At 41.5% G+C, this 72,089-nt stretch overlaps 2 pseudogenes; one reads left to right on the top strand and one right to left on the bottom strand.

Annotated features, from left to right (window-relative positions):
* The first annotated feature begins 33,927 nt into the window (after positions 1 to 33,927).
* Positions 33,928 to 60,713, top strand: LOC123765918 (uncharacterized; annotated as a pseudogene).
* Positions 60,714 to 67,097: 6,384 nt separating this feature from the next.
* On the bottom strand, positions 67,098 to 69,373 carry LOC123765919 (uncharacterized; annotated as a pseudogene).
* Positions 69,374 to 72,089: the final 2,716 nt, after the last annotated feature.

Raw genomic sequence — 72,089 nt, 5'->3', positions numbered from 1 at the left:
CAACCCAGCTGCCTGGTACATCAGGGAGGATATCTGCTCAACGCAGAAGTGTGGGATCTAAGGGAGAAGATCCACCACTCACTACCATTAACCGTTCTCCTTAATGTGCCAGAATGGAAGGCAATTATATCCGGAACACTTATTTAACGCTTTCTGTGCCATCGCTACATTGTTCCTTTTCACTTGGATTAACGTACTTTCTTTTTATTATTTAACTTGGTTGGGAAACTGAATCTCTTTTCCTTTTTATAATTGTTAGGGTTTCAATTCTATAGAAACAGGGGACGGAGGGCAAGGAAGAGAATGGAGAAAACTTGAGTTAGGAACAGGATACAGTTGGAGGCAGGAGACAGATCGGTGGCCCAACCACCATGGGTATGACTTTCAGATGATACTGTAGACGTTTGTGAACTCAATTGATGTAGAAATGTGTAACAAAATAAAAAACAAACAGAAAATAATTCCATAACCAACGGATGCAAAACGAGTTTACCTTGATGTGTTCAGTAAGTTACGTTATAATACAGTTAAGTTGAACATTTATCATCCTATAAAAAACAAATCACTAAATTTTGGGCAATGTGTCAAATATCTCGTCACTTAGAGCAAATGTTAACTATTGTTCATGTGAAGGATTTTTAATATATTTACCTTAATCATAATTAATTGTATGCAGACGAGGAGTCACAATAACATGGCTGAAATATGTGAAATATATCTCTGACTGTGTTACCAACCTTTAATCTTGCCCTCTTTCTAAGCACCAGCAGGAACTTCTTGAACTTGATCTTTCCTTTGCTACTTCCCCTGGCCCGCGCTGTGGCATTGACCTCATTAGTTCCTTTGACAAGTTTGTCAATTCTAGCTCTAAGGTTACTGACTTGTACACATAGCTCGTATAATCAGAGGACAGTGATAACAATAGTCTAGATTAAGTCACTGTCTCTAAAACACGATATACCAGAGTGCCACTTAAGCCAGTACAAATAATAAAATATCACAAGAATAGGATATAGAAACATGCACATAAAAATATATATATAATATCAAAGAAAATATATGCAAGTTCAAGTTAATACACCAACTTTATTCATTTCAATATCACAATAAAATCAGAATGGCAATAATCACATGAATATATATATATATATTATATATATATGACAATGTCAGACCACGAAGGAAAAATGAAACAGGAAATTTCCTTAAGTACTTTCGTATATTAAATACATCTTGACCTTCTGAAGATGTATTTAATATACGAAAGTACTTAAGGAAATTTCCTGTTTCATTTTTCCTTCGTGGTCTGACATTGTCACATTCTTAATCACGTGTTTATTTTCGTGATATACACACATTATATATATATATATATATATATATATATATATATATATATATATATATATATATATATATATATATATATATATATATATATATATATATATATATATACTTAGCATTAGAGATAGAATATTTGAAATTAATCTTATGATGGGACTAAAGCTTCTGCGTGATAACAAAAACAACATTGTGTCAGTTGCACTGTTAGAACACATTCGAAATGGAACTAGCGAGTCTAAATGGATTCAAAGAACAGCCACTCATATTAAAATGATGGGACTGCACGATGTATACACAGATGAAAGAGTACAGCACTTCCTTCCACCCTGGCAGATAGTACCTTTTGACATCCTGACCCCTGCATACCCCATCAAGAAACTAATCACAAACAACCCTCATGCTGAGCTTGCTGCTAAATTAAGCACCATAGAACACATTCTCAATATACAAGCTGAAAGCAGCATTGCACAGACCATATACACTGACGGATCACTCAATACAGCTACAGGGAGGGCAGGAAGTGCTGTTATTGCTTATCAGCCCGATGGCAGCACAATTCAAAGAAATATCCGAATTAGTACTGGGCGTCCACAATGCAAGCCGAGTTGGTAGTTGGTAGCAATACTGGTAGCACTCGAAATTATTGACAACACTGAAGTAGACAGCTTAATTATTTCTGGCTCCCTTTCCTCACTACGAGCAATAAACAGTTTGCAATCAAGTAATAACGTGCTTGTCTTGGAAGCTAGACGTAGATATGTAAGAATACTTAGCAAGAGGGTAAATATAAAAATGTTATGGATTCCTTCTCACATTGGCATGCAGGAACATGACAAAGTTGACGCCCTTGCTAAGGCTGCAGTAAATAAAGACAGTATTGAACGGAATCTTGAGTTATCAAATAAGTCCCTTAAAAATGTCATTAGACGAGAACTCCTGGATGAATTTGAAGAAAGTAGAACGGTGCAAACTGGAACTAGCAGGTCCATTGTTCATCACAATGAAATGTGTGAAGTAAAACATGTGTATGGGGCAAGTAACAAAGTCAGTAGACTAACAGATGTTGTCACAGCTCGTATAAGACTTGGCTACAAGTATCTCTGGCAGTTCGGCTTGTATAGGGATCTAGATGAAGTAAAGTGTAAAGTGTGTGGACAAAGACAGGGACACACACTCGAACACTATATCTTGGATTGTAGTAAAATCGAGCCTTTTAGAGATAAATCTAAGCTCACTCTATATGATATGGCAACCTATCTTATTACCATGGATAAATTACCTGAAATCCTTGCACTGTAAGTGCAAGGACCTGCCGGTAAGTGGTACATGAAGCTTTGTAATTACTTTATTCACTCTCGTGTTCTGGAGGACATCCTCAGGTTACTGGTCACACACCCCTATGTGTCTAAACAACTGGTTTAACAAAGTGATTTTTTTCCTAATTGATTAAAATATCCCAATCTGTCCTTCAATTTTTGTTTGTAATTTTAAATTTTTATTGTTATTGTCCACTTTTCTTTGTAGATTGTCAAAAATTTCTTTTGAATACTTTTTCTCATATTTTTATCATATTTCCAGCCATATACTCGTGTGTATTTGTGTTGGTTAATGCCAAAACAAATATAGCAACAATTGCTTGAGTTTCCCAAGCGAAAAAAATACTTTGATATTTAAGTGTGCAGTCATTTTATATATATATATCATTCATACCTATCAAAGTTACAGGGTTATTCGTCCAAAGGAATTTTAAAGGCTTTAAAAGCCCAGATATCACAAATCAATATTGTACTTTTGTTCTCAACCTAGTATACCGAGTTCGACTCCTGGGCAGGGCAGAAATAATTTTGCATGTTTCCATGCACCTAATACCTCTGCTCATCTAGCAGCAAATAGGTACCCAGGAGAAAGGCAACTGTTGTCCTTGAGTTATCTCGAACAATCGTCCTGTCTTCGGCAATGTTATACTGGAAATGATATATTTTGATAAACTCGTTACAGAGCCGTAAGGGCACGTATTCTTTCATCTGATGCCTCTGTTCACCTAGCAGGAAAACAGGTACCCGGGAATTAGTCAACTATTATGGGTTGCAGACTTTGGAAAGTCAGTAGATGGCCAAGGAGGACCTCAGTAAGCCAAAGTGCAGGCATCCTGTCCCCGACAACAGAATTAATTAGTCATTGAACCTCACTGAACCTTTCCAGGAGTCATCCATAACAGCAACCCACAGCTCTATAAGACCAACTTTATTACGATAGACGTACTCTTCAATATCATACATGTAAACATATTTCCCTGACTTTACTTAATGTGTCCATATCTGTTTCAAAATTTTGAGGAATAGCCATGTCCTCGTATCAATATCTCCCATGCCGTTACATGCCTTGGCACCCAGCATGGTGCAAGGGAGGTCATGTAAGGTGGTCAGTAACCAGACTGATTGTGAGTGTGGACTGAGGTATGGACATCAACTGTCACAACTGGGAACATTAGAAGACTCCAAGACTCATGTCAGCCGAGAGCTGCCTGAGGAGGTCACTCTTACGTCTATGGTATATTGTCTTGGAATTTTCATTTACGACAGCTTGTAACTGTTGGTTGCTGAAGGTTTCAATTCATAATACTTCCAGCTATCCTAGGTCAATGGATATGAAATATCCATGGATATGTTGTTAAATTCTCTCGTCACTGATTCCGCAATATATATGCTGTAACATGCATGAATTACTTCCATTATCTTTCAAAGCAACTAAATTGTTTGTTGCTAGTATCTGATTTTTATTAATGTTTTTTGAGCCTACGAAAGAATATTTATTAATACTCTTAACAGTGAAGACTTCAACATACTGTCATTTGTATTCCATTTTCAATAATAGTTTTATGTCTTTATCGTAACTAATTCTTCCTAACCGCTGGTAAGTGATTTTTTTCCCTAATTGATAATAATATCCCAATCTGTCTGTCAATTTTTGTTTGTAATTTTAAATTTTTATTGTTATTGTCCACTTTTCTTTGTAGATTGTCAACAATTTCTTGTGAGTACTTTTTATCGTATATTTCGAGCCATATACTAATGTGTATTTGTGTTGGTTAAGACCAAAATAAATATTGCAACAATTGCTTGAGTTTCCCAAGCGAAAAAAATACCATGATATTTAAGTGTGCAGTCATTTTATATATATATCATTCATGCCCAGCAAAGGTACAGGGTTACTCGTCCAAAGGAATTTTGAAGGCTTTAACAGCCCAAATATCATTAATCAATAGTGTACTTGTGTTCTCAACCTTACCAAGTTCGACTCCTGGGCAGGGCAGAAATAATATTGCATGTTTCCATGCACCTAATACCTCTGCTCATCTAGCAGCAAATAGGTACCCAGGAGAAAGGCAACTGTTGTTGGTTGAGGTGGGTGTGGGTGGAGTGCTGAGGGTTGAGGTGGGTGTGGGTGGAGTGCTGAGGGTTGAGGTGGGTGTGGGTGGAGTGCTGAGGGTTGAGGTGAGTGTGGATGGTGGTGCTGAGGGTTGAGGTGGGTGTGGATGGTGGTGCTGAGGGTTGAGGTGAGTGTGGATGGTGGTGCTGAGGGTTGAGGTGAGTGTGGATGGTGGTGCTGAGGGTTGTTAATTTTTTTATAAAGTTTTTGCACCAAGCTTACTTTCATTAGCAGTATTGCAAAAACTTTATTAAGAGGGGACGGAGAGATGTAACACTATAAATGTGTTAGAATGATATTCACAAACAACAGTCAGTCAGAAGTTTGATTACACCAGGTGTGCTGGCCGTAGTAATTAAGGGGATCTCACCTTTTAGAGTATTAGCTACAAATTTACCAAGGGTCAGGTCAGGTAACCTTGCCTTCTGCAAAGCCGATAATTGCAGACGGCTGGCTGGGGTTTTAGGCCTAGGCAACCCTAGGCTGGGGTGTCCTTCAGACACATCGCTGCCTAGGGTTATAGGTAGAGAGCCTGAGGCTACCTTACTGGTGGGCGGGGGTTTAGTTCCAAGATTTCCCATAAATACACAGGGAACTGCAGATTCGAGCACACGTCAACCGACAGCACCACTCCTGTGCCAAGTAAGTCCACTACGGGCTCACCATAGCCCGTGCTACTTGCCCCGCTTCAGTGCCAGGTAAGTTACAGGCTCATCATAGCCCGTGCTACTTGGAACTTGTTCCGAGTAGATGAATCTATAACAACAACGTAGATTCGAGAGGATTCGACAGAGACAGAGAATCGAAGGTTGTGCTGGAAGCGAGCCCACAGCCGGCCCAGGCTGTGGTTGGGTGGGGTTCTGTAAGGTCTGTCTAACGAGCTCCCCCCTCCCCTCCTCTCTCTATTCAACTTTGACACTTGGTGAGTTGAACGTAAGGTGACGTATTGGTGTTTCCTCACACTCAGGTGTGTGATTATTAGGAGCAGACAGCCGTATTGTTCTCAAATTCTTGTGTGATGACTCACGTTGTATTTTAATCTGGGCATTATGAACCTTAAGTTCAATTGCCTGAATTATGAGATATATCATGTTAAACATATATTTGGTTAACTTACTTGTTTAAATGGGCTTTAATTTTGTTCCCTAGAGCTTTGTGAGTTGAGGCGAGAGAGCCTCTGAGTTTACGGATTTTATGAGTACAGGGTTAGAATTGGTGCATGAACTCCTTGGATAATCTTGTGATACAGACAAGTTCCATTCCTTGTCTTGTATGTAATGAACTAGAATGAATGGGGGCAGCCTTTTTCTACTTCTACTTATCTACCTCTACCACTACTTCCTACCCACTCCCTTCTCTTCCTCCGCGTCTCTCCCACTGTCCCTTTCACCTGACTACACTCCTCCCTCCTCCCACCTATCCCTCCCTCCTCTCTTACCCTAAACCCTCACTCATTACTTCATTATTCATTTGTTTCCCTTCGTTTCTTTTATGCATTCGTAGCAGTGAAATGTTCTAGAGTTCTCTAGAGTTTGTGGGTAGCTGACCAAGTTACTGCGCCTTGTAGTCATGATACCTGGGTAATCAAACGCCTAGGTTACAAGGTGTTGAACTAGAGAAGCTGTAGCAGGAACTTTGGGGGAATTCTAGAATAGCTAACTGGCGGCGGGATAATGGACAAAAGAGAACTATTTCCCCCACCCTCCGTTACACGGTGAAGGTGAGTTGTAAGGACTCTATTGAAGGTGTTCTGTACGGTCATATCACTGACTTCTTCAGTTATAGAGGCCGAATAAAACAACAATGACACTGACTCTTGTATATTTATGAAAGCCCGTAAAGAAAAAACTTTAAGTAATAACAAACTTTAAGGTGAAATATGAGGTAATTAACATTACATTTATAAAATAATAATTTGCTACGGGCTCACCATAGCCCGTGCTGGTTGGAACTTTTTGTGCCAGGTAGCGAATCTTAAACAACAAACAAATTACATTTTATTTTATTTTTGTACAAACCTCTGAAATATTTTAAAACAATAGGCATAGACCTTCGTCATTAACAAGGCAAACAGTAATTGTGTGGTCCGGGGCGAATATGGAGGCTCGTCACACTAGTGGTCGAGACCGGGGCGAATATGGAGGCTCGTCACACTAGAGGTCGAGACCGGGGCGAATATGAAGGCTCGTCACACTAGAGGTCGAGACCGGGGCGAATATGAAGGCTCGTCACACTAGAGGTAGAGACCGGGGCGAATATGAAGGCTCGTCACACTAGAGGTAGAGACCGGGGCGAATATGAAGGCTCGTCACACTAGAGGTAGAGACCGGGGCGAATATGAAGGCTCGTCACACTAGAGGTAGAGACCGGGGCGAATATGAAGGCTCGTTACACTAGTGGTCGAGACCGGGGCGAATATGGAGGCTCGTCACACTAGAGGTAGAGACCGGGGCGAATATGAAGGCTCGTCACACTAGTGGTCGAGACCGGGGCGAATATGAAGGCTCGTCACACTAGTGGTCGAGACCGGGGCGAATATGAAGGCTCGTCACACTAGAGGTAGAGACCGGGGCGAATATGAAGGCTCGTCACACTAGTGGTCGAGACCGGGGCGAATATGAAGGCTCGTCACACTAGAGGTAGAGACCGGGGCGAATATGGAGGCTCGTCACACTAGTGGTAGAGACCGGGGCGAATATGAAGGCTCGTCACACTAGAGGTAGAGACCGGGGCGAATATGGAGGCTCGTCACACTAGTGGTCGAGACCGGGGCGAATATGAAGGCTCGTCACACTAGAGGTAGAGACCGGGGCGAATATGGAGGCTCGTCACACTAGTGGTAGAGACCGGGGCGAATATGAAGGCTCGTCACACTAGAGGTAGAGACCGGGGCGAATATGAAGGCTCGTCACACTAGTGGTCGAGACCGGGGCGAATATGAAGGCTCGTCACACTAGAGGTAGAGACCGGGGCGAATATGGAGGCTCGTCACACTAGTGGTAGAGACCGGGGCGAATATGAAGGCTCGTCACACTAGAGGTAGAGACCGGGGCGAATATGAAGGCTCGTCACACTAGTGGTCGAGACCGGGGCGAATATGAAGGCTCGTCACACTAGAGGTAGAGACCGGGGCGAATATGGAGGCTCGTCACACTAGTGGTCGAGACCGGGGCGAATATGAAGGCTCGTCACACTAGTGGTCGAGACCGGGGCGAATATGAAGGCTCGTCACACTAGTGGTCGAGCCCGGGGCGAATTTAAAAGCTTGTCACACTACTGGTCGAACCCCCTGGGGGTGAATTTGAAGGTTTGTCTTACTGGTGGTCGAGCCGGGGTTAATATGACGACCCGTCACGAGAGGTTAAAACATTTCAGCGTATTCATTTGTTTTGTAATCTACTTAAGGCCTGTGAAGGGTTATTAAGGAAACTACAATAGCTTACTGACCAACCAGCAAGTACACTCTTGTCCGGAACTTAGTCCAGAACTAAAGTAAATTCTCATTACATGTACATCGAAAAGCAGGGTACGCTCTCAGTGTACATGTGAACCCTTTACTTGGAAGCAAATTAAATTTTCCTCCATACACCCGAATAAGTAAGGTACGACCTGCCTATTTCACATTAAATTAGAAAGATGGTTTATTTCAAGAATAAAGATGAATAGTGAAGAAGACCTAAATGTTTATTGACGCTGACGGAGAGGAACCAAAGCATGTGAAGCCTGAAAGGGTTGATCTTCTTTTTCTGGACGGGTAAATAGGGTGTTTTGAGCGGTCCGTCTAATTACCACAAACTACACAAGCTTCAGAAAGCTTCCTGGCAATACGTTAGTAATGAATAAATGTGATATATTTACTCATTATAATGTTGGTGCTGAATGTACAACACGAAAAAACATAATTTTAATCTGAAAAAGTATCTTTTTATAAAGAAATTAGACGAAAATAAAAAGCTGGTCACGCCAAATCAAGTCGACGATCCAAGCTTCGGTTAGGTTAGGTTTGGTTAAGTTAGGTTATATTAGGTTAGGTTAGGATAGGAAGGTTAGGTTAGGTTAGGTTAGGTTAGGTTAGGTTAGGTCTGCCTAACCTAACATATCATATTTATTCATTACTAACGTATTGCCAGGAAGCTTTGTGAAGCTTGTGTAGCTTGTGGTAGCTTGTGGTAATTAGACGGACCCGTTTTGAGTACCTTGGAAAAGCCGCTTCTGCTCTTCTTGCTTTCAGACGAATTCTTTTTTTCTTTGCTCTAGTTTTCATTTAATTTGCGAAGTGGCCATGCAAATAAATTTTCCTTTAATTGTGAAATAAAATAATCGTGTAAGAGTCTTTAATTCGCTAATTAATCACCTTAGGAGTATTATTAAGACTTTAATATATTTTGTAAAACCATTTTTTGTCGAATTATATCTAAACTTTCAATTCACCGTTTTCTATAGTTTTCGTGTATACACAAGTTTTCATCTACAGGTTTAAACAAATAAACTGTTTGATATCTCTGGTTTAGTTTAAGGGAGCCGGTCGGCCGAGCGGACAGCACGCTGGACTTGTGATCCTGTGGTCCTGGGTTCGATCCCAGGCGCCGGCGAGAAACATTGGGCAGAGTTTCTTTCACCCTATGCACCTGTTACCTAGCAGTAAAATAGGTACCTGGGTGTTAGTCAGCTGTCACGGGCTGCTTCCTGGGGGTGGAGGCCTGGTCGAGGACCGGGCCGCGGGGACACTGAAATGCCCCGAAATCATCTCAAGATAACCTCAAGATAGTTAACAGAATCATTGTTTTAAGCACAAGACCAATCCATTAGGGTTGTACTGAGGACAGTCAAGCTCCACATTATCTTCTACACTCTCCAGATATGTCAGACTCTGAAGATCCTCATCTGTATATTGGTTTCATTCACCCCTTCCTTAACTTTTAGGTATTAGGTGCATGGAAACATGCCAAAATGTTTCTGCTCTACCCAGTAATCGAACCTGGTATGCCATTTTGAGAGCACAATGTTGTTTAAGATTCGCTACTTGGAACAAAAAGTTCCAAGTAGCACGGACTATGGTGAGCCCGTGAGAGAGCACAAGTAGACTATTAATAGTGATCTCTAGGCTGTTAAAACCTTTAAAAATATCATGATTCAGTTAGACAGTAACCTTTCCGGTCATGAGCAGATCAGGATATTTTTATCTATTAAGAAAAAAAATCACTTTCTGGAGGTTAGGAAGAAAGGATAAGTTACGATAAAGACCTAAAAGTATTATTGAAAATAGAATACAAATATCAGTATGTTGAAGTCTTCACCTGTTGAGATTATTAATATATATCCTGTAGAAGGCACAGAAAACATGTTGATAAAAATCAGATACTTGCAACAAACAATTTAGTTGCTTTGATAGATAATGTAAGCAATTCATGTATGTTACAGCATAAAAATTGTGAAATCAGTGAAGAGAGAATCTAACAACATAGCCATGGATTTATCAGATCCATTGACCTAGGATAACTGGAAGTATTAAAAATTGAAACCTGCAGTAACCAACAGTTACAAGCTGTCGTAAATGACTATTCCAATAGGTAACATATCATAGACGTAAGAGTGACCTCCTCAGGCAGCTCTTGGCTGATATGAGTCTTGGAGTCTTCTCATGTTCCCAGTTGTGACAGTTGATGTCCATAGCTCAGTCCACACTCACAATCAGTCTGGTTACTGACCACCTTACATGACCTCCCTTGCACCATGCTGGGTGCCAAGGCATGTAACGGTATGGGAGATATTGATATAAGAACATGGCTATTCCTCAAAATTTTGAAACAGATATGGACACATTAAGTAAAGTCAGGGAAATATGTTTTCATGTATGATATTGAAGAGTACGTCTATCGTAATAAAGTTGGTCTTATAGAGCTGTGGGTTGCTGTTATGGATGACTCCTGGAAAGGTTCAGTGAGGTTATCTTGAGATGATTTCGGGGTTTAGAGTCCCCGCGACCCGGTCCCCAACCAGGCCTCCTTTTCGTAACACACCCCCAGGAAGCAGTCATTAGCAGCTGTCTAAATCCCAGATACCTATTTACTGCAAGGTGAACAGGGATATCAGAGTGAAAGAAACTGTCTATTTGTTTCCGTCTCCACTGGGGATATATTTTTATATATTTTGTTTATGAATAGCATAATGAACGAATAATTTATAATTAGAATGTCAAATTATGATATATATATATATATATATATATATATATATATATATATATATATATATATAATATATATATCATATTTTATTTTTAGCTTTTTAATTGCTGGTTTTGACTTTTTGATGTGAAGGGGCTCCCTGATGTCGAGCCTCCTGTTATCAGTGTATCTGTCGATAATTTCTGTGTTGCTTGTTAAGATGTCTCTCGTAATGGTCTGGTTGTGTGTGTGGAGATTATATGCTTCTTGATGAAGCCCTGTTGTGTATGCATAAACAACAGGGCTCCATCAAGGAGCATAAAAATCTCCACAAACATCAAGACCATCACCAGAGACCGTTCTCACTTTTCACCTATTAACTCTATAACCCCGTTCTCACCTGTGGGCTCACTACAACCACGTTCTCATTTGTGGACCCTTTCAACTCGTAGTCACTTGTGGACCCCTACAACTACGTTCTCATCTGTGGACTCGTATTGTCACGTTCTCACCTGTGAGCCCATATAATATGCACACGTTCTCGCCTGTGGACCTAGAATAAACACGTTCTCACCTTTGAACCCACAAAAAACCACGTTCTCACCTGTGGACTCCTATAGCCACGTTTTTACCTACCTGTGGACCCCCTATAACCACGTTCTTATCTGTGGACCTAATACAACCACGAGTGTGTTAAACACATTCATAACACACAGTATTAATCACAGGGGTCCCATTGAAATTCTTTCACTGACACGCGGTTGTGGACCACTGAAATGAAGAGCATTATGCATTTTGTAAACAAATGGTTTAGTACAGTACGTTTTATAAAACATTTGAATGATGACACGCAAGAAGTTTATTTCTATATGGTAATGTTAGGTAATTCGTCCAATCACTTCCCCTTTACGATTATTTTCATTAATCATAGCTAAACACCTTCTCGCCTGTGGGGCCCCTACAACCAAGTTCTCACCTGTGAACCACTTTAAACCCGTTCTCACCTGTAGACCCCACAACCACGTTCTCACCTGTGGAATCAATACAACCGCGTTCTCACCTGTGGGCCCTTACAACCACGTTCTAGTCTGTAGACATACCACAACCAGGTTCTCATCTGTAGACTTCTGCAAACACGTTCTCATCTATTGACCTCTACAACCACATTCTCACCTGTGGAACCAATACAACCACAATCCACAAGGGCCGTGATGAGGGTTCGAACCTACGTACGCGAGGACCCCAGACGCACCTTAATCGTCTGAGCTACGACATGGTCAAAAGAATTGCAACCGGGAAATCAACTTGACCTACCACGGATCCTGCAGTCCCTCCAAGACACAAACCAGGGTTTTACACAATTCCCTCATGCACCCGAGCTCTACCGATAAGTTATACTACCTCTTCGACCTTACTTCATTACACACAGAAATCACAGTAGCGTGATGCATCAAACGAACAAAACCACAAAGGCCGTGGGTTTGATGCATCCGCTACTGTGATTTCTGTGTGTAATGATGTAAGGGCAAATTGTTTTGACCATGTCGTAGCTCAGTCGACTAAGGCGTGTCTGGGATCCTGTTGGACGTAGGTTCGAACCCTCGTCTCGGACTTTGTAGATTTGTTCATTTGATGCATCACACTATTGTGATTTTTTGCGCAATACAACCACGTTCTCACGTGTGTTAAACACATTCATAAGAAGTTCCTTTTTTGTTAGAGTACATTACAATCTGTGGGCCTATTTAACGTCGTTCTCATCTGAAGAATCCTACAATCACCTTCTCACCTGTGGACCCATATAGCCACGTTCTCACCTGTGGACCCATGCAGCCATGTTCTCTCCTTTTGACCCACGTTTTCACCTGAGGACCCTTACAACCACGTTCTCATCTGTGGACCTAGTATAAACTCGTCCTCACCTGTGGACCCCTACAACCAAGAGTGTGTTAAACACACTCACAAAGCAGTATTAATCCCAGGGTCCCCTTGAAATTCTTCCATTGACCTGTGGTTGGAAACCACTGAAATGAAGAGCAGTATGCAATTTTAAACAAAGGTTTATATCAGTATGTCGTCTGTAACATTTTAATGATGATTTTCACAAAGTTTATTTCTATGTAATAATATTAAGCAATTCCTCCACTCTTTCCCGTATACTTCTCTGCATTAATCATAACTATAGAGTCTCAAAATGTTTATGTTTGACGGTCGAAGATGTTGATGTAAATAGTTTTGTTTTATATATAAATTTACTGCACACCTAAATTTGCAGAATTTACGTTGGAACTTGCATTGATTTTTTTTTTTTTATACTATGGTTATTTTTTGTAATACAAACACACACACTTGGCACTGTTTTAAATACAAGTAAGGCCTAATATTGCACAGCATCAATGTACAGGAAAACTGTGCACGAGGGTGGTTGCTCACGCCTCAGTAGCCCGAAAGTTCAAAGGAGATCCGTGACGTCATCAAAACCAATTGTCATCAATGTCAATTGATGTCAATTGATGACAAATCATCAATGTCAATTTTCAATATTTCATTTAAATTGTCGTTCATGACGCACGTTCTCACCTGTTGACGCCTACAACCACGTTCTCACCTTTGAATCCCAACAACCACGTTCTCACCTGTGGACCCATATACACACGTTCTCAACTCTGGACCTAATACAACCACGTTGTCACCTGTGGACCCACTACAACCACGTTGTCACCTGTGGATCCTTACAGCAACGTTCTCACCTGTGAACTCCACAACCACAGTCTCATACGTGAACCCCTACAGCCACGTTCTCATCTGTAGACTCTTACAACCGGTCTGTTGCTGTTGAGCTTATTGAGGTCCTCCTTGGCCTACTACTGACCTTCCAAAGTCTGCAACCGATAATAGTTAAGTAATTCCCGGGTACCTATTTTACCGTTGGGTGAACAGAAACATCAGATGAAAGAAAACGTGTCCTAACGTCTCTGTAACGGGTTTATCAAAATATATAATTTCCAGTTTTACATTGACGAAGGCAGGATGACTGTTCGAGGTCACTCAAGGGCAAATGGTGCATGTTTAATAATAGTGCACCTAATAATATGTCTATCTTGAGATTTATCTTGAGATGATTTCGGGGCTTTAGTGTCCTCGCGGCCCGGTCCTCGACCAGGCCTCCACCCCCAGGAAGCAGCCCGTGACAGCTGACTAACACCCAGGTACCTATTTTACTGCTAGGTAACAGGGGCATAGGGTGAAAGAAACTCTGCCCAATGTCTGATGCAAACATGCACCAGACATACTATTCCTGTCTTGCCCAGAAATTTAACCTGGTATACTAGTTTGGGACACAAGTAGACTATTGATTAGTGATATCTGGGCTGCTTAAGCCATAAAAATTTGATTGGACGATTAACTATGTTACTCCGTCGGGCATGAATGATATATATATGAAATTACTGCATACTTAAATATCAAAGTATTTTTTTGCTGCGGAAACTCAAGCAATTTTTTTTTCATTAACCCACACAAATACACGTGAATATACATCTGGAAATATATAGAAAAAAGTACTCGCTTTTTCTGAAATTTTTTTTGAATATATGATTTTTGGTATATATGATAAAATTTTGATTTTTTTTACAATCTATAAAGCAAATAAACAATAACAATAAATAAGAATTACAAACAAAACTTGACGAACAGATTAGAACATTTTTATATAGTAAGAATTACAGATAACTTTTTGGTTGTAAGAAAGAAAATATTAGTTATGATAAAGACATAAAAGTATAAATGAAAATGGAATACAAATACCAGTACGGCGAAGTCTTCACCTGTCGATATTGATGTTTTAAGTTTCACTTTCAAAATTAAGTATCTGATACTTCAATATCAGATTACTTGACTTGATTTTCACTTGAAACAAACAGTTTAGTTGTTTAAAAAATAATGAAAGTAATTCAGGTAAGTTACAGCATATAAATTGCGAAATCAGTGAAGAGATAATCTAATAACATATCCATGGATATTTCAGATCCATTGACCTAGGATAGCAGGAGGTATTATGAATGGAAACCTGTCGTAACCAACAGTTATAAGCTGTCGTAAATTATTATTCCAACAGACAACATACCATAGATGTAAGTGTGACCTCCTCAGGTAGCTCTTGGCTGACATGAGTCTTGGAGTCTCCTCATGTTCCCAGTTGTGACAGTTGATGTTCATAGCTCAGTCCATACTCACAATCAGTCTGGTTACTGACCACCTTACATGACCTCCCTTGCACCATGCTGGGTGCCAAGGCATGTAACGGCATGGGAGACATTGATTTGAAGACATTGCTATTTCTCAACATTTTGAAACAGATGTGGACACATTGAGTAAAGTCAGGGAAATATGTTTACATATATGATCTTAAACAGTATGTCTATTGTAAGAAGTTTTGTCGTATGGAGCCGTGGGTTGCTGCTGTGAATGACTCTTGAAATTTTTCAGGGATGATATATCTAGTTTGTGAATAGCATAATGAATATACAATTGATAATTAAAATTTGAAATTATGTAATATATATATATATATATATATATATATATATATATATATATATATATATATATATATATATATATATATATATATATATATATATATATATATATATATATGTCGTACCTAGTAGCCAGAACGCACTTCTCGGCCTACTATGAAAGGCCCGATTTGCCTAATAAGCCAAGTTTTCCTGAATTAATATATTTTCTCTAATTTTTTTCTTATGAAATGATAAAGCTATCCATTTCATTATGTATGAGGTCAATTTTTTTTTATTGGAGTTAAAATTAACGTAGATATATGACCGAACCTAACCAACCCTACCTAACCTAACCTAACCTATCTTTATAGGTTAGGTTGGAATAGGTAGCCGAAAAAGTTAGGTTAGGTTAGGTTAGGTAGGTTAGGTAGTCGAAAAAACATTAATTCATGAAAACTTGGCTTATTAGGCAAATCGGGCCTTGTATAGTAGGCTGAGAAGTGCGTTCTGGCTACTAGGTACGACATATATATATATATGTATATATATATATATATATATATATATATATATATATATATATATATATATATATATATATATATATATATATATATGTCGTACCTAATAGCCAGAACGCACTTCTCAGCCTACTATTCAAGGCCCGATTTGCCTAATAAGCCAAGTTTTCATGAATTAATGTTTTTTCGTCTACCTAACCTACCTAACCTAACCAAACCTAGCTTTTTTTGGCTACCTAACCTAACCTTACCTATAAATATAGGTTAGGTTAGGTTAGGTAGGGTTGGTTAGGTTCGGTCATATATCTACGTTAATTTTAACTCCAATAAAAAAAAATTGACCTCATACATAGAAAAAAGGGTAGCTTTATCATTTCATAAGAAAAAAATTATAGTAAATATATTAATTCAGGAAAACTTGGCTTATTAGGCAAATCGGGCCTTGAATAGTAGGCTGAAAAGTGAGTTCTGGCTATTAGGTACGACATATATATATATATATATATATATATATATATATATATATATGTCGTACCTAATAGCCAGAACGCACTTCTCAGCCTACTATTCAAGGCCCGATTTGCCTAATAAGCCAAGTTTTCATGAATTAATGTTTTTTCGTCTACCTAACCTACCTAACCTAACCTAACCTATCTTTTTTTGGCTACCTAACCTAACCTTACCTATAAATATAGGTTAGGTTAGGTTAGGTAGGGTTGGTTAGGTTCGGTCATATATCTACGTTAATTTTAACTCCAATAAAAAAAATTGACCTCATACATAGAGAAAAGGGTTGCTTTATCATTTCATAAGAAAAAAATTATAGTAAATATATTAATTCAGGAAAACTTGGCTTATTAGGCAAATCGGGCCTTGAATAGTAGGCTGAGAAGTGAGTTCTGGCTACTAGGTACGACATATATATATATATATATATATATATATATATATATATATATATATATATATATATATATATATATATATATATATATATATCGTACCTAGTAGCCAGAACGCACTTCTCAGCCTACTATGCAAGGCCCGATTTGCCTAATAAGCCAAGTTTTCATGAATTAATGTTTTTTCGATTACCTAACCTACCTAACCTAACCTAACCTAACTTTTTCGGCTACCTAACCTAACCTAACCTATAAAGATAGGTTAGGTTAGGTTAGGTAGGGTTGGATAGGTTCGGTCATATATCTACGTTAATTTTAACTCCAATTAAATAAAATTGACCTCATACATAATGAAATGGGTAGGTTTATCATTTCATAAGAAAAAAATTAGAGAAAATATATTAATTCAGGAAAACTTGGCTTATTAGGCAAATCGGGCCTTGCATTGTAGGCTGAGAAGTGCGTTCTGGCTACTAGGTACGACATATATATATATATATATATATATATATATATATATATATATATATATATATATATATATATATATATATATAACAAACAGAACACTTCTGCATGTGAGAGAATCGAACCAGGAGCCAGCAAGTGCCAGGCCAGAGCATTAACCACTAGACCAACCTCAGATCGTCAAAAGGAAGGGAACTAGGATGGGTTTTCCACCACGTAGTCCCCCTCCCTGACGACACCAGAGTGATGGTCCCTGATCAAACACTCATTTTCTATCCATCATATTCACTAGGTTTTTGTTTTTGTTGCCGCCCAAGGCGGCTAGTTTATTGTACACCCCATACCCATCCTGTGAGCGGTAGCGCAAAAAGCAGTACAGAGAGCACAAAAGGTCTTTATTAGACCTCATCTTAGATTATTTCATAAACAATTTCATCTATCCCTCGCACCTTATAGTTACAATGTCAGCTAGTTACAGAGAAAGTGCTATTTCAAGAGCTATATATTTACAGTTAGTCATCATACATTAATGGTAGGTCTTATCGCTAATACATAATGGTTTGACCAATGGGGATATTACAGAGTCATAGGGGAGCTTCTGTTTATTATTAGTCCTCACAATGCACTACTTGTTTCTGAATCTCATATGTCGTTCATCTACTGGAAGCGAAATGTGGATACAGTGCAAGGATTTCAGGTAATTTATCCATGGTAATAAGATAGGCTGCCATATCATACAGAGTGAGCTTAGATTTATCTCTAAATGGCTCAATTTTACTACAATCCAAGATATAGTGTTCGAGCGTGTGCCCCTGTCTTTGTCCACACACTTTACACTTTACTTCATCTAGATCCCTATACAAGCCGAACTGCCAGAGATACTTGTAGCCAAGTCTTATACGAGCTGTGACAACATCTGTTAGTCTACTGACTTTGTTACTTGCCCCATACACTTGTTTTACTTCACACATTTCATTGTGATGAACAATGGACCTGCTAGTTCCAGTTTGCACCGTTCTACTTTCTTCAAATTCATCCAGGAGTTCTCGTCTAATGACACTTTTAAGGGACCTATTTGATAACTCAAGATTCCGTTCAATACTGTCTTTATTTGCTGCAGCCTTAGCAAGGGCGTCAACTTTGTCATGTTCCTGCATGCCAATGTGAGAAGGAATCCACAATATTTTTATATTTACCCTCTTGCTAAGTATTCTTATATATACTCGTAGTGAGGAAAGGGAGTCAGAAATAATTAAGCTGTCTACTTCAGTGTTGTCAATAATTTCGAGTGCTACCAGTATTGCTACCAACTCGGCCTGCATTGTGGACGCCCAGTTAGTAATTCGGATATTTCTTTGAATTGTGCTGCCATCGGGCTGATGAGCAATAACAGCACTTCCTGCCCTCCCTGTAGCTGTATTCACTAGGGAAAACTCGTGTCCGGAGTACGTGGTGGAAACCCCGTCCTAGTTCCCTTCCTTTTGACGATCTGATATTAGATATTAGGTTAGGTTAGGTTTAGCTAGGTTTGATTATGGAATAGTGATGACGTCGTGCAGAACATGTCTCCTGAACGTATCGCCAGGAGGGATTCAGGATCATGGCCACAGGACACACGTATCGTCAAAAGGGACTCGGGGTCATGTTCACATGAAACATGTATCCCGTTTTCTGAGGCGAACATAATTTTGAATATTGCTGACTAGTTAATTATGTTGTCGGGGACAAAATGCCTGTGCTTAGGCTTATTGAGGTCCTCCTTGGTTGTTTACTGACCTTCCAAATCCTGAAACCCATTAGAGTTGACTAATTCCCTGGTACCTATTTTACTGCTAGGAGAACAGTCGCATCAGATGAAAGAAAACATGCCCTACTGTCTCTGTAACGTGATTATCAAAATATATAATTTCCAGTTATACATTGCCGAAGGCAGAACGACTATTCGAGGTCATTCAAGGACAACAGACCTTTCTCATGATGAAACCCACAACCCACTTTCTCACCTGTGCACCCCTAAACAACGTTCCCATCTGTTGACTCCTACAACCACGTTCTCACTTGTGGATTCACAACAATCACATTTTCACCTGTGGAACCTGATAACCAAGTTCTCACCCGTGGACCCTTATAACCACTTTCTCACCTGAGGACCCTTTCATCGACGTTTTTACCTGTGGACTCCTGCAGCCACGTTCTCACGTTTGGGACCTTACAACAACGTTATCACCTGTGGACCCCTGTAACCACGTTCTTCCCTTTGGACCCCTGCAACTACGTTCTTCCTTGTGGATCTCTGTAACCACGAGTATGTTACACACACGCTCATAAGACACAGAGCTAACAATTGGGTTCCCTTGAAATTCTTCCACTGACCCGCGGTTGGGAACCACTGAAATGAAGAGCTTTATTCACCGTGTAAACAAAGGTTTAGTACAGTATGTCATCTATAACATTTGAATGATGATTCTCAAGAAGTTTATTTCTTTGTAATATAACTGTAATCAATTCTTCCACTTACTTCGCCTGAACGCTTATCTTCCTTAATCATTGCTTAATAGATTTAAAAATTTTTGCCGTAAAGAGGAGGAATGTTGTATAATCTAAAGTTCTCAATTATATTTAAGTTTACTGCACACCTAAATAGACAGTATTCATTTTGGAATGATTATTTGAGGTGATTACTATAGTATAATTTATTTTTCTTTAATGCACACACACACACACTTAGAAATATTATAAGCAAGAAAGAGACCTAATATTGCACAGCGTCAACGCACAGGAAAACTGTGCATAAGGGAGGTTGCCATGCCTCAGTAGCCCGAAAGTTTAAAGAGATCCGTGACGTCAGCGAACCCGAATCTTGCTGCAATGTTAATTATCAATATATCATTAAATTGTTGTTCACGACAATCACTGTCCCACCTGTAGACCCACTACAACCCGTTCTCGCCCTGTGGACTCATACAACCACGTTCTCACCTTTGGGCCCCCCTACAACCACGTTCTCACCTGTGGACTTCTATAACCATATAGCTTCTATAACTTCTATATATGACCTGTGGACCCCTACAACTACGTTCTCACCTGAGGACCCCTATAACCACATTCTCATCTTTGGACCATTACAATCACGTTCTGGCCTCTGTACTCCTATAGCCGCGTTCTTACCTCTGGACCTAGTACAACCACGATCTTATTTGTGGACCCTACAACCTCGTACTCACCTGCGGACTCTGACATTCTTCCACTGACCCATGGTTGGGAACCACTGAAATGAAGAGTATTATGCAACTTGTAAACAAAGGTTTAGTATACTATCTCATCTATAACATTTTAATGATGTTACGAAGTTTAATTCTATGTGACAGTGTTAAGCAATTTCTACGCTAATCAACTTTTCACTTATCGTCATTAATCATAATTAACGTTAAAATTATTTGAATGTTCAGGACTCGTGTTGGTTTTCACAAGGTTCTCTTTTATATTTAAATTTACTGCACACCTAAATTGATTGTACTGAAGTTGGTATGAATATTGAAAGTATTCTTTAAAGTATGGTTTATTTTTCTATCACACACAAATATACATAATTTGCATTATTTTAAATAAAAATAAGATATATACATATATATATATATATATATATATATATATATATATATATATATATATATATATATATATATATATATATATATATATATATATATATATATATATATATATATATATATATATATATATATAAAGTTGTTAACCTCTCCCTCAACGAATGCCAATGGAAACAAGCCACTCTTCCTGTCAGGCTCGGTGGCTTGGGTGACCGCACCGCCACCCAAATTGTTGTCCCAGCCTTCCTGTCTTTCTCCTCAGCATCAGATGACCTGGTTAAGGAAATTCTACCTGACACCCTGAGTGATGTAGCGGGGATACAGGACCCCCACTACACGGAATGCGACACGAAATGGGGTGCCATGACAGACCCAGCACTCAGACTAGCCATGCCGAAAACCAAGAAACAATCCAGTTGGGACAGCCCCATTTTAGACAAAGAAGCCACAGCTTTGCTGGAGGCAGCAACAACCCCCAGTGATTGTGCACGCCTCACAACTGTGCAGGCTCCCCATGCAGGGGACTTCCTTTTGGCAGTCCCTATGTCTGCGACAAGCACACGTCTTGATCCGCAGGAGCTCCGTATTGCAGTCGCTCTCCGTCTTGCTGCCCCTATCCACACTGTTCATAGGTGTATTTGCGGCGAGGCAGATGCTGACGAATACGGATTGCATGGCCTGCACTGTGGAAAATCAGGTGGTTGGCGCACTAGACACGACGAAGTCAATGACATCATTAAAAGAAGCCTTGCCTCTGCTCAGTGTCCAGCGGAGAGAGAGCCTTGCAACCTACTGAACCGTGACTCTGTTAGCTTTGCCGGCCGACCAGACGGAATCACAGTGCGCCCGTGGAAGGGTGGCAGACAGTTGGCATGGGACTATACTTGCGTATCCACCCTGGCAACCACATACATCACCCTCTCTGCCGGCCAAACAGGAGCCGCGGCGACACACAGAGAAAGACACAAGTCAGTCAAGTACAGGCAATTAGATCATCGGTACAACTTCGTCTCAATAGGGTCTGAGACCCTAGGCCCATGGGGAGAGAGTGCAAGAAGGTTTCTTAAGGATCTTGGTTCCAAGCTCATTGACACTACAAGAGACCCTAGAGAGGCAAGTTTTCTCTTTCAGCGCCTCAGTGTCGCGATCCAGAGGGGAAATGCCCGCTGCATCCTCGGTTCCTGCCCGGCGTCGGAGGAGTTCGAGGAAATCTACAGCCTCTAGGAAGCGAACTTTTTTTGTGTCCTCTTAATGTTCATTTTTGTATAAAATCATATATATATATATATATATATATATATATATATATATATATATATATATATATATATATATATATATATATATATATATATATATATATGCGAACAGGCCTGAATGGTCCCCAGGACAATATGCAACTAAAAACTCACACCCCAGAAGTGACTCGAACCCATACTCCCAGAAGCAACGCAACTGGTATGTACAAGACGCCTTAATCCACTTGACCATCACGACCGGACATAATGAGGTGATAGCCGAGGCTATTTGAACCACCCCACCGCCGGCACTCGGATAGTAATCTTGGGCATAGCATTTTACCAAATCACCTCATTCTTTGGGGCACACGTGAAGAACACAAATGCGAACAGGCCTGAATGGTCCCCAGGACAATATGCAACTGAAAACTCACACCCCAGAAGTGACTCGAACCCATACTCCCAGAAGCAACGCAACTGGTATGTACAAGACGCCTTAATCCACTTGACCATCACGACCGGACATAATGAGGTGATAGCCGAGGCTATTTGAACCACCCCACCGCCGGCACTCGGATAGTAATCTTGGGCATAGCATTTTACCAAATCACCTCATTCTTTGGGGCACACGTGAGGAACACAAATGCGAACAGGCCTGAATGGTCCCCAGGACAATATGCAACTGAAAACTCACACCCCAGAAGTGACTCGAACCCATACTCCCAGAAGCAACGCAACTGGTATGTACAAGACGCCTTAATCCACTTGACCATCACGACCGGACATAATGAGGTGATAGCCGAGGCTATTTGAACCACCCCACCGCCGGCACTCGGATAGTAATCTTGGGCATAGCATTTTACCAAATCACCTCATTCTTTGGGGCACACGTGAGGAACACAAATGCGAACAGGCCTGAATGGTCCCCAGGATAATATGCAACTGAAAACTCACACCCCAGAAGTGACTCGAACCCATACTCCCAGAAGCAATGCAACTGGTATGTACAAGACGCCTCAATCCACTTGACCATCACGACCGGACATAATGAGGTGATAGCCGAGGCTATTTGAACCACCCCACCGCCGGCACTCGGATAGTAATCTTGGGCATAGCATTTTACCAAATCACCTCATTCTTTGGGGCACACGTGAGGAACACAAATGCGAACAGGCCTGAATGGTCCCCAGGACAATATGCAACTGAAAACTCACACCCCAGAAGTGACTCGAACCCATACTCCCAGAAGCAACGCAACTGGTATGTACAAGACGCCTTAATCCACTTGACCATCACGACCGGACATAATGAGGTGATAGCCGAGGCTATTTGAACCACCCCACCACCGGCACTCGGATAGTAATCTTGGGCACAGCATTTTACCAAATCACCTCATTCTTTGGGGCACACGTGAGGAACACAAATGCGAACAGGCCTGAATGGTCCCCAGGACTATATACAACTGAAAACTCACACCCCAGAAGTGACTTGAACCCATACTGCCAGGAGCAACGCAACTGGTATGTACAGGGACGCCTTAATCCGCTTGACCATCACGACCGGACATAAGGAAGTGATAGCCGAAGCTATTTGAACCACTTCCCTGCTGTTGTGTTCCTCACGTTCGGTTCGATTCCTGTCCAGGGCAGAAACATTTTGGCATGTTTCCATGCACCTAATACCTCTGCTCACCTAGCAGCAAATAGGTACCCAGAAGAAAGGCAACTGTTGTGGGTTTCATCCTGAGAAAGGTCTATCGTTGTCCTTGAGTTATCTCGAACATTCATCCTTCTATCAGCAATGTAAAACTTGAAATTATATATTGTGATAAACCAATTACAGAGACGGTGGGGCACGTTTTCTTTCATCTGATGTTTCTGTTCACCTAGAAGTAAAATAGGTACCCAGGAGTTAGTCAACTATTGCGGATTGCAGACTTTGGAAGGTCAGTAGTTAGCAAAGGGGGATCTCAATAACCCTAAGTACTGGCATCCTGTCCCCGAAATGGAATTAACTAGTCATCAATATTCGAAATGACTGCTGCCCCTCCCCAGGATGCAATAAAACGACAGTTGTCCAACTCATGGTTACCTTTTTACTGCTAGGTGAACAGAGGCATTAGTTGAAAGGAAACGTGCTTAATCACTTCTCTCCCGCCCTGGAACTCCGATTTCAAGTCGAGAACGAAGCCCCATATACCAAGAACTTCGTCAACATGAAATAGGTCTGCATAGTGTTAAATTCACTCCAGTTATTCCATCTACCGTAATACTCTTATGCATGAAGAGCCACACATATATGGGTCATTCAGTGTGGTCAGTTGAGTTCCACTGTTGGTTTTGTTGCTAATAGGCTTAGGTTTCCCTACAAGTATCTCTGAGAGTTTTTCACATCTAACTCTAACCTTTACAGGATTGGTACAGGGTCCACTACCACCCACAACACAGTTATAGGGTCCACTGCCACTCATAAGTTAGGTATAGGATTCACTACCACTCACAACACAGATATAGGGTCCACTACCAATCACAAGTTAGGTGTAGGGTCCACTACCACTCACAATAGGTATAGGGTCCACTACCACTCACAAATACGTATAGGGTCCACTACCACTCACAATAGGTATAGGGTCCACTACCACTCACAAATAGGTGTAGGGTTCACTACCACTCACAAGACAAGTATAGGGACCACTACTATACACAGGATAAGTACAGGGTCCATCACCACCTACAAAATGGGAATCGTGTATATAATAAATGAACAACAAAAAATCCTCAAGGCTCTTACGCTTTTACCTACATCAGCCGTGTTTGTTCTCGTCTTCAAAACACAGTGATGCCCGCTCTAGTGCGTTTATGTTCCAAGGTCCAGATGCCCTCATTTCCAGCCTTTGAATGCCTAATGAATGTGCTTTACGTGCCCTGACTGACAGAAAGAGGCCCCTCTGTCCCGGGGTGAAAGCTAAGAAGACTTCCCTCCTCCAGATGATCCAAGAATCAAACAGTATCACGGACCCGGACACAGCAGTTACTTCGAGCACTGCTGGCATCGTGCCTCCCGCCTCTTCCTTGCTCAACAATTTATTTCCAAAGGCTTCTGTGTTTATAAAGTCTCTCTTCGGCTTTTATAACGGCGATTATGAAGCGTCTAATATACATATGGCGAGGTGGAGTCGGAGGGTTGACAGCAGGGAGGTTCCCAAACACAAGGTGATGTTCAGACCCTGAGAATGTTGACGGCTCGTCAGCTGAGTGTCACGTCAAGGGCAGCCGGCGTCTGGAACATTTATATCTCACATATTAGGCTGAAAGTCTTATTTTTTGTGAAGTCTCTAACATCTGTACAAGAGTTTTTTCTGAAGTGAATTCACCCGAGGGCCACTAACTCTAGTAGCCTCGACGGGGGGACAGAAAGTTAGTGGTTTGTCAAAGTTCCCCCTCTGCTGAGCAGTAGTTAGTGTAGTCGGCTCACAAATGATTGATCTTGGGTTAGATTTCCAGTCTCATGGAGACGTTTGGGCAAGCTTCCTAACACCCGATGCCTCTGTTGTGAATTGCACCCTGACGAAGGTCAGTAGATGGCCAATGAAGGCTTCACAGATCTCGTACAACATGGGGTCATTATCAGCAACGGAAAATCCAAAAATTACCATACTCTTTAAAGCTGCAAAATAATCAACCCGGCCTTTAAAAATCATATTCTTGTGTGACTCACCGTATTCTTATGACTATTTTATGTTAGACCTAACACTTATTAACCTCTGGAGGGTTATTAAGGCTTATGTCGAAGCGGTATTATTACTGTGTAGCCAATGAGGTGATCACTGGAAGCCCAGGGTCGAATCCTGGCAGGATCAGTGTTTATTTTTATTTGCAGCTTGGGAAGAATTCAAGCTTTATCTCACATATATGGGAGAAAGCAAGTTCTTAACCTTCTTAATTGTTAAGCAGGTCTTACACTCTTCTATACCGACGTGTGTAAGAGAAAAAATTGGAGCCAGCAGCTCACCGTGGAGTACCCCGCCACCTGCCTCACTCCACCATGTATCTCCAGGCTCATCTTGGGTTGGTATTGCCCAAGGTCAAGATAGTAAAAGTTGAGAGAGTGTGGATCTAATACTCTTGACCTGAGACGAGTGACATTCAGACGCCAGGAACAATGAGGTCACAATTACGTTAATCTGATGACTGAGGATATTCCAGAACTTGGTATTCTTATCACAGGACGCGGGAGACATGTCGAACCTATTGATCTTGTTGGGCTTTATGGCCAGCGACCTATGGGAGGTCATTAGGTCAAAGCGGCCATTTTGATTTAGACAAAGTAGTTTTAACCTAAAAATTAAGGAAGGGCGAATGAGACCAACATTCAGATGAGGATCGTCAGAGTCAGGCACACCAGGAGAGTGATACTGAGAGTGTAGAAGATAATGTGAAGCTTTCCTGTCCTCAGTACAACCCTAATGGGTTTGTCTTGTGCTTAAAACAATGATTCTGTTAACTGTAACAAAGATAAAAAAGAGTTTATTTGTTTAAATCTGTAGATGAAAACTTGTGTATATAAGAAAACTATAGGCAACGGTGAAGTAAAATCAATGATATCTTTAGACAAAAATGGTTTTACAAAATAAATTAAGTGTTAATATTACTCCTAATGTGATTCATTAACGAATCAAAGACTTACACGATTATGTTATTTCATAATTAAAGGAAAATTTATTTCCATAGCCATTTCTTTACAAATTAAATGGAAACTAAAGCAAAGAAAAAATGATTCGTCTGTAACCTGGACTGAGAGTAAGAAGAGCAGAAGCGGCTTTTCCAAGGTACTCAGAAGGCCGTATTTACTCACCCGGAAAGAGAACATCAACCATTTTAGCCTTCACATGCTTTGCTTCCTCTCCATCAGCGTCAATAAACAGGCCGGTCTTCTTCACTGTCCACCTTTGCTCTTGAAATAAACCATCTTTCTAATTTAATGTGAAATAGGCAGGTCGTACCTTACATATTCGGGTGTATGGAATTTTTTTTAATTTGCTTTCAAGAAAAGGGTTCATATATACACCGAGAGCGTACCCCGTTTCTCTATGTATATGCACTTAGAATTTACTTTGGTCCTGGACTAAGTTCCGGACTAAAGTGTACTTGCTGGTTGGTCAGTAAGCTATTGTGGTGGCCTTAATAACCCTTCACATGCCTTAAGTAAATTAAAAAATAAATGAATACGCTGGAATATTTTACCTAGCGTGACGAGTCGTCATATTTACCCCAGAGACTTGACCAGTAGTGTGACAAACCTTCCTATTCATCCCAGGGGCTCGACCATTAGTGTGACGAGCCTTCATATTTTCCCCGGCTCGACTACTAGTGAGACGAGTCTTCAAATTCTCCCCGGGCTACACAATTACTGTAAGCCATGTTAATGACGAAGGACTGTGTCAACTCTACATGTCTATCTTTGCCTATGGTTTTACAATATTTTCGAAGTTCGGAAATTTTTTATAAAAAAATTACAGTATTTTAGTGCCAACGAAAATAATGAAAGCAATTATGATGATAACTATTTAATATATTTTACCTTACTGAGTACTTAGAGTTTTTTTACGCGTTCATAAATATGCAAGAGTTAATGCTATTGTTGTTTTACTCGGCCTCTACAACTGAAGAAGTCCGTGATATGACCTTACAGAACACCTTCAATAGAGCCCTCACAACTCACCTTCACTGTACCACAAATGGAAAGGTCAGCAGGGTATTGGATGTGCATAAACAGGGCTCCGCTATGGTCGTCAAGAACCAAGCCACACACTGCAGGCAATGAACGCTATTTTGCGAGCATATATGTTGAAGCACCGAGGTGCAGCGGTGTCAATATACCAGCCAGCTTCATCCACATGATTCTGAAAAATATGACGATTTTTGTCTTGTTTTAGACGGGGGAAGGAAATGACGTCATTGTTTGTTTTCATCTTCAAAATGCAGTCATGTAATTCGTATTTAAATTTTTTGGTATATCACTGTCAGACGTGAGGTGCTTGAGAAGATCTGTATTCTGTATGATTTACGACGGTCGGGGACAGGAAGCCACCCACTGGGATGTTAGACAAATAACGCTAAATCAACGTTGATCCAACGTTAATCAACGCACAACAGTTGATCAACACCCATAACGATTTAGGCCCCCTATAGGGGGGCCTAAATCCATAACACCCATAACGATAAGGCCCCCTATAGGGGCCTCGTAGCCTGGTGGATAGCGCGCAGGATTCGTAATTCTGTGGCGCGGGTTCGATTCCCGCACGAGGCAGAAACAAATGGGCAAAGTTTCTTTCACCCTGAATGCCCCTGTTACCTAGCAGTAAATAGGTACCTGGGAGTTAGTCAGCTGTCACGGGCTGCTTCCTGGGGTGTGTGTGTGTGTGTGTGTGGTGTGGAAAAAAAAAGTAGTTAGTAAACAGTTGATTGACAGTTGAGAGGCGGGCCGAAAGAGCAAAGCTCAACCCCCGTAAAAACACAACTAGTAAACACCCAGATGCCAGATTAATGATGACATCAGGTGTAAGGTCCCCCCTGAGGCCAATTACTGATTCTCGCCAGCATGCAACCAACAACAGTTATCTAACTTCTAGGTTCATATAATTATTACTAGGTGAACAGAGGCATTAGGTGTATGGACACGTGCGCCCTGCCCGTGAATCCAACCCGGGACAAATCGCTTGTGAACGACGCTGGACATTCTTCTGAACACAGCACCACGCTAAGAATACAGTTACCAGTAGATCAACGGCATAAAATACAACATGATTTTTTATTTTCTGAAAAGAATTTTCAACACAGACTCAACACGGCACAGAAAGTCACTTTCGTGAGCCGATTTCATTTTGAATTACGTCGATTTTTAGCCTGAGTGCATACGAGAGAAAAGCGACGTAATTTGTAAGTGTACAGGTTGAATAACAATGAAACAATAATAATTAATGGTAATGTCTTATCCCAGACATAATAACATAGGATTACAAAACTAAAATATTATGTATTTGGGAGTTTTATGGAAAATTATGTATTTGGGAGTTTTATGGAAAATTATGTATTTGGGAGTTTTATGGAAAATTATGTATTTGGGAGTTTTATGGAAAATTATGTATTTGGGAGTTTTATGGAAAATTATGTATTTGGGAGTTTTATGGAAAATTATGTATTTGGGAGTTTTATGGAAAATTATGTATTTGGGAGTTTTATGGAAAATTATGTATTTGGGAGTTTTATGGAAAATTATGTATTTGGGAGTTTTATGGAAAGATTTACACCAAGTCTTCCGCACTCTCATGAGTCCTCTGTCAAGATCTGAGTAAGTGGTAAACACGAGACATACTTCTCAAAGGGTAATCAAGAGTCGTTAAGATGTAAGTCTTGCCCCTAACCACACACTCAGACCTTGACAAAACACTCAGGAGAGTGTGAAACACTTGGTGTAAATCTTTACTTAAAATACACAAATACATAAGTGTGGAACTTTATCCTAATAACAATAATAGTGACATTATTACTAATAACAAAATATTATGACAAAGTATAACCAAACTCGGCCATTTAAGTTTTGATGACGTAACGGATCTCATTTGAACTTTCGGGCTACTGAGGCGTGAGCAACCACCCTCATGCACAGTTTTCCTGTGCATTGACGCTGTGCAATATTAGGTCTCTCTTTTGCTTATAATAATGACAAGTTGTACTCACCTAGGTGTGCTTGCGGGGGTTGAGCTTTGGCTCTTTGGTCCCGCCTCTCAACTGTCAATCAACTGGTGTACAGGTTCCTGAGCCTACTGGACTCTATCATATCTACATTTGAAACTGTGTATGGAGTCAGCCTCCACCACATCACTTTCTAATGCATTCCATTTGTTAACTACTCTGACACTGAACAAATTATTTCTAATGTCTTTGTGGCTCATTTGGGTACTAAGTATTCACCTGTGTCCCCTTGTTCGTGTTCCACCCGTGCTGAAGAGTTTGTCTTTGTCCACCCTGTCAATTCCACTGAGAATTTTGTAGGTGGTTATCATGTCTCCCCTTACTCTTCTGTCTTCCAGGGACGTGAGTTTCCTTTAGCCTTTCCTCATAGAACTGAGAGTCCCCCTCTCAGTTCCGGGACGAGTCTGGTGGTATACTGCTAAATCTTCTCTAACATTGTTTTGTGCTAAACTAGGCATGGACTCCAAGCTGGAGCTGCATATTCCAGGATTGGTCTGACATAAGTTGTATACAGGGTCCTGAACGATTCCTTACATAAGTTTCGAGAGGCAGTTCTTATGTTGGCCAGTCTAGCATATGCCGTTGATGTGGGCCTCTGGAGACAGGTTCGGTGTGATATCAACCCTCAGATCTTCCTCCCTATTTGACTCTTGCAAGATTTAACCTCCCAGATGGTACCTTGTGTTCAGCCTTCTGCTCCCTTTGCCTAATTTCATTACTTTGCACTTTCCTGAGTTGAACTTTAATTGCCATTTTCTGTAGTCTCTGTCTATCATCATCTGTCTTGATTCTTCTCATAATTTTTGCATCATCAGCAAACATTGAGAGGAATGAGTCTATAACCACTGGAAGATCGTTTACATATATTAGAAACAGGATGGGTCCAAGTACAGAGCCCTGTGGGACCCCGCTGGTGACATCTCGCCACTCTGATGTCTTCACCCTCAGTTACTCGCTGTTTCCTGTTGTTTAGATACTCCCTTATCCACTAGAGCACCTTACCTCTCACTCCTGCCTGTTGCTCCAACTTTCGTAACAGCCTTTTATGGGGTACTGTGTCAAAAGCTGTCTGACAATTCAAGAAAATGCAGTCTGCCCACCCTTCTCTTTCTTGCCAAATTTTTGTTGCTTGTTCATAGAATTCTATTAAACCTGCGAGGCACGATTTACCATCTCTGAACCCATGTTGGTGGTGTGTTACAAAGCTATTTCCCTCCAGATGCTCTACGAGCCTTTTCCTTATAATCTTCTCCATCACCTTGCATGGTATACTAGTTAGGGAAACTGGCCTGTAGTTCAGTGCCTCCTGCCTGTCACCCTTTTAATATATTGAGACTACATTAAGTGTCTTCCAGCTATCCGGTAGGTCGCCTGTTTCCAGTGACCTGTTATACACCATAGAGAGTGGTACACTTAGTGTGCCACTTATGCAAGTGTGTGTGTGTGTCGCAGGTAAATAAACCATACTATAATAAATCTTTCAATATTCATACCAACATAAATACTGTCAATTTAAGTGTGCAGTATATTTAAATATAAATGAGAACTTTGATCACAACACTACGTCTACACGTTCAGCAATTTTTTTAATGCTGATTAACTATAATTAATGAAGATAATTGTAAAGGAGAACTGAGTGGAGGAAGTGTTTAACATTATCACGTGGAAATAAACTTCGTGAATATCAGTATTCAAATGTTATAGACGACATATTGTACTAAACCTTTGTTTACAAGTTGCATAATGCTCTTCATTTCAGTGGTTCACAACCGTGGGTCAATAGAAGAATTTCAAGGGGACCCTGGTATTAATACTGTCTTATAAGTGTGTTAAACACTGGAGAGAACGTGGTTGTAGGGGTCCACAGGTGAGAACGTGGTTGTACGAGTCCACAGGTGAGAACATGGTTGCAGGTCCACAGGTGAGAACGTGATTATAGGAGTTTGTAGATGAAAACCTGGTTGTAAAGGACCACAGGTAAGAACATGGCTACAGGAGTCCACAGGTGAGAACTTGATTACAGGAATCAACAGGTGAGAACGTGGTTAAAGGGGCCCATACGTGAAAACGTAGCGGTAGAAGTCCACATGTGAAAACGTGGTTGAAGGGGCCAGCAGGTGAGAACGTGGTTATATGAGTTCACAGGTGAGAACGTGGTTGTAGGGGGTCTAAATGTGAGAACGTAGTTGAAGAGGCCCACACCTGAGAACGCTTTTTAGGGGTTCACATGTGAGAACGTGGTTGTAGTGGGTCCGCAGGTGACAACGTGTGTCGTGAACTATTATTTAATGAAATATTGATAATTTACATTTCCACCAGATTTGGTTTTGATGACGTCACGGATCTTTTTGAACTTTCGGGCTACTGAGGTTGAGCAACCGCCCTTATGCACAGTTTTCCTGTACATTGACGCTGTGCAATATTAGGTCTCATTTTTGCTAATAATATTGCCAAGTGGGTGTGTGTGTGTTGAACGAAAATAAACCATACTATAATAATTCTCTCAATATTCAAACGAACATTGAATACTATTAATTTAAGTGTGCAGTAAATCTAAATATAATTAAAACTTTGAAATCTGTTCCAATCTATGCATAATATTTCAAATTTTTAAGGCTGATTAGCTATAATTATTGAAAATAAGTTTAAAGGAGAAGTGAGTTGTGAAATTGCTTACCATTAACATAAAGAAATAAACTTCGTGAATAGCATCATTAAAATGTTAAAGACGACATACTGTACTAAACCTTTGCTTACAAGTTGCATAATGCTCTTCATTTCATTGGTTCCCAACCGTGAGGCAATGGAAGAATTTCAAGGGGGAATCTGGGATTAGTACTGTCTTAAGAGTGTGTTTAACCCAGGTGAGAACGTGGATGTAGTGGTCCACAGGTGAGAACGTGGTTATAAGGGTTCACAGGTGAGCATGTGATTGTAGGGGTCAACAAATGAGACCGTAGTTAAAGGGGTCCACAGGTGAGAACATGGCTATTGGAGTCCACAGGTGAGAACGTGGATGTACAGGGTCCACAGGTGACAAATTTGCTGGGTTAGTTCCAAAGGTGAGAACGTTGCTGTAGGGTCCATAGGTGAGAACGTGACTGTAGTGGGTCCACAGGTGACAATGTGGTTGTAAGGGCCCACACGTGAGAACGTGTTTATAGGGGTCCACAAGTGAGAACTTGGCTGTAGTGGGTCCACAGGTGACAACGTTGTTATAGGGGGTCTACATGTGAGAACATAGTTGTAGGTGTCTAAAGGTGAAAACGCCGTTGTAAGAGTCCACAAGGGAGAACGTGGTTATAGGGGTCCACAAATGAGAACGGGTTATAGAGGTCGACAAGTGAGAACGTGTTTGTATGAGGTCATTAGGTGAGAACGTGGTTGTACCTGGTCCACAAGTTAGAACGTTACCTTGAGGTGCTTCCGGGGCTTAGTGTCCCCGCGGCCCGGTCGTCGACCAGGCCTCCTGGTTGCTGGACTGATCAACCAGGCTGTTAGACGCGGCTGCTCGCAGCCTGACGTATGAGTCACAGCCTGGTTGATCAGGTATCCTTTGGAGGTGCTTATCCAGTTCTCTCTTAAACACTGTGAGGGGTCGGCCAGTTATGACCTTTATGTGTAGCGGAAGCGTGTTGAACAGTCTCGGGCCTCTGATGTTGATAGAGTTCTCTCTCAGAGTACCTGTTGCACCTCTGTTTTTCAACGGGGAGGTATTCTGCACATCCTGCCATGTCTTCTGGTCTCATGTGATGTTATTTCTGTGTGCAGGTTTGGGACCATCCCCTCAATTATTTTCCACGTGTAAATTATTATGTATCTCTCCCGTGGTTGTAGTAGGTCCATATTTGAAAACGTGGTTGTAAGGGGTACAAGGTGAAAATGTGGTTGTAATAGGTCCACAGGTGATAACGTGATTTTAATAGTCCACAGGTGAGAACGTGGTTTCAGAGGCCCACACGTGAGAATGTGTTTTTATGGGTCCACAGGTGAGAACGTTGCTTTAGGGTGCATAGGTGAGAACGTGGTTGCAGTGGCTCAAGAGGTAAGAACGTAGTTGAAGGGGCCGACAAGTGATAACATGGTTGTAGGCGTCAACAGGTGAGAACGTGGTTGTAGGCGTCAACAGGTGAGAACGTGGTTGTAGGGGTCCACAGGTGAGAACGTAGTTGTAAGGGCCGACAAGTGATAACATGGTTGTAGGCGTCAACAGGTGAGAACGTGGTTGTAGGCGTCAACAGGTGAGAACGTGGTTGTAGGCGTCAACAGGTGAGAACGTGCGTCATAAACGATAATTTAAATGAAATATTGACAATTGACATTGCCGCCAGATTTGGTTCTGATGACGTCACGGATCTCCTTTGAACTTTCGGGCTACTGAGGCGTGAGCAACCACCCTCGTGCACAGTTTTCCTGTACATTGATGCTGTGCAATATTAGGCCTTACTTGTATTTAAAATAATGCGAAGCGTGTGTGTATTTGTATAAAAGGAAAATTAACCATACTATAAAAAGAACTTTCAATATTAGTGCTAAGGTTAAATTCTGTAAATTTAGGTGTGCAGTAAATTTATATATAAAACAAAACTGCATTTTGTAAATAAGCGTCAACAGCTTCTGTTTAAATTTTAAGGCTTTATAGCTATAATTAATTCAAGAATCATAAGGGGAAGGTGAGTCTAGGAATTGTATAACATTATCACATAAAAATAAACCTCGTAAGAATCACTAAAATGTTATAGACGTCATACAGATCTAAACCTTTGTTTACAAGTTGCCTAATATTCTTCATTTCAATGGTTCCCAACCGCGGGTCAATGGAAGAATTTCAAGGGGACCCTGGGATTAATAATGTGTGTTGTATTGTACTCTAACAAAATAAAAACTTCTTGTGAATTTGTTTAACACAGGTGAGAACGTGTTTGTATTGGTTCCACAAGTGAGATCTTGGTTGTAGTGGGTCATAAGAACCTAATACTGTCTTATGAGTGTGTTTAACACAAGTGAGCACGTGGTTGTAGTGAGCATGTGGTTGTATTGGTTCCAAAGGTGAGAACGTGGTTGTAGGGTTATACACTAAGAACGTGGTTGTAGTTGGTCTATAGGTTATTGGGGACCACAGGTGAGAACGTGGTTGAAGGAGTTCCCAGGTGAGAACAAGTTGTAGGAGTCTACAGGTGAGAACGTGGTTACAAGGATCCACAGGTGAGAACGTGGTTTTACGGGTCCACAGGTGACAACGTGGTTATAGTGGAAAACATGTGAGAAAATGGTTGTTGCAGCCCACATGTGAGAACGTTTTTGTAAGGGTCAACAGGTGAGACTAAATGTGGTTTCAGGGATCCACAGGTTTGAATGTGGATTGAATGTGAATGTGGTTGTAGGGACCCACAGGTGAAAACGTTGTTGTAACTGGGTCCACAGGTGAGAACGGGTTGTGAACTATAATTTAAGGAAATATTGATAATTTACATTGCCGCCAGATTTGTTTTTTGATGACGTCACGGATCTCCTTGAACTTTCAGGCTACTGAGGCGTGAGCAACAACCCCCATGCACAGTTTTCCTGTACATTGTGATGTGTAAAATTAGGTCTCTCCTTTGCTTATAATAGTGTCAAGTGTGTGTTTTAATGTGTCGAAGGAAAATAAACTATACTATAATAATTCCGTCAATTTTCAAACCAACAAAATACTGTGTATTTTAGTGTGCAGTAAATTTAAATATAAATGAGAACCTTTCTATATCATCACCAATTAGTTTATAATGCTTTAAGACTATTTTTTATTGTAGGTTGAGGTTGCTCAGCCTACATCTGTAGTTGACCTCCATCAACTGATTGTAGGAGGAGAACGGGATGTAGTGGGTTTACAGGTGAGAACGTGGTTGTAGGTGCTCACAGGTGAAAACATGGTTGTAGTCGTCCACAGGTGAGACGAATTGTAGTTGGTCTACAGGTGAGAAAGGAATGTATTGGGTCCACAGTAAGAACAGGTTGCAGTGGGTCCAGAGAGAGAACGGGTTGTAGTGGGTCCATAGGGGAGAACGGGTTGTAGTGGGTCCACAGGCGAGAACGGGTTGTAGTGGGTCCACAGGCGAGAACGGGTTGTAGTGGGTCCATAGGGGAGAACGGGTTGTAGTGGGTCCATAGGGGAGAACGGGATGTAGTGGGTCCATAGGGGAGAACGGGTTGTAGTGGGTCCACAAGCGAGAACGGGTTGTAGTGGGTCCATAGGGGAGAACGGGTTGTATTGGGTCCACAGGCGAGAACGGGTTGTAGTGGGTCCACAGGCGAGAACGGGTTGTAGTGGGTCAATAGGGGAGAACGGGTTGTATTGGGTCCACAGGCGAGAACGGGTTGTAGTGGGTCCACAGGCGAGAACGGGTTGTAGTGGGTCCATAGGGGAGAACGGGTTGTAGTGGGTCCATAGGCGAGAACGGGTTGTAGTGGGTCCACAGGCGAGAACGGGTTGTAGTGGGTCCACAGGCGAGAACGGGTTGTAGTGGGTCCACAGGCGAGAACGGGTTGTAGTGGGTCCACAGGGGAGAACGGGTTGTAGTGGGTCCACAGGGGAGAACGGGTTGTAGTGGGTCCACAGGGGAGAACGTGCGTCGTAAACGATAATTTAAATGAAATATTGATAATTTACATTTATAGCTGACGTATCGGATTTCTTTGAACTTTCCGGCTACTAAGACGTGAGCAATCACTGTCATGCACAGTTTCCATGTGCATTGACGTGTGCAATATTAGGTTTTCATTTTTTATAATTAAAAAAATTATAATTTTTAATTATAATTTTAATTATAATTAAAATTATAATTAAAATTATAATTTTTATAATTTTAATTATAATTAAAAATTAATTATAATTTTATAATTATAATTATATTAATATATAAAAGTATATATGTGTGCTAAAGGAAAATGAACCATACTATAAAAAAACACTTTCAAAATTCTTAACACCATAAATACTGTGAATTTAGGTGTGCAGTAAATTTAAATATAAAAGAGAACCTTGTATACAGCGTAAGGGAGATACGAGAAAAGAATTAGGCTGTTTAGCTAATGATTTATAATGGTAAGCATAAATCGGAAGTGAGTGGACGAATTGCTTAACATTATCACATAGAATTAAACCTTTTGAGTATCATCATTAAAAATGTTATAGACGACATACTGATCTAAACCTTTGTTTACGAGTTGCATAATGCTCTTCATTTCAGTGGTTCCCAACCACTGAAATGAACCATGCGGGCCAATGGAAGAATTTCAAGGGGACCCTGGGATTTATACTGTGTCTTGTATTGTATTCTAACAAAATAAGAACCTCTTATGAGTGTATTTAACACAGGTGAGAACGTTGTTGTATTGGTTCCACAGGTGAGAACGTGGTTGTGTCAGTCAACAGGTGGGGTTTACAGGTGAGAACGTGGTTATAGGGTTCCAAATGTGAGAACGTGGTTGGTTTTGATATGGTTGTTTTAGGGGGCCACAGGTGAGAACATTGCTATAGGAGTTCACATAGGAGAACGTAATTGTTGGATTCCACAGGTGAGAACGTTGTTGTAGGGGCCCAGAAGTGAGAACGAGGTTGTAGGGGTCCATAGGTGAGAACGTGGTTGCAGGGATCCACAGGTGAGAACGTGGTTCCAGGGATCCACAGGTGAGAACGTGGTTGCAGGGATCCACAGGTGAGAACGTGGTTGCAGGGATCCACAGGTGAGAACGTGATTGTAGGAGCTCACAGGTGAGAAGGAGGTTGTAGGGGCCCACAGGTGAGAACGTTGTTGTAGGAGCCCACCGGCAAGAACGTGGTTGTTGGGGCCCACAGGTGATGACGTGGTTGTAGGTGTGGATCCCTATTTACCTAGCAGTAAATAGGTAGCTGCGAGCTATGTAACTATGGGTGGGAGGCCATCATACGCCTAACAGGCTTCCTGTCTGCAATAACGGATAAAATAAAAGTTATAAGCATTTCCCACATGAGTCGTATTCTAATTATCCAAAGTTAATATTTTTTGTGCATAGGTTGGGGAAGATGATGCTAGGTTAAGTCAAGTTAGGCTTGGATAGATAATATAGAAGTCAAGTTGGGGTAGGTTAAGTTAGGTTAGGCTAAGTTAAGATAGTAAGTAGGTCCTGCAGAATGGCAAAAGTATTGATAGACTGGAAAAAATGCAAAATGAAGCACTCAGAATTATACTTGGCTGTCCTATAACTACCAAAGTTCTCAACATGCGGAAAGAATTAAATATACTTAGCATTCGAGATACAATATTTGAAATTAATCTTATGATGGGACTAAAGCTGCTGCGTGATAACAAAAACAACATTGTGTCAGTTGCACTGTTAGAACACATACGAAATGGAATTAGCGAGTCTAAATGGATTCAAAGAACTGCCACTCATATTAAAATGATGGGACTGCACGATGTATATACAGATGAAAGAGTACAGCACTTCCTTCCACCCTGGCAGATAGTACCTTTTGACATCCTGACCCCTGCATACCCCATCAAGAAACTAATCACAAGCAACCCTCATGCTTAGCTTGCTGCTAAATTAAGCACCATAGAGCACATTCACAATATACAAGCTGAAAACAACATTGCACAGACCATATACACTGACGGATCACTCAATACAGCTACAGGGAGGGCAGGAAGTGCTGTTATTGCTCATCAGCCCGATGGCAGCACAATTCAAAGAAATATCCGAATTAGTAACTGGGCGTCCACAATGCAGGCCGAGTTGGTAGCGATACTGGTAGCACTCGAAATTATTGACAACACTGAAGTAGACAGCTTAATTATTTCTGACTCCCTATCCTCACTACGAGCAATAAACAGTTTGCAATCAAGTAATAACGTGCTTGTCTTGGAAGCTAGACGTAGATATGTAAGAATACTTAGCAAGAGGGTAAATATAAAAATGTTGTGGATTCCTTCTCACATTGGCATGCAGGAACATGACAAAGTTGACGCCCTTGCTAAGGCTGCAGTAAATAAAGACAGTATTGAATGGAATCTTGAGTTATCAAATAGGTCCCTTAAAAGTGTCATTAGACGAGAACTCCTAGATGGATTTGAAGAAAGTAGAACAGTGCAAACTGGAACTAGTAGGTCCATTGTTCATCACAATGAAATGTGTGAAGTAAAACATGTGTATGGGGCAAGTAACAAAGTCAGTAGACTAACAGATGTTGTCACAGCTCGTATAAGACTTGGCTACAAGTATCTCTGGCAGTTCGGCTTGTATAGGGATCTAGATGAAGTAAAGTGTAAAGTGTGTGGACATAGGCAGGGACACACACTCGAACACTATATCTTGGATTGTTGTACAATTGAGCCTTTTAGAGATAAGTCTAAGCTCACTCTGTATGATATGGCAACCTATCTTACTACCATGTATAAATTACCTGAAATCCTTGCACTGTATCCACATTTTGCTTCCAGTAGATGAACGACATATGAGATTCAGAAACAAGTAGTGTATTGTGAGGACTAATAATAAACAGAAGCTCCCCTATGACTCTGTAATATCCCCATTGGCCAAACTATTATGTATTAACGATAAAACCTACCATTAATGTATGATGACTTACTGTAAATATGTAGCTCTTGTAATAGCACTTTCTCTGTAACTAGCTGACATTGTATCTATAAGGTATGAAGGATTGAAGAAATTGTTTATGTAATAATCTAAGATGAGGTCTGATAAAGACCTTTTGTGCCCTCTGTAATGCTTTTGCGCTACCGCTCACAGGATGAGTATGGGGTGCACAATAAACTAGCCGCCTTCGGCGGCAACAAAAAAAAAAAAAAAGATTAAGTTAATTTTGATTAGATTAGGTTATGGTATGTTAGGTAGAGTTAGATTATATTATGATTAGTCTAGTTAGTTCGGATTGATTTACATTAGATTAGGGTGGATTAGGTTGACTTAATGTTGGTTTGATTAGGCTAAACTAAATGAGTTTGGGCTATTTTAAGCTAGATTTGATTACATTCGGTTTAGTTACGTTAGTTTAGATTCCTTGAGGTTATCTTGAGATGATTTCGGGGCTTAGCGTCCCCGCGGCCCGGTCCTCGCCCAGAGCCTACTTTTTGTTACACATCCTCAGGAAGCAGCCCGTAACAGCTGTCTAACTCCCAGGTACCTATTTACTGCTAGGTAACAGGGCCATCAGGGCGAAAGAAACTTTTTGCCCATTTGTCTCCACCGGGGATCGAACCCGGAACCTCAGGACTACGAATCCGAAGCGCTATCCACTCAGCTGTCAGGCGCCCTGACATATTTAAGATTAGCTTAAATCAGATTATAAGGGCTAGATTAGGCATAGTTGAAAGTCTAAATGAATGGAATGGAATGGAGAGATGACTTCGCCACTTCGGGTTGGTATCATGGCCGGCAGGATTTACTTGGCACTAATCCTTAACTGTAGCTTTAACTTCCAGGGGAAAAATTAGGATTAAGGACCTGCCTGAAGCGCTATGAGTGCTGGTGGCTGTACAATAATGTGACAACTCTTGTATATATATAAATAAAAAAAATCTACAACGAAAATCCATTTGCGAACCTTCACGTGTACGGAATGACCTGGATTAGCAAAGTCATCGCTTCAGTCCTCCAGGAAGATCGATGTCCGTTTTCTCCTCTGAACTTCGACAGTAACCCAGAGCAAACTCCTCCGCGGCTCATCCATTAGCCCCAAGGTCCTCTCTGTACCTGAGAAATGCTGTATTTTGCAATGTTCTAGGTGATCGACCCGTGTGCCTGCGAGGGAGTTTCTGGAGCCTCGTGGTGTCGTAATACTGCAAGGGAGAGAGCCAGTCCCTGCTGGCGAACCGGCAACACACCCGCCAGGTGCCTTTCAAGCGAAAAAGTCAGGGTTCGAGTCTTATCCATGGAGGATTTACTGTGTGCCAGTCCATAAATGTTCGCCCTGTTCACCCAGCAATAATTGGGGACCTGGTTGCACCGATTGCCGAGTCGTGTTCCAGGGAAAACTAGTAGGGTAAGGCTTACCATGAACTATGGGAAGGGAAAGCTCTCAGCCAGCTAACAGGAGTCAGCAGCTCTCTGCTCCTGTACCCTTCTGTGTAAATAAGAGCCTACAGTATGTGTGGGGAGCCTCACGGTGTCCCAGGCCTGCACGGGGGAGCCTTCAGTATGTGTGGGGAGCCTCACGGTGTCCCAGGCCTGCACGGGGGAGCCTACAGTATGTGCAGGGAGCCTCACGGTGTCCCAGGCCTGCACGGGGGAGCCTTCAGTATGTGTGGGGAGCCTCACGGTGTCCCAGGCCTGCACGGGGGAGCCTTCAGTATGTGTGGGGAGCCTCACGGTGTCCCAGGCCTGCACGAGGGAGCCTTCAGTATGTGTGGGGAGCCGCACGGTGTCCCAGGCCTGCACGAGGGAGCCTTCAGTATGTGTGGGGAGCCGCACGTCATGGTGTGAGAAGGTTTCTTGTACATAGGTATACCTGTAACCTACTTAACCCGTTCATCTCTCAAAATAGGGTCAGTGTGACCCTGACTCACGAAATCTCCTTAGGATCCAGCGAGTGTTGGGTCAAGATCAAACATTCGTGCAACCTATCACGAAACCTGTACATCTTTCCTTAATCATGGCTGCTTTGTTTTTATTTATTAAAGAGTTTACGAGCTTGGAAACTTCACAACCCACGGTTATTATTGCTATAAACATCCTCGTAGTGCTTCAAAGGTCAAAAATTGTTTAATAATTGTAAACAAGCTACTGTGGCCAAGGAAAGATATACTGGTTTCGCAAGTAGTAGCGTAAATGTTTCATGAATCTTGGCCCTGGTTTTGAAATAATAGAGAAATGGAAAGATGTAAACGAGCAGGTTGTAGAAGCCACGAGGGAGAAGTGGGGGTCCAAGATCTGAAGCTCGATCCTACAGGAACAAATAGGTGAGTATAAATAGTTAAGTCCGCACAAACTCAAACAAAAGCTCAGAGTCCCTCCCCAAAAAATCTATCGCTTACGGGGCTACTCATGCCCGTGTCACCTCTCGTGGTGGCTTAATCTTCATCAGTCAAATCAACCAATCCAACTCAAACATTGACAGGTACCAGGGAGGTAGTGGGCTGTTGTGGGCTGCATCCTGGGAATGTGTGTGTGTGTGAGAAATATATATATATATATATATATATATATATATATATATATATATATATATATATATATATATATATATATATATATATATATATATATATATATGCGAACAAGCCTGAATGGTCCCCAGGACTATATGCGAATGAAAACTCACACCCCAGAAGTGACTCGAACCCATACTCCCAGAAGCAACGCAACTGGTAACTACAGGGCGCCTTAATCCGCTTGACCATCACGGCCGTCAAAAGGAAGTGATAGCCGAGGCTATTTGAGCCACTTCCCCGACGGCAACTCGGATGGTAATCTTGGGCATAGCATTTCACCAAATCACCTCATTCTTTGGGGCACACGTGAGGAACACAAATGCGAACAAGCCTGAATGGTCCCCAGGACTATATGCGAATGAAAACTCACACCCCAGAAGTGACTCGAACCCATACTCCCAGAAGCAACGCAACTGGTAACTACAGGGCGCCTTAATCCGCTTGACCATCACGGCCGTCAAAAGGAAGTGATAGCCGAGGCTATTTGAGCCACTTCCCCGACGGCAACTCGGATGGTAATCTTGGTAATCTTGCTTCTGGGAGTATGGGTTCGAGTCACTTCTGGGGTGTGAGTTTTCATTCGCATATAGTCCTGGGGACCATTCAGGCTTGTTCGCATTTGTGTTCCTCACGTGTGCCCCAAAGAATGAGGTGATTTGGTGAAATGCTATGCCCAAGATTACCATCCGAGTTGCCGTCGGGGAAGTGGCTCAAATAGCCTCGGCTATCACTTCCTTTTGACGGCCGTGATGGTCAAGCGGATTAAGGCGCCCTGTAGTTACCAGTTGCGTTGCTTCTGGGAGTATGGGTTCGAGTCACTTCTGGGGTGTGAGTTTTCATTCGCATATAGTCCTGGGGACCATTCAGGCTTGTTCGCATTTGTGTTCCTCACGTGTGCCCCAAAGAATGAGGTGATTTGGTGAAATGCTATGCCCAAGATTACCATCCGAGTTGCCGTCGGGGAAGTGGCTCAAATAGCCTCGGCTATCACTTCCTTTTGACGGCCGTGATGGTCAAGCGGATTAAGGCGCCCTGTAGTTACCAGTTGCGTTGCTTCTGGGAGTATGGGTTCGAGTCACTTCTGGGGTGTGAGTTTTCATTCGCATATAGTCCTGGGGACCATTCAGGCTTGTTCGCATTTGTGTTCCTCACGTGTGCCCCAAAGAATGAGGTGATTTGGTGAAATGCTATGCCCAAGATTACCATCCGAGTTGCCGTCGGGGAAGTGGCTCAAATAGCCTCGGCTATCACTTCCTTTTGACGGCCGTGATGGTCAAGCGGATTAAGGCGCCCTGTAGTTACCAGTTGCGTTGCTTCTGGGAGTATGGGTTCGAGTCACTTCTGGGGTGTGAGTTTTCATTCATATATATATATATATATATATATATATATATATATATATGTCGTACCTAGTAGCCAGAACGCACTTCTCAGCCTACTATGTAAGGCCCGATTTGCCTAATAAGCCAAGTTTTCATGAATTAATTGTTTTTCGACTACCTAACCTACCTAACCTAACCTAACCTAACTTTTTCGGCCACCTAACCGAACCTAACCTATAAAGATAGGTTAGGTTAGGTAGGGTTGGTTATGTTCGGTCATATATCTACGTTAATTTTAACTCCAATAATAAAAAATGACCTCATACATAATGAAATGGGTAGCTTTATCATTTCATAAGAAAGAAATTAGAGAAGATATATTAATTCATGAAAACTTGGCTTATTAGGCAAATTGGGCCTTGCATAGTATGCTGATAAGTGAGTTCTGGCTACTAGGTACGACATATATATATATATATATATATATATATATATATATATATATATATATAATATATATGTCTTGCTCTGTCTGTTTGTCTAGTCGTCTGTCCACAGTTGTAGACCAGACGCTTGGGGTTAGCCTCAACCAAATTTACAAAAGGAATGGTCTAGGGTGCGGGACAGACATCGGCTGGTAGGAGTAGGCATTAGTTATATGTTTTAAGTAATATTACAAATTATAAAGAACCCCCCTTGCGATTTTCATTGTTTCAAGTGTGAAATATACGGTGTGATTTCCCTAATGGTTTAGTGATAATAATAATACATTTTCTGAGAAGGGAGAGAGAGGGGGAGAAGGGAAGACAAGGGAGAAGGGATGAAGGGGAGACGAGAGGGTCAACGGGGAGATGGGGGTGATGGGTTGGGAAGAGGAGGGGGGAGGGGAGAAATGGATAGACAGTTGGGGGGCAACAGACCCGGGTGCAGCAAAGGGAACGACAGTCAGTATATTGATTTCACAACCGATGGTTCGAAGTGCGGGGTCTAAGAGCTAAGACACCGATCTTGCAGCTACAAATAAGTGAATACACACACACACACACACACACACACACAATCTTGTACACCACATATGTAAGACCAATTCTGGAGTATGCGGCCGCAGCATGGAGCCCGTACCTTGTCAAGCATAAGACGAAGCTGGAAAAAGACCAAAGGTATGCTACTAGACTAGTCCCAGAACTAAGAGGCATGAGTTATGAGGAAAGGCTGCGGGAAATGCACCTTACGACACTGGAAGACAGAAGAGTAAGGGGGGACATGATCACAACCTACAAAATCCTCAGGGAAATCGACCGGGTAAACAAGGATGAACTATTCAACACTGGTGGGACGCGAACAAGGGGACACAGGTGGAAGCTGAGTACCCAAATGAGCCACAGAGACATTAGAAAGAACTTTTTCAGTGTCAGAGTAGTTAGTAAATGGAATGCATTAGGAAGTGATGTGGTGGAGGCTGACTCCATACACAGTTTCAAATGTAGATATGATAGAGCCCAATAGGCTCAGGAATCTGTACACCAGTTGATTGACGGTTGAGAGGCGGGACCAAAGAGCCAGAGCTCAACCCCCGCAAGCACAATTAGGTGAGTACACACACACACACACACACACACACACACACACACACACACACACACACACATCGCTGACCCGTTGATGTTGTCAATATAATAGAACATGTTTACATATGTTAATGAGTATGGTGGGAAGTGCATGCTGGCAGGGAGAGGGCGCTCAGGAGGATGTTAAGGTGTTTACCAGTCGTGTTGAGAATCCCGAGCACCGTCGGCGTCTACACGCCTCAGTGTACAGTGTATATACCCTTCACTCTCTAAACTATCCACTCTACTCTTTACTATTTACATCATATGGGTAAACTCAGCATCACATCCTGCACTCTACACCTTACTATCAATACACGGGACTACACCTTACAATCATCACCCTACACTACATACCTTATAATCTACACCATACTTTCTACATCCAACACGTCACACTCACTGGCCTGCTTGAGAATATATATATATATATATATATATATTTTATTAAATATGACCGAAAAAGTAAGATTAATAATTCTAACACGAATTTTCTCAATCTTTCGTACATTATGCTTCACTGTTGGAGGTAAATCAAAAATCACTTCTCCAAAATTCATTTTTATTTCTAGTCTGACGCGACACGGGCGCGTTTCGTAAAACTTATTACATTTTCAAAGACTTCACAAATACACAACTGATTAGAACTTGCGTTTCCCTGATTTTATATCTACATTTGAGTGAGGTGGGAAGGGTGATGTGGCATTACATTTGAGTGAGGTGGGAAGGATGATGTGGCATTAGAGAATATTAATAGGGTATTAAAAGTATCAACACAAGACAGAACACGAAACAATGGATATTGAATAGAAGTGTTTGTAGAAAGCCTATTGGTCCATATTTCTTGATGCTTCTATATTGGAGCGGAGTCTTGAGGTGGGTAGAATATAGTTGTGCAATAATTGGCTGTTGATTGCTGGTGTTGACTTCTTGATGTGTAGTGCCTCGCAAACGTCAAGCCGCCTGCTATCGCTGTATCTATCGATGATTTCTGTGTTGTTTACTAGGATTTCTCTGGCGATGGTTTGGTTATGGGAAGAGATTATATGTTCCTTAATGGAGCCCTGTTGTTTATGCATCGTTAAACGCCTAGAAAGAGATGTTGTTGTCTTGCCTATATACTGGGTTTTTTGGAGCTTACAGTCCCCAAGTGGGCATTTGAAGGCATAGACGACGTTAGTCTCTTTTAAAGCGTTCTGTTTCGTGTCTGGAGAGTTTCTCATGAGTAGGCTGGCCGTTTTTCTGGTTTTATAGTAAATCGTCAGTTGTATCCTCTGATTTTTGTCTGTAGGGATAACGTTTCTATTAACAATATCTTTCAGGACCCTTTCCTCTGTTTTATGAGCTGTGGAAAAGAAGTTCCTGTAAAATAGTCTAATAGGGGGTATAGGTGTTGTGTTAGTTGTCTCTTCGGAGGTTGCATGGCTTTTCACTTTCCTTCTTATGATGTCTTCGATGAAACCATTGGAGAAGCCGTTATTGACTAGAACCTGCCTTACCCTACAGAGTTCTTCGTCGACTTGCTTCCATTCTGAGCTGTGGCTGAGAGCACGGTCGACGTATGCGTTAACAACACTCCTCTTGTACCTGTCAGGGCAGTCGCTGTTGGCATTTAGGCACATTCCTATGTTTGTTTCCTTTGTGTAGACTGCAGTGTGGAAACCTCCGCCCTTTTCCATGACTGTTACATCTAGATATATATATATATATATATATATATATATATATATATATATATATATATATATATATATATATATATATATATATATATATATATATTAGTATATTTTGGTAGCAGTCTTTCCTGTAGACATATATTATTAAATATGACCGAAAAAGTAAGATTAATAATTCTAACACGAATTTTCTCAATCTTTCGTACATTTCTTTTCACTGTTGGAGGTAAATCAAAAATCAATTCTCCAAAATTCATTTTTATTTCTAGTCTGACGCGACACGAGCGCGTTTCGTAAAACTTATTACATTTTCAAAGACTTTAGTTTACAAATACACAACTGAATAGAACTTACGCATCTCCGATTTTATATCTACATTTTAGTGAGGTGGATGGGGTGAGGTGGCATTAATAGGGTATTAATTTCATCAACACAAGACAAAACACGAAACAATGGGTATTGAATTGAAGTGTATGTAAAAAGCCTATTGGTCCATATTTCTTGATGCTTCTATATTGGAGCGGAGTCTTGAGGTGGGTAGAATATAGTTGTGCATTAATTGGCTGTTGATTGCTGGTGTTGACATCTTGATGTGTAGTGCCTCGCAAACGTCAAGCTGCCTGCTATCGCTGTATCTATCGATGATTTCTGTGTTGTTTACTAGGATTTCTCTGGCGATGGTTTGGTTGTGGGAAGAGATTATATGTTCCTTAATGGAGCCCTGTTGCTTATGCATCGTTAAACGCCTAGAAAGAGATGTTGTTGTCTTGCCTATATACTGAGTTTTTTTGGAGCTTACAGTCCCCAAGAGGGCATTTGAAGGCATAGACGACGTCAGTCTCTTTTAAAGCGTTCTGTTTTGTGTCTGGAGAGTTTCTCATGAGTAGGCTGGCCGTTTTTCTGGTTTTATAGTAAATCGTCAGTTGTATCCTCTGATTTTTGTCTGTAGGGATAACGTTTCTATTAACAATATCTTTCAGGACCCTTTCCTCCGTTTTATGAGCTGTGGAAAAGAAGTTCCTGTAAAATAGTCTAATAGGGGGTATAGGTGTTGTGTTAGCTGTCTCTTCAGAGGTTGCATGGCGTTTCACTTTCCTTCTTATGATGTCTTGGACGAAACCATTGGAGAAGCCGTTGTTGACTAGGACCTGCCTTACCCTACAGAGTTCTTCGTCGACTTGCTTCCATTCTGAGCTGTGGCTGAGAGCACGGTCGACATATGCGTTAACAACACTCCTCTTGTACCTGTTGGCATTTAGGCACATTCCTATGTTCGTTTCCTTAGTGTAGACTGCAGTGTGGAAACCTCCGCTCTTTTCCATGACTGTTACATATAGAAAGGGCAGCTTCCCATCCTTTTCCATCTCGTAAGTGAAACGCAGCACGGAACTCTGCTCAAATGCCTCCTTCAGCTCCTGCAGATGTCTGACATCAGGTACCTGTGTAAAAATGTCGTCAACATACCTGCAGTATATGGCCGGTTTCAAGTTCATGTCGACTAAGACTTTTTGCTCGATGGTACCCATGTAGAAGTTTGCAAACAGGACACCTAGGGGAGAGCCCATGGCAACCTCATCTACTTGCTTATACATGTGCCCATCCGGGCTCAAGAAGGGTGCCTCTTTAGTACAAGCTTGGAGTAGTTTCCTCAGAATATTTTCTGGTATGTCAAGAGGAGTACAGGCTGGATCAAGATACACTCTGTCGGCTATCATCCCGATTGTCTCGTCCACAGGTACGTTGGTAAACAGCGATTCTACGTCCAACGAGGCTCTTATCCCTGTGGCCCGTGTGCCCCGCAGTAAGTCAACAAATTCCTTTGGAGACTTCAGGCTGAAGGCGCAGGGAACATAAGGAGTCAGCAGGCCGTGAGTCGCTTCGCCAGTCTGTACGTGGGTGTGGGTATCTGGCTAATGATTGGCCGAAGTGGGTTTCCAGGCTTGTGTGTCTTGACATTTCCATACGCATATCCAGGTTTATATTCCCCAATGATCTTTGGCAGGTGGAGTCCGGATTTCTTGGCGTTCACAGTTGCGATCAGTTTGTTGACCTTTGCTTTTAATTCGGCTGTAGTGTCCTTCGTTACCCTTTGGAACTTAGTTTGGTCAGAGAGTATGATGTTCATTTTCGCCAGATATTCGTCTTTTTTAAGAATGACATATGTTGGCGACTTGTCACCTCTCCTGACAACTATCTCCTTGTTCTCACGAAGGCTTTTAGCTGCCGCTTTGAGCTCGGGGGACAGTATGGTGCTTCTGTAATTGCCAAAGATACCTTACAAGCAGAACTTATTGCAGAAGGAGGAAAGAATCGAGGCAATTACAGAAGCACCATACTGTATATATATATATATTTTTTTTTTTTTGTGATATATACAAGAGTTGTTACATTCTTGTACAGCCACTAGTACGCGTAGCGTTTCGGGCAAGTCCTTAATCCTATGGTCCCTGGAATACGATCCCCTGCCGCGAAGAATCATTTTTTCATCCAAGTACACATTTTACTGTTGCGTTAAACAGAGGCTACAGTTAAGAAATTGCGCCAAGTAAATCCTCCCCGGCCAGGATACGAACCCATGACATAGCGCTCGCGGAACGCCAGGCGAGTGTCTTACCACTACACCACGGAGACTGCATATATATATATTTATATATATATATATGTCGTACCTAGTAGCCAGAACGCACTTCTCAGCCTACTATGCAAGGCCCGATTTGCTTAATAGGCCAAGTTTTCATGAATTAATTGTTTTTCGACTACCTAACCTACCTTTTTCGGCTACCTAACCGAACCTAACGTATAAAGATAGGTTAGGTTAGGTTAGGTAGGGTTGGTTAGGTTCGGTCATATATCTGCGTTAATTTTAACTCCAATAAAAAAAAATTGACCTCATACATAATGAAATAGGTAGCTTTATCTTTTCATAAGAAAAAAATTAAAGAAAATATATTAATTCAGGAAAACTTGGCTTATTAGGCAAATCGGGCCTTGCATAGTAGGCTGAGAAGTGCGTTCTGGCTACTAGGTACGACATATATATATATATATATATATATATATATATATATATATATATATATATATATATATATATATATATATATATATATATATATATATATATATATATATATAACCATTCTCAAGTCGATTGTGTCTCCACAATTGACTTGAGAATGGTCCAGGACGGACCGAATCGTCGTTGTCCCTTAACTTTCTAGTGTGTGGTTTGGTCAACAAAATGTAATAAGTACATTCCTGACTATCGGCATAGTGCATAAATACACTTAAACGCCAGCATCGCACCAAAATATTGTGAATATTAGAGTTTACCTGAAAAGCTGTATAGAAAACCATGACCTCAGACGCCCTTCGGAGTGTAAGATGCCAAGCATGTAAATAGCATTTATTGCGTCTTAATTACAATTAGTACTTAATTTATAGCTATATTGATATTACAATTTTATAAAACTAATAAAACAAAACTAAATTGTTTTAATAAATTATAAACTAACTTGAGATATTTTAAAATTTTTGTATAAAATCTTTTTTGTTTATTAAAGCTGAAAAATAGTTTTTTTATATTTAAAATTTTGCACTCTGCTTTTAAGCGTGTTATTTATATTTAAAATTTTAATGTGTATTAACACAAAATTAAGAGAATATATGGGAGGTGATTATAAGGGCACAATAAAGTGTATTTATGTACTATGCAGTCAGTCAGGAATGTACTTAGTACATTTAGTATTAAAACGTACTGTCTATTCGGAGGAAGGGTTGTTGGTTACACAAGATTCCCGCAGCTTCCTTCAGTAATCAGGGTGAAATCTGGTCTGGTCCTACTGTTGTTACATACAGTTCCTGCAGGTGTCTTTTTACCTCTACATTAACTACAATCCTTAATTTTGCAACATTGAGTCATGGGCGCCTTCAGAATGTTGCTATTTGGTGCATTTAGCGAGATTAATCAGGGAGTTAGACAGCTGCTACGGTCTGCTTCCTGGATGTGTGTTTTCTTTTAAAATTTAACTTCAAAGGCTAACTTTCATAGCTTTTAGATCGGCTGAAGATCAGGGCCCAAATATGCGGTGAGATATATTGCAGGAGCGTTAAATAAATCTAATTTAATTAGATTTAGGTTCACCATCGGCACGACCAGAGAACAGAGTATAAACATCAAAGGCCCACGACTCTGTGTGCCAACAAATCAATTTCTTTCTTTATTATGCACCCCATACCCATCCCGTGGGCGGTGGTGTAAAGGATTACAGAGGCACATAATCGGTTCAGGAACTGAACCCTCTAGTTCGTTTAGCTAAGCAAATAACAATCTTTTGACGCTAGTTACAAAATTATTGTTATATATACATGTACATATGCATACGTATACATATATACATACACATACATATTTAATTACCCACACAAATACACACATCAATAATCTTTTGTGTCACAAGCGATTCAACAAGAGGCTCACAACAGTCACTATACAAGGCACTTTACATCTATGGTGAGTCACACAGTTACTAGTCTTGCTGCATACCCACCCAACTGGGCGGCAGCTTTACAGTCATGTGCTCCACACCCACCCAACTGGGCGGCAGCTTTACATTCATGTGCTCCACACCCACCCAACTGGGCGGCAGCTTTACAGTCATGTGCTCCACACCCACCCAACTGGGCGGCAGCTTTACAGTCATGTGCATGCATTACCTACAGTAAGCAAATTTTGAACACTTCGCTAAGATTTCGGACAGCACATCATAATGAATGAAGTACTTACACATTTCTTGGACACTATTGATGGTGTTATCTCTAAATTCCGCGATTTTTTCACATTCCATTTTATAATGGCGCAAAGTATGCGAATAGTTCTGCTGACAGAGTTTACATTTAGTCAAATCTACATCAGCAGATGTTACAAATTCCCAGAGGTACTTGTAGCTGAGCCTAATCCTAGCAGTGGTAACATCTAGAAGTCTGCTAACATTATTGGATGACCCATAGACGTGCGGTACTTCCTGCATAATAGAATGATGATAGATGGAGTAACTGGTGTGACTTTCACTTTGCCTCAAGTCTCCAAAATTTAGTTGATGTTCCTGGAACATTACTGCCCTCAGGCTGCTCAAAGGCAGTCCAAGTTGGTAATCAATAAATATAGGAAATGTCGCTGGAACAACAGCATGCGTTTCCTAGAAAGAATGAGACCAGTTTCTGCTGGAGTTATGGGATCAGCCTGACTATGATGACTATGTGGTCCTACGAGCTACAGAGGCAAACAGCCTCATTGAACAGGCAATAAGTCTGATCCCATTGCAGGGGGAGGGGGGACTTTAGTAACTTTATATTTTACTAAATATACTCGGTGTGTATATACACCGAGAAGTGCAGTACACCTCTCAGTGCTCCAGCCCATGCTATAAGTTAAATACAACCCATCTTCCTGTTTAGATAGTACCTATTGTGACGATGGTTAAATGCTAATTTCCATAGCTTTTAGTACGTCATTATTTGATTTATACAAGAGACAACCAACTGACAAATTTTTCACACGGTATAATAAACGTTTTTATCCGAAATGTAAAATATTAGTACATATTGAGGGTTTATGTATAGTTAGGTTAGGTTAGGTCGGGTAAGGTGTTTTGGTTAAGGTGATTTAAGGAGAGTTTACGGACTAAAAGTAAACGAAGTACATTTCAAATGATGGCTTCGAACATGATCAGGTGGTCTATAAGCGAAATACTGACTTACGCTCAGAAGCTAACAGCCCCTTTTGGTGTTATATAAGTTGATATATATATTTATAAGTGTCGTTGTTTGATGTTGTTAAAGATTCGCTACCTGGAACAAAGTTCCAAGTAGCACGGGCTATGGAGAGCCCGTTATTAGTGTCATTTCGAGCATCTCTAAAGCCTTGTCGACTGCTGAGTTAGTGTTGAGAATAATTAAGGCATATTAACTATGGGAGTGTTACGTGACCGCCACAACAGCTTACTGAACTGCCCCAAGATACGCATACCAAGTGCATATACACTAAGAAGCAGTATACATCTCTCGCTGTATATATACACCTTGTATTGACTTGCCTCATTTCAGTGATGTACCTATATGCCTTACAAAAAAAAAGCATGTGGTCAAGGTCTCCATCGGGAACCCAAAACACGTTCTGGTGATCAAGCAATATCCTGCGGAAGCCATGGGCGTGCTTGCATGTGTTGCAGGAGCTGCAGGCGGTGTTGACACTCTGAAGCTGCAACGGCTGTGGGCAGCTTCGTAAACATCGAGTGATAAGTAAGAACATATTGAGTCAATGTACTGTTCTCGCGTCCCCAGACTTCCATTATGCCCCAATATGTTTTCACTGAAACGTGTTAATGCGATTTTATTTTGCATCATGTGATAAAGGTTTTTTTTCGGGGGGGGGGGGGGGGTGAAGATTTCATGATTTCACGTTCTTCGTGGCTGTGGGAAAAATAGATATATACATTTTCATTTTATTTTAAAGCCTGTAGGAGTTAAAAAGCCTAAAAGCACAGCCTAAAACACAATGCCCCAGTTTACTTTCAGCGTGACCCCAAGCTATCATCTTAAACCCCCTTTCCCATCATCTCCCTCTCTCCCTCACCCCTCCACCAGCCCCCACCTCCCCAGTCTTCACCATCATCCTCCCTCACTAGTAATCACTTGCATCATTAACCAGATAACGCTCGCACAGACTCTATACATCTTTACTTAACCTTTCAACTTGGGAGTGAATTCAGTGTGCAGGGTTGACACCAAGGAGAAGTGTGGAGGGTTGACACCAAGGAGAAGTGTGCAGGGTTGACACCAAGGAGAAGTGTGCAGGGTTGACACCAAGGAGAAGTGTGCAGGGTTGACACCAAGGAGAAGTGTGCAGGGTTGACATCAAGGAGAAGTGTGCAGGGTTGACACCAAGGAGAAGTGTGGAGGGTTGACACCAAGGAGAAGTGTGCAGGGTTGACACCAAGGAGAAGTGTGCAGGGTTGACACCAAGGAGAAGTGTGCAGGGTTGACATCAAGGAGAAGTGTGCAGGGTTGACACCAAGGAGAAGTGTGGAGGGTTGACACCAAGGAGAAGTGTGGAGGGTTGACACCAAGGAGAAGTGTGCAGGGTTGACATCAAGGAGAAGTGTGCAGGGTTGACACCAAGGAGAAGTGTGCAGGGTTGACACCAAGGAGAAGTGTGGGGGGTTGACACCAAGGAGAAGTGTGCAGGGTTGACACCAAGGAGAAGTGTGCAGGGTTGACACCAAGGAGAAGTGTGCAGGGTTGACACCAAGGAGAAGTGTGCAGGGTTGACACCAAGGAGAAGTGTGCAGGGTTGACACCAAGGAGAAGTGTGCAGGGTTGACACCAAGGAGAAGTGTGCAGGGTTGACACCAAGGAGAAGTGTGGAGGGTTGACACCAAGGAGAAGTGTGGAGGGTTGACACCAAGGAGAAGTGTGCAGGGTTGACACCAAGGAGAAGTGTGCAGGGTTGACACCAAGGAGAAGTGTGGAGGGTTGACACCAAGGAGAAGTGTGGAGGGTTGACACCAAGGAGAAGTGTGCAGGGTTGACACCAAGGAGAAGTGTGGGGGGTTGACACCAAGGAGAAGTGTGGAGGGTTGACACCAAGGAGAAGTGTGCAGGGTTGACACCAAGGAGAAGTGTGCAGGGTTGACACCAAGGAGAAGTGTGCAGGGTTGACACCAAGAAGAAGTGTGCAGGGTTGACACCAAGGAGAAGTGTGGAGGGTTGACACCAAGGAGAAGTGTGGAGGGTTGACACCAAGGAGAAGTGTGCAGGGTTGACACCAAGGAGAAGTGTGCAGGGTTGACACCAAGGAGAAGTGTGCAGGGTTGACACCAAGGAGAAGTGTGCAGGGTTGAAAAAGATGAAGTTAGAAGAAAAAGATCATCTAGACCATTTAAGACCTTCTGGCACTGGTGGTCGGTAAGAGTCCCTCTGACACTGGTGGTCGGTAAGAGTCCCTCTGACACTGGTGGTCGGTAAGAGTCCCTCTGGCACTGGTGGTCGGTAAGAGTCCCTCTGGCACTGGTGGTCGGTAAGAGTCCCTCTGGCACTGGTGGTCGGTAAGAGTCCCTCTGGCACTGGTGGTCGGTAAGAGTCCCTCTGGCACTGGTGGTCGGTAAGAGCCCCTCTGGCACTGGTGGTCGGTAAGAGTCCCTCTGGCACTGGTGGTCGGTAAGAGTCCCTCTGGCACTGGTGGTCGGTAAGAGTCCCTCTGGCACTGGTGGTCGGTAAGAGTCCCTCTGGCACTGGTGGTCGGTAAGAGTCCCTCTGGCACTGGTGGTCGGTAAGAGTCCCTCTGACACTGGTGGTCGGTAAGAGTCCCTCTGGCACTGGTGGTCGGTAAGAGCCCCTCTGGCACTGGTGGTCGGTAAGAGTCCCTCTGGCACTGGTGGTCGGTTAGAGTCCCTCTGGCACTGGTGGTCGGTAAGAGTCCCTCTGGCACTGGTGGTCGGTAAGAGTCCCTCTGGCACTGGTGGTCGGTAAGAGTCCCTCTGGCACTGGTGGTCGGTAAGAGTCCCTCTGGCACTGGTGGTCGGTAAGAGTCCCTCTGACACTGGTGGTCGGTAAGAGTCCCTCTGGCACTGGTGGTCGGTAAGAGTCCCTCTGACACTAGTGGTCGTTAAGAGTCCCTCTGGCACTGGTTGTCATCATGTGTTGTTAAAGTGCCAAGGTAAATAAAGTGACGGTGCTGGCCCTGAACACTTATGAAGCAAGGTATTAAAGTGAGCTTCGACAACCTTTATAAATCTCAACCACTCGACAAGAGAGCGAGGTTTACTGGTCACCATTGTCTTGTGCGCTGGTGGGAGCGGCCGCTGAGGTGAAAGCAGAATGCATCACAATTCTCATCAGATCATGTTCCGTACCTTGTATGGTCTCTAATTATATATATATATATATATATATATATATATATATATATATATATATATATATATATATATATATATATATATATATATATATATATATATATATATATATATATATATATATATATATATATATATATATATATATATATGAATTGGCAACAAAGCCCTAATAATTTGTCCATTGGTTCATATCTTTTCAAGATGTGTCTTATTGATCTATATTTACGAAATTACACAAATATACACGAAACTCGTAAAGCGAGATACTGAAACAACGCCTCAATATAAATACGTCTATTGCAACTCATCTAAAAAAAACACTTTCAGTAACTTATCATACAGCCCAGCATACAACAGATTTTATATTCATCATATATAATGGAGATTGGGACGAGGGATATGTAAAACAAGAGGTAGATGTATTCCCGCTTTTCTGTGAACATATACACTGAAAGTTTACTTTAGTACTAAACTATACATACTGGTTGATTAGTTAGGTCTTGTAGTGGCCCTAATAATCCAACCGTCGTTGACAGATTTTAATCCCGACACAATAGTATTACTCGCAGAACTCACGTAAGTTTGGTGAATTTACTTGTTATGACGTTATTGAATAAGGATATTAAGAAGTAAATGTATAGCACTTAGTTTTTTATAAAACCATCATTAAATTTGTAAGACATATTGTTATGTAAGTAATATTGGTAATTTTGTAACATAGTTAATTGCTCCTTTGTCAGTATTCACAGAACGTTGATTTATTATTAGAGCACACAAGATTTAAATGCACTATATCCCGTTTTATTTGAAACTTTTTGTTCCATGGAAGCGAATTTTAAACAACAAACAAGGCTAAAACACTAATGGGCTCACCATAGCCCGTGTTACTTGGAACAGTTTGTTCCAGGTAGCAAATGTCTAACAACAAAAAATTACTAATGGGCTCACCATAGCCCGTGCTGCTTGGAAGTTTTTGTTCCGGGTGGCGAATCTGCAACAACAACAAACAAATTACTATGGGCTCACCATAGCCCGTGCTACATAGAACTTTTGTTCCGAGTAGCTGAATCTAAAACAACAACATCGAATTGATTCATAAGAAAAATATAATAACGCTCACCTCATTGTACGTATACTTATAGTCTTACATAGTTCAGGACTATGTTAAGGACCAAAGTATTCTTGCTGGTTAATTATAAATTGACAGGCGTTAAGCTCAATACTAAAACAATCCAATTGTTGTCGAGATGGAAATATACACCGAGCGATGTACCGAGCTTCTCAGTGTAAATACACTAAGAGTTTACTTAAGACCTGGAGTATGTTCAGGACTAATGGGCAGTAAGCTATTGTTGTGGCATTAATAACCCTCCAGAGATTGTTAGGCCTTAAGCCCACTACAAAGCCAATTCCAGGTAACCAAATAATCAGTCTTATTAATAAGATACAGCAAATTACGATTAGTAATATCATTTGAGCCTAGGTCACAGAAGGAGTTATCAATTAATTTTGTATAATTATAGAAAGGGTAAGAAATGCCTATGATATGAATTCGTTTTGTTCAGGACAGGAATACTGTGAATATGTGTAAGTTTATATCGAGGTCCCCAAAAGGTCAAATTACTGACCCTCCCCAGGATTCAACCCCACAACAGTTGCCTAACTACCGGATATCTATTTACTGCTAGGTAAATAGATACTCCAGGTCTTTACTGCTAGATAAATAGATGCATTAGGTTAAAGGAAACGTGCCCAACCCTTTCTGCCCCGCCCCGGGATTGAGTAAACAACAAAACTTAACCGGCACGAGTCAACATACAACGAATATAATCCAAAAAAAATAAAATTCGCGAAGAAGGTTCCCAAAATATAGGCTGAATGGAGAAGGTAAACTCTTTGTCATAAAAAAAGTAGTAAACAGAATGATAAAAGAAATGAGATATTGTTAACCATTGGTCACCTCATTTAACAGTCAACCATTAATAATGGGGGTTTGATTAACAATAACTATAGGTGTTCAGTCGATGTGTTGAAAGCTGTTGAAGCTGACGGTCTCTAATAACAAGTGACTTAAAGAGGTTATGGTGGCCAGAGAGTGGATGTTTGAGGTAAATGATGAATGTGTGTTGAGGGCCAGACAGGCGTCTTATCCCGGCGAAAATGAAGCTATTTTTTGTCGGATGTATTTTTTCTGCTTGAGAATACAATTGCGTTCTATAAACAGTTCGCTCGCACATGGACACACAGACGCTTGCATACGCACACACACAGTCACCTGTCAGTTTACTTTTTGCATGTACGTCGCCACCCACATAACCTTCCCCGGCCTATTTCTCTCTGAAAAAATAAAACAATATAAAGAATTACAAGTGAGAGAATTCCTTTTAAGAGAGAGAATACTGAATATATATTCAACATGCTCTCAGCGAAGAGAGTATACTGAATGTATCATATATTTAGTATAAGAAAAACAGCTGACAAGGTACACGACAGATGCAGGAAGGTCTTGTGTTTATAGAGAAAACAACCAGGAAGGTGATGTGTAGTGCCCTCATAGGGAGTGAACAGAGATCACAATTTATGCACAACCAACTGGTGCACGTTTTCCATGGATCAGTTGACTAGGTAAGATGGGTTGCTTGTGTTCGTGCATTTGTCGTTAGGTTGAGACGGTCTATTTTGGACGTTGTGGCGAATCACGAGAACGGCTGAGCAAGCCTATAATGTATTGCGAGGCAAGCGGCCAGTGAAGGCGTGTGTAACACTAGTCTCTCGTCTCCCTAGCGATTTGGTCTGTGTTCCAATCCTGGCTGGTAAGGATTAACGGGGCGCCAATCATTAACTGTTTGACCCTGTTCGCGCAGCAATAATTTGGCACCTGGTGTTAACCGATTGGCTGGTCGTGTTCCAGGAAGGAACTAGTAGCGTAAAGCTCTCAGTCCTGCTAACAGGAGTCAGAAGTCTTCTACTCCTGTAAAATATACAGATCTCTGTCTCGAACATTGCTTTTTATTAACCCTGAATATACCTGATGTCCACCATCTCTAGTGACCTCAAATGAAACGGGAAGCCAGCGGTTTATCAAAGATCCGCCTAATTATTCCTGAGGATTTTTTCGAGCTGAATTTTTAGCTAAAGTAATGTCTTGGCATTTATGGCTTCAGCGGGTAAGCGGTTCCATGGGTTTATAAACCTGTGTGTAAAAATTACCTCCTGATTTATGTTCCTCATTGTGGATTGTTTAGCTTGAAGTTATTGCCCCTTTGTACATACATACATACACGGAAGAGACAACCGAAGAAGGGGTGGACATGGAAGTGGAGAGTGGACGAGCAAGAAAGTGAGCGTTGTGGGCCACTACAGGAAATCTACTGACACAGCTGAGTAGAGAGAGGGGGGGGGGGGGGGGGAGAGAGAGGGACTAGACACGCTCTGAGGGCCGGAGCCTGGTTCATCCCTGGGCATCTGGATCAACCTTGACTCCGCCAGGGAAAGGTCCAGTCTGGCACTATAAAATGATGCCAACATCTTCCCTCAGCACAGTGCCAAGAGCAGCTTCTCCAGTGGTTCATCTCCTCCACCTTCTTGTTCTTCACAATGGTCAAGTCTGCGCTGATGCTCGTCCTCAGTAAGTCTCAATTATGTCAAGAAATAATTATTATATTTAGTTAGTAACGAAAATCTTGAGATTATAATATGCAAATAATCTGACATTATATAACTAACAAAGTAGCTGCCATTCGTTCACTGATAACGATACCTTCGTTAGTGTTAATGAGTTTACATGATTAACATTAACTCTGGTTGCTTGAGTCTTTATGACCATGTTGGGAGCCTGAAGGACCGTAGGTCAGGTCACCGTGGGTCAGGTCACCGTAGGACCTCCTCCCGGGTCCTACGGTGACCTGATATATTTCTCCTGCTCTTACAGCTGTGTTGGGAACGTCTCTTGCTGACAAACTCTTGCCGGCTCCTCCTGCCCCTCGTTATTCCTACGGCGCCCCGGACCTGAGGGATGTGGCCCCATCCCTGGAGGGTCTAGAAGACCCCGTAGCCGTCCTGGCCGCCAATATTCCCGGGGGCGGCGTCCCTGGCCAACACTACCCGATCCTGGCCTCTGTGCCACAAACCGGTTTCTCCTGCCAGGCTCAGGAGTTCCCGGGTTACTTCGCCGACACCACTGACGAGGCCCGCTGCCAGGTCTTCCACATCTGCCAGTTCGACGGCCGCCTCGACTCCTTCCTGTGTCCCAACGGCACCGTCTTCAACCAGCAGTACTTCGTGTGTGACTGGTGGTTCAACGTCGACTGCGCCGCCTCCGAGCAGTTCTTCGCTCTCAACTCCGAGATCGGCAAGATCCCCGAGGACGCAGATGCTTCCATCCGCAGTGACGCTGGGACGCCCAACCAGCTGTACAGCGTCCCAGAGCAGCGTCAAGCTTCCCCATCACCTCCCCCGACACCCTCACAGCTCTACAACAGACCTAACCGGCTCTAAATATCACAAAACTTCTTAAAATCTCATCTGAGCTCAATGGTATTCCAAGAGTGCCAAACTCTTTAGCTTCAGGACTTTCCTTGCCCTCTCACGACTCCCTAACAAGCTATACCTCAGCCTTAATAGTTTACGACCTCACTGCAACTCTGCAACAATTTAGTTTACGACCTCGCTGCAACAATATAGTTTACGACCTCGCTGCAACTTAGGAATAATATAGTTTACGACTTCGCTGCAACTTAGGAATAATATAGTTTACGACCTCGCTGCAACTTAGGAATAATATAGTTTACGACCTCGCTGCAACTTAGGAATAATATAGTTTACGACCTCGCTGCAACTTAGGAATAATATAGTTTACGACCTCGCTGCAACTTACCAATAATATTTTCTGTCAAAGCAAGCTCCAGTCCGCATCCTCCGCCGACACGAACCAACGGGAAGGAAAAAGCTTCCCATTATTTATTCAAATCATAAGCCAGATAAGGCTTATGATTTCCGTTTAGCATTTTTAATGTGTCTTCTGTACCTGTATATTCTGTCTCTCCGTGATTTATTTTTTTCAAATTTTCTTCATTCCAAATATTCTGAACTGTTACAAAACTCGATATTTGTTTTCGAGAAACAGGCAACGCTTTTCGTTTTTTGTCAAATAAAATTTTGAATATATACATTGAAGAATATCTCTGTTTGAAGAACTCCCTTGTCCGCATATTGTGTGCATATTCTCACTTATCCTTGCAGAGGGTTGAGCTCCATCTCCTGAACCCTGGCTTTCAGTTATCTGATTCCTCCCAAAATTATTGCCCCTTTGTCACAGAAGATTGCCGCGTCTGCTCTTAAAAAAGCTATCCTCTTTACCTAGTGAATTTTCCGGTAGTATTTTGTCCCCTCGTCCTCCGTACCATTCTCCCCTCCCCCGTCCCCTCGTCCCTATCATCCCCAACTCCCCCGTCCTTTCGTCCTCCCCTCCATTATCCCCTCGTCCTCCCCACTATTCCCCCACGCCCGTCCCCTCGTCCTACCCACTATTCCCCACTCCCTCATCCGATGCATTCCCAAATGATCTGATGTTCCCATCACTGAAATATAAGAAAAACTTAAAAAAACGAAATAAAATGAAATTAAAAATATAAAAAAATAAATTATACACACAAAATGAACGGTATGGTAAATAAAACAGTTAAATTCTATCGCAATGACACCCAATATAATTCAGTCAAAACGAAAATAAATCGAAATCCACGAAAATTTAATTTATCAATGGAAACAGAAACGTTGAAATGGAATCGTAACATATTTAGTGTAGCGTGTATTGCTATTACGTGCAACAGAGGGCACTGTTTTAAAAAAAAAAAAATACATTCTTTACCTGTCACAGGTGTGGCATCTATATAGTAGGTATATAAAAACACGTGTGTATTCGAATGGAACGTTGTGTTAAAATTTAAAAGCAATTAGTGAAGAACTTTTGGAGATTACAGCGTGTGTTTCTCTTACGTCCAACAGATGGCGCTGTTTAAAAAAAAATGTTTTTTCCTGTCACAGGTGAAGCATATATATAGTAGGTATATAAAACCACGCGCCTATTCGAATGCAACATTGTATTAAAATTTCAAAGCAATCGGTAAAGAGGTTTCGAAGATTTCCCTCACATGAAAAACACAGTTTTTCAAAAAATCATGTTTTTTCCCCATCACAGACATGACATCTATATAGTATGTATATAAAAACCCACTCAGATGCAAATGGAACGATGTGTGAAAATTTCATAGCAATCGGTGGAGAACTTTCGGAAATTAGCGATTATGAACAAACTAACATTTCTATTTTTATTTGCTATTTACGTTGCTAAGCCACAGCTACCTTCCCCTGTTCCCCAGTCCTCCCCATCATTTCCCCCTCCCCCATCCCCTAGTCCTCCCCACCATTCCCCCCTCCACCATTTCCTTCTCCTCCCCACCATCTCCCACTCCCTCGTCCTCTCATCCTCCCTTCCATTTCCCCTTTCCCTATCCCCTCTTCCTCCCCACCATCCCCACTTTCCTGTCCCCTAGTCCTCCCAACCATATCTCACTCCCTCGTCTGATGCATTCCCAAATGATCTGATGTTCCCACCAGAAAATTGGGAGCATCAAACGATTTGATGTTTCCGTCACTGAAAAATAAGAATAACAGTTAAGATATTTAAATTAAAAACAATGAAAAAAATAAAAAAATAAACAATACCCACAAAATGAACGGCATGGTAAACAACACAGCTCAATTCCAAGCCAATATCACACAAAATAATTAAATAAAAATGAAAATAAATCGAAATTTATGAAATTTCAATTTATCAATATAACTGAAACATTGAAATGGAATCATAACATATTTAGCATAGCGTGTGTTGCCCTAACATACAACAGATGGCACTGTTTTTCAAACAAACATGTTTTTACCTGTCACAGGTGTGGCATCTATATAGTAGGTATATAAAAACATGCACGTATTCGAATGGAATGTTGTGTCAAAATTTCAAAGCAATCGGTGAAGAACTTTCGGAGATTAGCGATTTTGAACAAACGAACATTTCCATTTTTATTTATATAGGAATATATATATATATAAATATATATATATAAATAAAAATGGAACCTAACAAGTGCATATACACTTGTTATATACATATATGCTTTATCATTTCATAAGAAAAAAATTAGAGAAAATATATAAATTCAGGAAAACTTGGCTTATTAGGCAAATCGGGCCTTGCATAGTAGGCTGAGAAGTGCGTTCTGGCTACTAGGTACGACATATATATATATATTTATATATATATATATATATATATATATATATATATATATATATATATATATATATATATATATATATATTGTGACGGTAACGCGTTGGTGTTCGGCAGTTTAAGGCTAGGGGTATGGCCTCGTCACATAGTTATAAAAAAAAATAGAAAACTGGAACTTCGTCTGTGGTAAGGTAAGGAGAAGACACATAAAACACAAGTAAATTTTAACAATGAAATTTTAATTACGTTAAATAAATCAAAACATGAAAAAATGGACAAACAAATTCGTATAATAAAATCAATCAATCAAAATAATAAGAATAATTAAATGACACAATGAAAAGTTACGTTAAGACAAAATAACAAGAAGTGCAATACAAAAATAAATGTGAGGTGCTGGAATATTGGGTTTAAGCTACCACCTCTCTCAGTACACGCTAACGTCTAGCCGGGAGGAGTGGTAACCGTGGAAGCACTGAATATTCTGAGGTCTGAGGTCGTGGCGACCCCAGACATCAAGTAGTATGGGGGGGCGAGTGCAGTTGCAGCCAGACCGGCGACCAATCAGCGGAGCCGGTAGTAAGACAGGTAGTTTGGCGGTTTGAGTCTGAGCAGGTGTCTCTGGCTGCATACGTTTTGCTCTCTGGCAAACCTTGCTGGTGTTGTTGTCGTTGTTGGACATTTCTTCCCTAGTAGTTTTATATAGTTTGTTGCGACGTATTTGTAGAGGGAAGAGCAGGCTCAATCTCTTGAAGGAGATTATCGTCACAATATATATATATATATATATATATATATATATATATATATATATATATATATATATATATATATATATATATATACAACTTTAGAACACTTTCCCACCAGGAGACTCGAACCCTAGCCAGCACAGAAGCCTTCCAGCAACTGGCATAACAGGTACGCCTTAACCCTCTGCACCACCGCTCAGACCCTTAAAAGAGATGGTAATTTCGGAGTATTTAAATACCCCAAAGATCAACACCTCCCAAGAGCACCAGAGCAAGTGAGGGGTCATTTAGACGTTAATTTCATCAAGTCCCTGTTAATATGGGAAGACACAGTGTCTCTGCTTAAGGCACAACTCTCCTAAACACGAGAGTTAAGTATACAACTTTAGAACACTTTCCCACCAGGAGACTCGAACCCTAGCCAGCACAGAAGCCTTCCAGCAACTGGCATAACAGGTACGCCTTAACCCTCTGCACCACCGCTCAGACCCTTAAAAGAGATGGTAATTTCGGAGTATTTAAATACCCCAAAGATCAACACCTCCCAAGAGCACCAGAGCAAGTGAGGGGTCATTTAGACGTTAATTTCATCAAGTCCCTGTTAATATGGGAAGACACAGTGTCTCTGCTTAAGGCACAACTCTCCTAAACACGAGAGTTAAGTATACAACTTTAGAACACTTTCCCACCAGGAGACTCGAACCCTAGCCAGCACAGAAGCCTTCCAGCAACTGGCATAACAGGTACGCCTTAACCCTCTGCACCACCGCTCAGACCCTTAAAAGAGATGGTAATTTCGGAGTATTTAAATACCCCAAAGATCAACACCTCCCAAGAGCACCAGAGCAAGTGAGGGGTCATTTAGACGTTAATTTCAGTTGCTGGAAGGCTTCTGTGCTGGCTAGGGTTCGAGTCTCCTGGTGGGAAAGTGTTCTAAAGTTGTATACTTAACTCTCGTGTTTAGGAGAGTTGTGCCATATATATATATATATTAGAATATTTTGGTAGCAGTCTTTCCTGTAGACATATATTATTAAATATGACCGAAAAAGTAAGATTAATAATTCTAACACGAATTTTCTCAATCTTTCGTACATTACGCTTCACTGTTGGAGGTAAATAAAAAATTAATTCTCCAAAATTCATTTTTATTTCTAGTCTGACGCAACACGGGCGCGTTTCGTAAAACTTATTACATTTTCAAAGACTTTAGTTCACAAATACACAACTGAATAGAACTTACGTATCTCCGATTCTAAAATCGGAGATACGTAAGTTCTATTCAGTTGTGTATTTGTGAACTAAAGTCTTTGAAAATGTAATAAGTTTTACGAAACGCGCCCGTGTCGCGTCAGACTAGAAATAAAAATGAATTTTGGAGAATTAATTTTTGATTTACCTCCAACAGTGAAGCGTAATGTACGAAAGATTGAGAAAATTCGTGTTAGAATTATTAATCTTACTTTTTCGGTCATATTTAATAATATATGTCTACAGGAAAGACTGCTACCAAAATATACTAATATATATATATATATATATATATATATATATATATATATATATATATATATATATATATATATATATATATATATATATATATATATATATATATATATATATATATATATATATGTAAATACCTGTGTATACCTGACTGTTGCGCCTCGAAGCCGTCACTTGTCGAGTTAAAAATCTGCTAAATGAAGTCATGTGATTCGTTGCATATACGGGTATACGATTGGCTGTCTGAAGGAAAGGAACTTTATTGGCTATTTTAAATCGTTTCAAACAGATGTTACAACTTGGGTTCGTCTTGGGCTTAACCCTATATTCACTTTACGAAGGTTAATTGAGGCTTCCACAATAGTTTACTGAGTAACCAGCATTTGTACCTAAAGAGTTTACTTTAGGTCTAAACATAGTTCAGACCTAAGGTAAACCCGAGGGTATATACACAGAGAAGCTGGGTACTGCTCTCAGTGTATCCCTGTTCAAGCACTATTGATTTATTCTGTTAATATATGCCACAATCGATATCATTTGCATAAAATAATAATAAATATTTCTTTGACTGGAAATATGCAAATGTTACCCCTATTTTCAAAAAAGGCAGAAAGACCTCATCAGAATACTGCCGTCCGATCAGCTTGACACCACACATCTGCAAGCTCATGGACAGAATCCTAAGGAAGGGAATCATTCACCAACTCAAAGTGAACAATCTCACAGTGATATTAAGGCCTTACAAAGAGATCTACATGAACTCCACAAATGGTCAGAAGACTGGCAAATACTTTTTAATGTTTCAAAATGTAAGATCCTGCATGTGGGGCATAACAATGAACAACACATCTATTATCAACAACTTTGCCTTGCAGGACCTTGGAGTCTGAATCCACCATTCACTGAAAGTTATACAACATATGGAAAATGTAGTTAAAAAAAGCCAGCCAAACCCTAAAAATATTCAAACGTATCTTTGACTTCAAGGAAAAGAAAGTCGTCATTCAACTGTATCAATCTCGGGTGCTCTCAATCACCTGGATTATTGTATCCAAGCATAGAGACCTCATCTTCACGAGGACATGGCTGCTCTGGAGAAAGTTCAACACCGGGCAACAAAAATCATTCCAGAGCTAAGTCAATCTCATTCCAGGACAGGTTGAGGGCCACAGGACTAACAGCACTGCACACCAGACATGACAAGGCGGATCTCATCGAAACGTTTAAAATACTGAGCATATTCGAGGATGTTGATCCAGACAACTTCTTAAAAAGATCAGATGTAACATAGACAAGGAGCAACAGTTTCAAGCTCAACAAGCCACAATATAGGATTGAAATCAAGATATGTTTTTTCACCCACAGTGTTATAAACCCATAGAACCGCCTACCTGCCGATGCCGTAAATGTCAAAACTGCTGAATTTTAAAATCCAGCCTGATAAAATCCTTAGGACAATTGGAGGAACTTTTGACAAGCTGCAGGCTTCCTGTCTTACAAAAACTCGATATTTTTGTAGGACAGGAAGATATAAACTTTCTGTCCTATGAAAACTCAAGTGACCTTAGGTAAATTTAGGTAAATATCCATCGGTTGGTCACTAGGGTTTATGAGAGATATCCATACATTGGTCACTAGGGTGGATGAGAAATATCCATACATTAGTCACTTGGGTGGATGAGAGATATCCATACATTAGCCACTAGAGTGAAGGAGGGATATCCATACAATAGTTTTTAGGGTTTATGAGGGATATCCTTACATTGGTCCCTAAGGTGGATGAGAGATATTCTTACATTGGTTACTAAGGTGGATAAGGGATATTCATACATTGGTCACTAGGGTGGATGAGGGATATCCGAACATTGATTCGAGTTTTATTTATACAAAACACAAACGTTGATGAACAGTGTCGAGATCAAACAGTGTTCCAGAGAACATATTCAACATATAAGAAAAAAAGAGAGGCGAAAGCATTACATTTTTTGTTGAATTGAAGGTCGAAGAGCTTGACTTGGCAGCCAATGTGAATAAATATTTATAATATCTACCTTCCAAAAATATATCATGTTACAAGATGCAGAGGGAAAACATATAGAGTTAAAACCTGTTTTATCATTTAGAACTGTAATGGGAGTTCTGGGGATAGATTTAGAGCCGGTTGGGTCTGTTGTAGAGCTGTGAGGGTGTCGGGGGAGGTGATGGGGAAGCTTGACGCTGCTCTGGGACGCTGTACAGCTGGTTGGGCGTCCCAGCGTCACTGCGGATGGAAGCATCTGCGTCCTCGGGGATCTTGCCGATCTCGGAGTTGAGAGCGAAGAACTGCTCGGAGGCGGCGCAGTCGACGTTGAACCACCAATCACACACGAAGTACTGCTGGTTGAAGACGGTGCCGTTGGGACACAGGAAGGAGTCGAGGCGGCCGTCGAACTGGCAGATGTGGAAGACCTGGCAGCGGGCCTCGTCAGTGGTGTCGGCGAAGTAACCCGGGAACTCCCGAGCCTGGCAGGAGAAACCGGTTTGTGGCACAGAGGCCAGGATCGGGTAGTGTTGGCCAGGGACGCCGCCCCCGGGAATATTGGCGGCCAGGGCGGCTATGGGGTCTTCCAGACCCTCCAGGGATGGGGCCACATCCCTCAGGTCCGGGGCGCCGTAGGAATAACGAGGGGCAGGAGGAGCCGGCAAGAGTTTGTCAGCAAGAGACGTTCCCAACACAGCTGTAAGAGCAGGAGAAATATATCAGGTCACCGTAGGACCCGGGAGGAGGTCCTACGGTGACCTGACCCACGGTGACCTGACCTACGATCCTTCAGGCTCCCAACATGGTCATAAAGACTCAAAAAGCAACCAGAGTTAAGGTTAATTATGTAAACTCATTAACACTAACGAAGGTATTGTTGTCAAGGAACGAATGGCAGCTACTTTGTTAGTTATATAATGTCCGATTATTTGCATATTATAATCTCAAGATTTTCGTTACAAAATAATTATCATAATTATTTCTTGACATAATTGAGACTTACTGAGGACGAGCATCAGCGCAGACTTGACCATTGTGAAGAGGAAGAAGGTGGAGGAGATGAACCACTGGAGAAGCTGCTCTTGGCACTGTGCTGAGGGAAGATGTTGGCATCATTTTATAGTGCCAGACTGGACCTTTCCCTGGCGGAGTCAAGGTTGATCCAGATGCCCAGGGATGAACCAGGCTTCGACCCACAGGGCGCGTCCAGTCTCTGTCTGTCTGTCTGTCTGTCTGTCTGTCTCTCTCTCTCGCTCTCCCTCCCACCTCTCTCTCTCTCTTGCTCACTATGTCCATCCCTCTTCCTCTCCCACTCTTCCCCCCCCCTCTCTCTCTCTCTCTCTCTCTCTCTCTCACACACACAGACTTATGTATAGTACAGTATAGTATTACCATATAATCCTACTACTGCTAATCAGGTAATCTGTAGTGAAATAAACCGAGGGAAGCTTCCCTATTGGCAGACTCATGGGCGAATGGGAGCGTCCGGAGTTCACAGATGTGTTGCTAGTGGCTGGTTGTATGTTCTAGACGCCCGAGCACCCGATCTTCCCTCTAGTCCACAGTCCCCGCAGCTTCCCGGCGCTCTCTCTGTGTTCTCTCTCTCGCCTTCACCGTCTAGGGGCTGCCTGTGGAGCCGCTCATAGAGGCCAGTGTTCTCTCTCTCGCCTTCACCGTCTAGGGGCTGCCTGTGGAGCCGCTCATAGAGGCCAGTGTTCTCTCTCTCGCCTTCACCGTCTAGGGGCTGCCTGTGGAGCCGCTCATAGGGGCCGGTGTTCTCTCTCGAGCCCCCAGTGTCACGGTGCTGTTAGTGGAAGACATTGTTGTTTGTTGTGGTTAACGAATCTTATAGTAGATGGCATTTCCTCGTTAATATATGTACACCTTGTAGTGGAGTCATCAACACTGGCTTCAGCTTCAGGAATGAGGTGTAGCAGATCGTTGAGGTTGACAATCCTCAATAAGCGGTCAAACAAATAACCTTGCGGCACACCGGTACTAGACGAGTGATTTTAAGATTCCGCTTTATTAGTAACTAGCCTCAGAGTCCGTTCTTTGATGGAAGTCCTTTTTTAGCTGAAGAATGAGTCCTGAAATATCAAGTGCATGACACTTCATCATCGTCCATGGTACGATGCCCGATCATCAGGAGCTACAATCTCCAGTACAGCAACACAGCTCATCTTGGATACATCCAGTGACTGAGGCCAGTTAGCGGACAAGCTCAGCGCAATAGAACACGAAACAGTGAATATTAATTTGGTAAGTTTAGATTAAAAAAAATACTTGGGTAAATACTGGTTTGGAAACATGGTTGTTAATTTGTGGATCAGATTACCAAGTAACGTAATAGACGCTGGATCACTTGATTGTTTCAAGCGAAGGTTAGACATATATGTGAATGAGTTTTGGTGAACATGAAGAGGAGCTGCAATTCCCTTAATACCCTATGTTTTTTTGTTCTTCAGTGGTCAACAAAAGAACAGCATTTTCTGAAACTATATAATTCCCGTTGTCGGGGACAACGTGTATATAATAATTTTATATAGTCCGTGTATATAATTATTTTCGTTGTTGAAGTCAGGAAGACTTTCGGTTGCATATTGGCTTGGGGACCATTCAGGCTTGTTCGCATTTGTGTTACTCACGTAGCTCCACCACGCGAGGTGGTGGGCCAGTAAATATCTGTCGAATAAATATCTGTCCCCAAGATTGATTACTGAGTACAGTCGGGGATTCGGTTAAGGGTCTGATGACATCCAATTCTTTTCAACAGTCAGTGTGGTCTAGCGGCTTAAGTATTGGGTACACTAAGGTGCATGGAGCCCTGCTTGTATGGGTTCGAATCCTTCAGGGGTGAGGAGTTTTCGAGATATTTACTAGAAATCCAACGCTGTCTCGATCTCAAACGTGAACAAGTCTTTAATGTAGATGGGATCGAAGACTTAAAATATTGAACAATATGGGGAACATTGATCCAGACCACTTCTTCAAAAGGTCGCATGTAACACGCACAAGGAACAAGGGATTCAGGCTCAATAGGCCACAATGTAGGACAGTAAACAAGAGATGCTTTTTCACCCACAGCGTTATAAACCCATGGAGCCGCCTACCCGCCGAAGCCCTTGTCTTCGCGTACTGGCAGCCCATCCTCCTGTTTTAGTAGTGCTTATAGTAACGATGAGGACCATAGTATATATACCGACGTACAACGAAAGTAGAAATTGGCACTATTGAGTTGGACAAACCGGGAAACTATTTTCTACTTATGTTGCAAAGACAAACTTTTTTTTTAAGACAAGCTAAACTAACCTAACCTAACTTCCTAAGCCTAATACACGATATCTGAGGCCTAATATAGTACATATGTGTGCTATACTACGCCTAGGAATATTTAAGTTTGTTTTTTAGCTTCATTTTTTCCGACTCTGCAAAGTGAATAGTACAAAGTTCTACTGTCTAATTGCTTAGAACGGCAACCTTTGTACTATGGTCATAGTTACAAAAACTATTATCTAAACAGGAGGATGGGTTGCTTACTGTCCATGCACGCTAGCAGCCGCTGGCATCTTTTCTTCTAGGTGTGTAGCAAACATGTGACTGTCGCTGTGCGCTTCTCGAGTGCTTGGGCCAAGGCATTGATTCACCTAGCAGTTACGCAAGCACTTACGAACCTGTCGATCTTTTCTCAATCTTTGGTGGCTTTGCTTACAATTATTAAACAGTTAATGAGCTCCGAAGCACCAAGAGGCTGTTTATAACAATAACAACAGTTGATTGGCAAGTTTTCATGCTTGTAAATTGTTTAATAAATGTAACAAAAGTAGTCAAAGATTGAGGAAAGATGTATTAGTTCGTAAGTACTTGCGTAACTTCTTCGTGAATCCGTCACCAGGTGTCTAACCTGTTGTTAGGAGCCTAAGATGCTTGTCACCTGTGTTACCTGACGCCTGTCCCGCCTCCTTATTCAATTGTTATCATTCACCAGTAATTAGGCCTCGTCCAGCGGGCGCTAAATACCGTTAACTTTTATCCTTTAAGTGTGGTCTTTAACTTACAGTTATGTGATTGTGGGTTGCTGTTAATTTACTTGTTATCTTATATTTAAGTTGTATAAACTACCATATTGTTACTTTACCTTCTGCACTCTTTACTGTACTTAGGCTAGGCTTCAGCGAAGCCTAATTAGGTATTCGTTAATTAGTTTATACATTATCACTTAGTTCAGTTATTTCACTTATAATTTTACTTTATATTTACTTCTATAATTTACTTTTACTTTTTTTAAATAGATTTTACTTGTACTTATTAAGTATATTTTACTATTGATTATATTAATTTAATACTTAATTAAATGAAATTTGATAGCCCAGTGCGAGTATCAATCACCCTACCCAAAAATGCTAAAACACTGCCGAATTGCAAGATCCAGCTTGCAAAAATCATCAGGGCACATGGGGGGACCTTTGACAAGCCGGCAACTTCCTGTCCTTGTCGAGGCCAGGTGAGTGTAAGTGCCCTCAGGTAAATCAGGTATAGCTTTCACCCGAATGCCGAAGCATTCTCTTCTATGTAGATGAGTTAGCCAAAGAATCTGCATTTAAAGGAGAAATTGAGTATAACCTTGGATTGTCAATAAGCAGTCTAAGAGCAACAGACTGCTCTGTTGCCAAGAACTTCAACAAAATCTTGTAGATCTTGAGGCAAAGTGAAATCGACACCAGTAATTCCATGTATCACCATACTATCATGCAAGAGGAGCCACACATCTATGGATCATCCAATAAAATCAGCAGACTTCTAGATGTTACTACTGCTCGGCTTAGACTCGGTTACA

This window comes from Procambarus clarkii, chromosome 37, assembly GCF_040958095.1.
Source record: "Procambarus clarkii isolate CNS0578487 chromosome 37, FALCON_Pclarkii_2.0, whole genome shotgun sequence".
Lineage (NCBI taxonomy): Eukaryota > Metazoa > Arthropoda > Malacostraca > Decapoda > Cambaridae > Procambarus > Procambarus clarkii.
Note: the sequence above shows the minus strand (reverse complement) of the source record. Positions and strands in the feature narration are given on the sequence as shown.